Source organism: Macaca mulatta, chromosome 14 (genome assembly GCF_049350105.2).
Source record: "Macaca mulatta isolate MMU2019108-1 chromosome 14, T2T-MMU8v2.0, whole genome shotgun sequence".
Classification (NCBI taxonomy): domain Eukaryota; kingdom Metazoa; phylum Chordata; class Mammalia; order Primates; family Cercopithecidae; genus Macaca; species Macaca mulatta.
The window spans coordinates 59,009,989-59,082,077 of NC_133419.1; the positions used below are offsets into that span (position 1 = coordinate 59,009,989).

Genomic DNA, 72,089 nt, shown 5'->3' on the forward strand with positions numbered 1-72,089 from the left:
CATATGCTAATTTGTTTAATCGGTGGTATAAAAAAGGGTGTGGTTAAACCAGTTAATTATGGTAAAGTGAAAGAAATAACTCAAAAGAAAGATGAAAATCCCATTTCATTTCAGGGCCATTTGGTTGAAGCAATCAGGAAATATACTAATACAGACCCAGACTCCAAAGAAGGGTAAGCTCTCCTGGGTGCACATTGTATTACTCAGTCTGCCCCTGACATTAGGAAGAAGTTCCAAAAAGTAGCAATGGGATCCCAAACCCCCAAGAGCCAACTTTTAGATATTACCTTCAGAGTTTACATTAATAGGGACAGTGCAGAGGAAGAGGCAAGCACCAAAAGAATTGGCCAATAAGCACAATTGTTAGTGGCTGTTTTAGGCGCTGCTGCCTCAGGATTACCCACCTCAAGGAAATGTGGTGAGACTGGCATCTGGGATGCTCAGATGAGAGACCCTCACTGACCAGCCTCGAGACCAACATCACTGTGCCTTCTGTAATCAAGAAGGTCACTGGAAGAAGGACTGCCCCAGGCTTAAGAGGGAGTCTGAAACACCCATACGTATAATGGCTAAGAAAGCAGAGGCCTGAGAAGGCCTGAGGTCTTCTATGGGTCCCACTAGACACCTTACCATTGCCACAGAGGAGCCTCAATAACCCCTGATAGAGCAGGCAAGAGTAATGAGTTCTTATTGGACACAGGAGCTGGCTACTTATTTTTAACCAATTTCTCAGGGCTGCTGTCTTACCACTCTTGTCCAGCACCAGGAATTGATGGCCAACCAAAAATTGGGAGATCTGCCCACCTCCTTGGTTACACCGTTGAGGACCATACATTTTCCCTCAGTTTTACTTATGCCTGAGTGTCCTAGCCCTCTACTGGAGGGAGACTTACTTTCCTAACTACAGGATATAGTTCAATTTGGGGTGCCTCATAAAAAGGCAACAGACCAGGAAGTGATGATTCTCCTAGCTCTAAGTGCTGGCCTTAACAAAGATAAGGAGAAGACCTCTCTTACATCACATATTGCTTCTTGAGTAGACCCCTCTATTTGGGACATGGAAGTTCCTGGAAGAGCTGTTAATGTACTCCCAAGTCCAGGTTATTTTAAAACCCAGTGTTAATTACCCATGGGAAAAAAAAACAATATTTGGAACAAAAAGCAGAGGTAAATGCCCATGTCTGACAGCTTTGAAGAGAGCAGCGGATGTCCCAGCACAGAGGTTCAGATCTGAGAATGAACAGACTGCCTGCTCAAGTGGGTCCCTGACCCCTGAGTAGCCTAACTGGGAGACATCCCCCACTAGGTGCAGAACAACACGTCACACCTCACATGGAGGGGTACACCCCTGAGATGAAGCTTCCAGAGCAAAAGTCAGACAGCAACACTCACTGTTCAGCAATATTCTATCTTCTGCAGCCTCTGCTGCTGATACCCAAGCAAACAGGGTCTGGAGTGGACCTCCAGCAATCTCCAACAGACCTACAGCCAAGGGTCACGACTGTGAGAAGGAAAACTGACAAACAGAAAGGACACCCAAACCAAAATCCCATCAGTTCATCACCATCATCAAAGACCAAAGGCAGATAAAACCACAAAGATAGGGAAAAAGCAGTGCAGAAAAGCTGGAAATTCAAAAAATCAGAGTGCATCTCCCCCTCCAAAGGAACACAGCTCATCACCAGAAATGGAACAAAGATGGATGGAGAATGACTTTGACGAGTTGAGAGAAGAAGGCTTCAGTTGATCAAACTTCTCAGAGCTAAAGAAGGAACTACATAACCAGCGCAAAGAAACTAAAAACCTTGAAAAAAGGGTGGATGAATGGATAACTAGAATAATCAATGCAGAGAAGACCTTAAAAGAACTGATAGAGATGAAAACCATAACACGAGAAATACATGACAAATGCACAAGCTTCAGTAACTGACTCAATAAACTGGAAAAAGACTATCAGTGATTGAAGATCAAATGAATGAAATGAAGCAAGAAGTGAAGTGCAGAGAAAAAAGAGGAAAAAGAAATGAACAAAGCCTCCAAGAAATATGGGATTATGTGAAAAGACCAAATCTATGTCTGATTGGTGTGCCTGAAAGTGATAGGGAAAATGGAACCAAGTTGGAAAACACTCTGCAGGATATCATCCAGGAGAACTACCCCAACCTAGTAAGGCAGGCCAACATTCAAATTCAGGAAATACAGAGAATGCCACAAAGATACTCCTCAAGAAGAGCAACTCCAAGACACATAATTGTCAGATTCACCAAAGTTGAAATGAAGAAAAAAATGTTAAGGGCAGCCAGAGAGAAAGGTCGGGTTACCCACAAAGGGAAGCCCATCAGACTAACAGCAGATCTCTCAGCACAAACTCTACAAGCCAGAAGAGAGTGGGGGCCAATATTCAACATTCATAAAGAAAAGAATTTTCAACCCAGAATTTCATATCCAGCCAAACTAAGTTTCATAAGTGAAGGAGAAATAAAATCCTTTACAGACAAGTAAATGCTTAGAGATTTTGTCACCACCAGGCCTGCCCTACAAGACATCCTGAAGGAAGCATTAAACATGGAAAGGAACAACCGGTACCAGCCATTGCAAAAACATGTCAAAATGTAAAGTCCATCGATGCTAGGAAGAAACTGCTTCAACTAGCGAGCAAAATAACCAGTTAATATCATAATGACAGGATCAAGTTCACACATAACAATATTAACCTTAAATGTAAATGGACTAAAAGGTCCAATTAAAAGACACAGACTGGCAAATTGGATAAAGAGTCAAGACCCATCAGTTTGCTGTATTCGGGAGACCCATCTCACAGGCAGAGACACCTATAGGGTCAAAATAAAGGGATGGAAGCAGATCTACCAAGCAAATGGAAACCAAAAAAAAAGCAGGGACTGCAATCCTAGTCTCTGATAAAACAGACTTTAAACCATCAAAGATCAAAAGAGACAAAGAAGGCCATTACATAATGGTAAAGGGATCAATTCATCAGGAAGAGCTAACTATCCTAAATATATATACACCCAATACAGGAGTACCCAGATTCATAAAGCAAGTCCTTAGAGACTTACAAAGAGACTTAGACTCCCATACAATAATAATGGGATACTTTAACACCCCACTGTCAACATTAGACAGATCAACAAGACAGAAAGTTAACAAGGATATCCAGGAACTGAACTGAACTATGCACCAAGCGGACCTAATAGACAATTACAGAACTCTCCACCCCAAATCAACAGAATATACATTCTTCTCAGCACCGCATCACACTTATTCCAAAATTGACTACATAGTTGGAAGTAAAGCACTCCTTGGCAAATGTAAAAGAACAGAAATTATAACAAACTGTCTCTCAGACCACAGTGCAATCAAACTAGAACTCAGGACTAAGAAAATCAAAACCACTCAACTGCATGGAAACTGAACAACCTGCTCCTGAATGATTACTGGGTACATAACGAAATGAAGGCAGAAATAAAGATGTTCTTTGAAACCAATGAGAACAAGGATACAACACACCAGAATCTCTGGGACACAATTAAAGTAGCATGTAGAGGGAAATTTATAGCACTAAATGCCCACAAGAGAAAGCAGGAAAGATCTAAAATAGACACTCTAACATCACAATTAAAAGAACTAGAGAAGCAAGAGCAAACACATTCAAAAGCTAGGAGAAGGCAAGAAATAACTAAGATCAGAGCAGAACTGAAGGAGATAGAGACACAAAAAATCCTCCAAAAAATCAATGAATCCAGGAGTTGGTTTTTTGAAAAGATCAACAAAATTGATAGAACGCTAGCAAGACTAAAAAAGAAGAAAAGAGAGAAGAATCAAATAGATGCAATAAAAAATGATAAAGGGGATATCACCACTGATCCCACAGAAACACAAACTACCATCAGAGAATACTATAAACACCTCTATGCAAATAAACTAGAAAACCTAGAAGAAATGGATAATTTCCTGGACATTTACACTCTCCCAAGACTAAACCAAGAAGAAGTTGAATCCCTGAATAGACCAATAGGAGTCTCTGAAATTGAGGCAATAATGAATAGCCTACCAAACAAAAAAAGTACACGACCAGACAGATTCACAGCCGAATTCTACCAGAGGTACAAGGAGGAGTTGGTACCATTCCTTCTGAAACTATTCCAATCAATAGAAAAAGAGGGAATTCTCCTTAACTCATTTTACCAAGCCAAAATCATCCTGATACGAAAGCCTGACAGAGATACAACAAAAAAAGAGAATTTTAGACTAATATCCCTGATGAACATCGATGCAAACATCCTCAATAAAATACTGGCAAACCGAATCCAGCAGGATATCAAAAAGCTTATCCACCATGATCAAGTGGGCTTCATCCCTGGGATGCAAGGCTGATTCAACATACACAAATCAATAAACGTAATCCAGCATAGAAACAGAACCAAAGACAAAAACCACATGATTATCTCAATAGATGCAGAAAAGGCCTTGACAAAATTCAACAGCCCTTCATGCTAAAAACGCTCAATAAATTCGGTATTGATGGAACGTACCTCAAAATAATAAGAGCTATTTATGACAAACCCACAGCCAATATCATACTGAATGGGCAAAAACTGGAAAAATTCCCTTTGAAAACTGGCACAAGACAGCCCTCTCTCACCACTCTTATTCAACATACTGTTGGATGTTCTGGCTAGGGCAATCAGGCAAGAGAAAGAAATCAAGGGTATTCAGTTAGGAAAAGAAGAAGTCAAATTGTCCCTCTTTGCAGATGACATGATTGTATATTTAGAAAACCCCATTGTCTCAGCCCAAAATCTCCTTAAGCTGATAAGCAACTTCAGCAAAGTCTCAGGATACAAAATCAATGTGCAAAAATCACAAGCATTCTTATACACCAGTAACAGACAAACACAGAGCCAAATCATGAATGAACTTCCATTCACAATAGCTTCAAAGAGAATAAAATACCTAGGAATCCAACTTACAAGGGATGTAAAGGACCTCTTCAAGGAAAACTACAAACCACTGCTCAGTGAAATAAAAGAGAACACAAACAAATGGAAGAACATACCATGCTCATGGATAGGAAGAATCAATATTTTGAAAATGGCCATACTGCCCAAGGTTATTTATAGATTCAATGCTATCCCCATTAAGCTACCAATGACTTTCTTCACAGAATTGGAAAAAAACTGCTTTAAAGTTCATATGGAACCAAAAAAGAGCCCGCATTGCCAAGACAATTCTATGCCAAGACAATCCTAAGCCAAAAGAACAAAGCTGGAGGCATCATGCAACCTGACTTCAAACTATACTACAAGGCTGCAGTAACCAAAACAGCATGGTACTGGTACAAAAATAGAGATATAGACCAATGGAACAGAAGAGAGTCCTCAGAAATAATACCACACATCTACAGCCATCTGATCTTTGGCAAACCTGAGAGAAACAAGAAATGGGGAAAGGATTCCCTGTTTAATAAATGGTGCTGGGAAAATTGGCTAGCCATAAGTAGAAAGCTGAAACTGGATCCTTTCCTTACTCCTTATATGAAAATTAATTCACGATGGATTAGAGACTTAAATGTTAGACCTAATACCATAAAAACCCTAGAAGAAAACCTAGGTAATACCATTCAGGACATAGGCATGGGCAAAGACTTCATGTCTAAAACACCAAAAGCAATGGCAACAAAAGCCAAAATTGACAAATGGGATCTAATTAAACTAAAGAGCTTCTGCACAGCAAAAGAAACTACCATCAGAGTGAACAGGCAACCTACAGAATGGGAAAAAATTTTTGCAATCTACTCATCTGACAAAGGGCTAATATCCAGAACCTATAAAGAACTCAATCAAATTTACAAGAAAAAAACAAACACCCCCCATCAAAAAGTGGGCAAAGGATATGAACAGACATTTCTCAAAAGAAGACATTCATACAGCCAACAGACACATGAAAAAATACTCGTCATCAATCGCCATCAGAGAAATGCAAATCAAAACCACAATGAGATACCATCTCACACCAGTTAGAATGGCGATCATTAAAAAGTCAGGAAACAACAGGTGCTGGAGAGGATGTGGAGAAATAGGAACACTTTTACACTGTTGGTGGGACTGTAAACCAGTTCAACCTTTGTGGAAAACATGTGGCAATTCCTCAAGGATCTAGAACTAGAAATACCATTTGACCCTGCCATCCCATTACTGGGGATATACCCAAGGAGTATAAGTCATGCTGCTATAAAGACACATGCACACATAGGTTTATTGCAGCACTCTTCATAATAGCAAAGACTTGGAATCAACCCAAATGTCCATCAGTGACAGACTGGATGAAGAAAATGTGGCACATATACACCATGGAATACTATGCAGCCATCAAAAAGGTTGAGTTTGTGTCCTTTGTAGGGACATGGATGCAGCTGGAAACCATCATTCTCAGCAAACTATCGCAAGAACAGAAAACCAAATACCGCATGTTCTCACTCAGAGGAGGGAATCGAACAATGAGATCACTTGGACACAGGAAGGGGAACACCACACACCAGGTCCTATTGTGGGAGGGGTAGGGATTGCACTAGGAGATATACCTAATGTAAATGACCAGTTAATGGGTGCAGCACACCAACATGGCACATGTATACATATGTAACAAATCTGCACGTTGTGCACATGTACCCTAGAACTTAAAGTATAATAAATTTTTTTAAAAAAACAATATTTTTTGATCCTGAAGCTCATAGGGGCATCCAGCCCTGAATAACAAAGTTCCTAAAGTAGGGGTTATTATAGTCCTGTCAGTCTCCATGTAACACTCCCATTTTGCCTGTAAAGAAACCAAATGGGGAATATAGATTTGTTCAGGTCTAAGGGCAGTTAATGAGGAAGTAGTCCTAGTTCAACCAATAGTTCCTGATCCTTATACAATATTGATTTGTGTCCCTGAAGATGCTCATTTGTTCACAGTGTTAGACTTAAAGGATGATTTATTTTGTATACTTTTATACCCAGGCTTCCAGTATATTTTTGCTTTCGAATGAACTGATTCAGACACTCATGCTGCACCTCAGCTTACCTGGACAGTCCTTCCCCAAGGTTTTAAGGACAACTCCCATCCCTTTGGCAATGTATTATATAAGGAATTAAGGGAACTGTAGTTAACTAATGAGGCCCTCTTACAACATGTAGATTACCTATTAGTTTCAAGCCCTACAGGGAAGACTCTGAAAGAAACACAATCCAGTTTCTTAATTTTCTGGAAAAGTAAGGGTATTGGGTATCCCCTCATAACGTCCAGAACTCTGTTCAAAAGGTTAAATACTTGGGGTATGTGCTCACTCCTGGGACAAGGACTTTGGCCCAGGAAAAAAAAGAGACAATTTTGACACTCCAGTCCCTTCAAACTAAGAGATAGTTAAGAGCCTTTTGGGGAATGGCCAGATTCTGCCAGATCTGGATTCCCAGGATTGGTCTTATGGCAAAACCACTCTATAAAGCTCTAAAAGGCAGTGATCACAAACCTTTGATTTGGGATAGAACCTGCCAATAGGCATTCTTAACTCAAAGAAAACCAGAAACAGCTCCTGTTTTGGCACTCCCTAACTTAGAAAAACCTTTCACCCTCTGTGTGGCTGAAAAACAAGCAAGGACTTTGGGCGCCCTAACTCAAAGGCTCCAGATTAGCCCTAGACCAATGACTTATTTTTTCTAGACACCTAGACCAGGTGACAGTTGGGTGACCAGGGTGCTTTTGAGCTGTGACCACCACCACTCTGTTGATAAAAGAAGCCAGTAAGTTTACCTTGGGACAAGAATTAGATGCCATGGCCCCCCACCAAGTACAGAGTTTCCTAGAAGCAAAAGGACACCAATCACAGTGATAAGAGGTCACTTACGTAAATATCAGGCCCTTTTGCTTGATACCCTAGATGTTACCATTAAAGTATGTCAAGTTTCATACTCTGCTACTCTGTTGCCAGACTTCATGTTCCAGGAAACAGATCTCTAACCCATTCAGTCTTATGTGGAAACCATAGAACAGACCTACTCTAGCAGGCCTGACCTCAAAGATGAGCCCCTGCTTCATCCCAATGTGGAGTAGTTTACAGGTAGGAGTGGCTTTATGCATGAGGGAGTAAGAAGGGCAGATTATGCAGTAGTTAGCCAATAAGAGGTCATTGAGGCAAAAGCTTTGCCACCCCAGACTTCCACTCAAAAAGCAGAACTAATTGCTCTAATCGGGGCCCTCCAATTGGGGAAAGACTTAAGAGTTAAAATATTTACTGATCCCAAATATGAGTTCCTGGTGCTCCATGCTCATGCTGCTATATGGAAAGAAAAGGAATTACTAATAGCTAAGAGATCCCTCACACTACATTGCTCCAAGATCTTGGAACTTTTAGATGCTGTCCAGCTCCCAAAGGAAGTGCCAGTTATTCACTTCCAGGACACCAAAAGGGGGTACCTCTATTTTCAGGGAGGAAATGTTCTGGCAGATAGAGTAGCTAAGGTCACAGCTAAAGAAACACCAGTACTCCAGACCACTGCATTAATGCTAGGTACTCTGCCCATGTCAGCAACGTCATACTATACCTCTGAGGAAGTTAAATGGACAGAACTTTCTTATGGTTACTAGGCAACAACACTCTTCCTCCCTGAGGCTAAGCAGAGGAAAATAGTTAAGTATCTCTATAACTCCTTAAATTGAGACAGGACTCTCTATTCAAATTAGTTTCTCAAATCTTAAGAAAATGTTTCAGACTGTAAATTGGGGTCACCAGTTCCCCCACTTAATGGATTCCTCCTGAACCCCAGCACTACTGTTACCTGGACCTGGGAAACTGGGTATCTATACCTCCAGTGCACTAATGATTCTATCTTTTGTCCCCCACCGTTGCACTAATGGCAAAAAAGTGGAAGCTTCCCTGTGATGCTCTGATCCAACTTTAGCTGCCATGCTCCCAATGCCTCAGCAAGGTACATGGGATTCCACTTGTAAGTGGGGAGACCATATATCGTGCCTTCTCCCAGATCAGAACACACAAGGGAAAAACAACTGCCTAGTCTGGGAAGGTGGGAGCACTACTCTCTTCTGGAAAACAAAGATTGTTCAACCACCCCCACTGAAACAGGACAAAACTATCTCTATAGACCCAACTTGGCAGCAAAGGATAAACATCATACCACCTAGGGCTTCTGTTTGGGTCCTACTGGGCTCATTTTTGTTTGTGGCCATGAGTGGGAGAAAGGAACACCCCATAGCTGTTCTCAAGTCCCCAGGAAGCCACCTGTTATTTTTAGGACCATTTTTCCCTCGTATATCAAAAACTTGAAACAAAGGTGAATATACACTGGCCACCCTTGCTGCTCCGGGGGTCACTGTCTATAACCCTGTAAGACCCAAGAATAACCAAAGTAAATGAGAAATAGGATTAATTCTAGCAGAAGTTGGGGTAGTGATAGAATTAGCAGCACCCTGGGGCAGTGCTGTCCACCACGAGTCAATCCTAAAGAACTTAACTCAAACTCTAGATTCCTTAGCCACCAGCAGAGGTCAGACATTAAAGGGAATTCAAGAGTCCCTAGATTCTCTGGCAAATTTAGTTCTCAATAAAAAAAAAAAAAACTAGCATTGGATAATTTACTAGCTGAACAAGGTGGGGTCTGTGCAGTTATTAATAAAACCTACTGCACATACATTAACTATTGTGGAAACGTCAAGATTAACATTCTAATGATCTACGAGCAAGCTACCTGGTTACATGGACATACCCTGGGCACTGACCCCAACTATAACTGGTCAACTATCAAAAGGGCCTTCTCAAGCTTCAGCTGGATTTTACCCTTCTTAGGAGGTCTGATAGTTGTCTTCTTATTACTAATTTTTGCCCCTTGCTTGTTTAACCTCTTAGTAAACTGTGTCTTCAAGATTACAGGAGTTTCAGGAAAAGACAATGCTGGCACAAGGCTGCCAACCTATCCTGCCTGCCAACCCAGAGAATGAAAGCATCCTGACTTTAGGCACCTTGGATCGGGTATTCAGAGATTTTTTTATTCCTCTGGTACTAAGAAGAGCTTATGCCCATAAACTCAGTAGGAAGCAGTTACAGAAGATGGGTCTCCACCTTCTGCAGTCCCTTAGGGTGGGGTATCTTACCTCTGAGAAGGGAATGAGGTAGGAGGTGGGACTCAGCTCCAAAGGTGTGGCTCAGACATTGGACCAAATTGAAGATTAGCTAAAACACGGTCAGGGCAGAAGCAGCATTCCCTAAGACATGCCCATCAGTGTGCCATGTCAGTTTACTATGGCCATGGCAATGTCCACAAGTTACCACCTTTTTCCATGGCAATAACATGATGATTCAAAAGTTACTACTACATCCTGAGAAATTTCTGTGTAAACTGCCCTTTAATCTATAAATATGACTTCAAAACTGCCCTGAGCTGCTACCTTCAGCCCACTGTCCATGTGGAGTAGCCCTGCTCTGCTACAGGGCTCTGAAGAAGCTGTAACACCATTGGAGCTGTAACACTGACCCTTCAATAAAGCTGTTTTCTTCTACCCTACCACTGGCTCACCATTGAATTCTTTCTTGGGCAAAGCCAAGCACCCTTACAGGCTAAGCCCTACTTTAGGGATCACCTTCCCTGCATCATGTTTACCTTCTTGCCTATCGATCACTTCTGGAATGCCTGCATTCTTTTACCCCTTGAAAGGATGCTGCTCTCTTCCTACAGGGGTTGTGAAAAGGAGAATGCCATACAGCCTATACTTTATTTTTCTACTGTTTCTTTTTTGTTGTTTTTGTTCTTGTTTTTTGAGACAGATCTCACTCTGTTGCCCAGGCTGGAGTACAGTGGCACAATCTTGGTTCACTACAACCTCTGCCTCTCAGGTTCAAGCGATTCTCCTGCCTCAGCCTCCCAAGTAGCTGGGATTACAGGCATGTGCCACCTTGCCCGAATAATTTTTGTATTTTTAGTAGAGATGGGGTTTCACCATGTTGACCAGGCTGGTCTCGAACTCCTGACCTCAGGTGATCCACCTGCCTGGGCCTCTCAAAGTGCTGGGAATACAGGCATGAGCCACTGCACCCAGCTGTACTGTTTCTTTATTATCCACCACTTCATTGTTCAAATCTATCTTGATGTAACCATCTTTACCAAGGCTTTGAAGGATGTTTCAGATTGTTTTTTTGTTCAGAAGAAGATGGTGAAACCTGTGGGATGCAAGATGTTTATTTGGTATCAACATCTGTGAAAGAAAGGGGGTGAAAGTTTGATTTGGCAGAGGAAGTAATTGAACGGTGATGTGGGCCTCACAAACCCTGAACCAGGTGGGGAGCTCTGGAGTTAGTGAAGATTAGAAGAGGATCCTGTGTCAGGCTGAAATAGTTGGGCCTTTCTTAATTTTCTGTGTCACTTAGGCTGTCCCTGGAATGATGTGGCCTTGGGTGAAGTCTGCAATTGAGGCAGATTGGGAAGATCTGACAGCTGAAGCTTGGCTTCTTACTTCACTTCCCTGAGCTGGGCAGCAAGTCTTCTCTCAAAGGAGGATCTGGGTGTCTTCATGGAGGAGTGGATGGGAATAACAGTGTAAACTACAAGATAACCATGATTGTTCCAATGGTTCAAAGGAAAATCATCAAAGATACATAAACTATCAGGCAGGTTGTTCCTAGGAGAACATGCCCTGGTTCATATCTTTTCCATTTTGGAATAAATAAAGATCCCTTGAATTTCATTAAAAATAACAATGACATGGGATAACTGTTGCCACAGGAACCCAACAATGCTCTAAATCTGTCTGGGCCTAGGAACCTTTCTTCCCTCCATTCCTCATCCCCTTTTTGAGGTATATATTTCAAATTCTACTTTATCTTGAAACTGATTTTCAGAGAAAATAAAATATAGACACAAGAAACAATGAAGCAAACACATTTGTAACCACTGCTTGGGTCAAAATATAGAACCTGGATCCTCTTCTTCTGGACCATACAATTGAGATTGGAGTGTATGCACAACTACATTTCAGTATTAATGTGACTTTTGCTGCTTTCATTGCTGCTTCTGCTGCTATTGGCAGTGCTACTCTAATATTATTGGGACATATACCATGTTCTAGGAATATATATTATTTTCAGTTATTCTTACAATTCCCTGAGATCACACTATTTTATGCATGAAAAAAATGAAGCAGAGACAGTTTAGCTAACTCATTCGAGGTCACACATCTAGTAAGTAGTGGAGGCCCTTCGCACAATTAACAGCCAAGTTTCTGATTTTGTGCTCTTAAGGACATCCGCAAGCTCGCATTCTCGACTTGAATTATATCTGCTTCTTCATCTTGAATTACCCTCTCCTTCTTGCTTCCTTTCTCCCTTTGTACCCTTTAACCAACATTTCTGCTTTCCCCCACCCACCCTGCCACCCAGCTTCTGGTAACAAACATTCTACTCTCCACCTGTATGATTTCAAATTTCACATTCCACATGTAAGTGAGTAACTCACATCTTATTCATGTCATTTGATGTTGTCCTAGAATCCATCACCCTCTTAGCCCCATCCCTACATGCCTTGTGACTCCTTTCCCACTATACTTGCATCTCTGCCTTAACTAACTGGAACATCCCTAAATCTACTGAAGTGATCTTAAATTCCCATGTATCTATGTTCCCCAGTTTCAATGACTCAGAGAGACCCATTCCACTGACCATGGGAACCCTATCCCTACCAACCTCATAACTCTGGACACTTCTAATCCTGTGAGCTGTACCTGGACCCAGTGTCTCCCCTTCTTGAGATCTCATCCCTCCTGACTCATGAGGTCTCCTGCCCTAGTACCGCCCAACCCACTGACACTGTAATCCTCTCCAATCCTAACCCCACTTTGACGGCAGCACTACTCGCTCTACTTCTATCACAGAAATCCCCATCTCTACACAGTTTTTTCTTTATCCCAATTCACCTTTTTCTACTTTTTTGTGTGATCTCTTGAGAAGAGCCTTTGAATCTCATTTAATAATCATACAGCTTACAATTCTAAGGAATTTATCAAGGATTTTTTTAAATTTATACTCACTGATTTTGGCTGGGAAATCAAAGTTAACATACATTATACCTTTTGTTAAAAACTGTAAGAAACTTTTTAATGGACACAAAATATTTGTATGTATTTATGAGACCGAGTGAGATTTTGCTACACGTATACAATGTGTAATTAATCAAATCAGGACAATTGCTATATCTATTATCTCAAATATTTATCATTTCTTCATGTTGGGAACATTCAAAATTCTTTCTTCTCACTATTTGAAAATGTACAAATATTGTTAACTATCATCATCCTCCAGTACTATAGAACACTAGAACTTATTCCTCCTATCTAGCTGCAATTTTGTATTATTTAACCAACCTCTCTCTACTCCTCATCTCCCCCTACCTTTCCAAATCTCTAGTAACCACAATTCTGTCCACTTATATGAAATCAACATTTTAGCCCTGACCTATGTGTGAGAACATGCAGAATTTATCTTTCTATGCCTGGCATATTTCACTTTACTTATCCTTTATTTTATTTTATTATATTTTGTTTTATTTTATTTTATTTTATTATTTTTGATACAGAATCTCACTCTGTTGCCCAGGCTGAAGTGCAGTGGCACGATCTTGGCTCACCGCAATCTCTGCTTTCCAGGTTCAAGCGATTCTCATGTTTCAGCCTCCTGAGTAACTGGGATTAGCTGGGATTACAGGCATGTGCCACCACACTGGCTAATTTTTTTTTTTTTCAGTAGAGATTGGGTTTCATCATGTTTGCCCAGGCTGGTCTCGAACCCCTGATCTCAGGTGATCCACCAGCCTCGGTCTCCCAAAGCACTGAGATTACAGGCATGAGCCACTGTGCCCGACTACTTATTTCACTTTAGCTAAAGGCTTTTATGAATTCATTAAACAAATATAAAAGCATTCAGAAAATGTCAAGTGAACATTGAGCAGTCCTGAAGGTTGCAACGATGTGAAAGACAGGCACCATGTGAGGCAGGGGTTCTGTTTCCATCACCATTTCAATTTTATCATTTTAGGAGATCCTCCTATCGCTGAGACTATTTTCCACAGAACAAAAGAAAAACCAACTGTTCAACAACACCTGTTTCTTTTGCAGTTTTCCTGTCCCAAAACTTCTTCTGGAGACATGGGTCATTTGATCTGACACTGAGAATATGCTTGAAGCCCTTTGAAGGGACAAAGGAGATAAACATCAGCATTCCTAACTCCAAACTCTGAAGATCTGAGACATTCAGCTGCTGCTCCCTGGGCTGTCTATTTTCATTGTCTGTGGAGGATAATGAGTAAACCTGTAAATGGAAGTGAGAAGTCAGCTGCGTTTATGCCCAACTTGAAGAAATTTTCTTCTTTGCACTAGGATTCCTTTAGATCATCAGCTGTCAGATGCTTTAGATCATCAGCTTTCAGGACCTAGCATAAAGTATAGGTTTGCAGAAGGGTGATTTCCTTCCCTTCTAAGGCCCTATTTGGATTCAGAGTACTCTTCATTTTTATTCTGATTATGAACTTATGACTCAAAAGATGTGAAGAGTCACAAATATGCCCAACTTGGAGGAAAGCATTTCATTACACTTTTATGTATAAAAACAAATTTCTTATTGAAATATTGGAACCCAATTGAGTTTACTAGTTGATTTGCAAGAACTATATGCTTTTTAAATGTTTTTTCTTAAGGAATTTTTTTATTCATTAGTGATTTAATTAAATCTGACCTTGTCCACACACTTGATTAAAGTAGTACTTTTCACCGTTTTGTTCCAGGAGCCAGTTCTCAGAGTTGTACGTAATACTCTGCTTTCAATTCCTAAGCTTTGTGTTTTCTTTTTTCCTTAGCATGCATAGGGAATTTGCAAGATAACTAGGAAGAAGACAGTGATGAATAAACAAGATAAACTGCTATTTTATTTGTATTTCCCATATTCGCTTGATAATGCTTCCTGAATTGCTGATGTTTCTATTTTGGTCAAGTCTCTGGTTTATTTTTCCTAGAACAGAATATGCTTAAATATTGTTGTGCTTAAGAATCATGAACTTTTCATGAATCTTTTACATTTAAGAATTAATAACATTTCCTCTAAACTTCAAAGGGCGAACAAAATCCACTTAAAAATTTAAAAGTCAATTTGTAGCTTACAGTCAAGACTTGTGTATTGGTTAAAATATTGAGATAGTTATTCTATAGACATTTGTGGCAGTCTGAAATTATTTTCATTTTCCTCTGTTAAAATGACTTTTTATGGAGACTTTATATGTTTTTAAATTAAAAAACCAATATTTAGAATAATATTTTAAGATATGAAGTTTCTAAAATGAATGTTATTTGATTTCATTATATATTCACGTATTTTACTAATTTGTTTTTAAACCAGAAGGAATTGAGACAGACAGCAATGAAGTCCTTTTACTGGAAATCCTCAACTCTTGATGTGTTATTTGATTTATTTTCATGCATTTCATTTTAAAAACTGGAAACGATAAAGATTCTTGTATTAGTCCATTTTCATGCTGCTGATAAAGACATACCCAAGGCTGGGCAATTTACAAAAGAAAGAGGTTTATGGACTTACTGTTCCACATGGCTGCGGAGGCCTCACAGTCATGGTGGAAGGCAAGGAGGAGCAAGTCACATCTTATGTGGATGGCAGCAGGCAAAGAGAGAGCTTGTACAGAGAAACTCCCATTTTTGAAACCATCACATCGCATCAGACCCATTCACTATCACGAGAACAGCAGGGGAAAGACCTGCCCCCATGATTCAATCATCTCCTACCAGGTCCCTCCCACAACACATGGGAATTATGGGAGCTACAAGGTGAGATTTGGGTGGGGACACAGAGCCAAACCATATCAGTCCACACCTGGCCCCTCCCAAATCTAATATCTTCACATCTCAAAACAAATCATGCCTTTCCAACAGTCCCCCAAAGCCTCAACTCATTTCAGCATTAACTCAAAAGTCTGCAGTCCAAATCTCATCCAAGACAAGGCAAGTCCCCTCTGCCTATGAGCCTGTAAAATCAAAAGCAAGTTAGTTACTTCCTAGATACAATGGGGGTATAGGCATTTGGTAAATATAGCCATTCCAAATGGGAGAAATTGACCAAAACAAAGGGGCTACAGGACCCATGCAAGTCTGAAATCCAGCGGGGCAGTCAAATCTTATAGCTCCAAAATGATCTCCTTTGACTCCATGTCCCACATCCAGGTCATACTGATGCAAGAGGTGGGTTCCCATGGTCTTGGGCAGCTCCACCCTTGTGGCTTTGCAGGATACAGCCTCCCTCCCAGCTGCCTTTGTAGGCTGGCACTGAGTGTCTGTGGCTTTTCCAGGTGCACGGTGCAAGCTGTCAGTGGATCTACCATTCTGGGGTCTAAAGGACGGTGGTCCTCTTCTCACAGCTCCACTAGGCAGTGCTCCAGTGGGGACTCTGTGCGGAGGCTCCCATACCACATTTCCTTTCTGTGCTACCCTAGCAGAGGTTCTCCATGAGGAACCCCCCCCCCCCTCCTCCCGCAGTAAACTTCTGCCTGGGCATCCAGATGTTTCCATACATCTTCTGTAATCTAGTAATCCAGGTGGAGGTTCCCAAACCACAATTCTTGACTTCTGTGCACTCACAGGCTCAACACCACGTGGAAGCTGCCAAGGCTTGAGGCTTGCACATTCTGAAGATATGACCTGAGTTCTATGTTGGCCCCTTTCAGCCACAGCTGGAGCAGCTAGGAGGCAGGGCACTAAGTTCCTGGGCTGCACACAGCATGAGGACCCTGGGCCTGGCCCACAAAACCACATTTTCCTCCTGGCCCTCCAAGCCTATGATGGGAAGAGCTACTGCAAAGGTCTCTGATATGCTCTGGAGACATTTTCTCCCATTGTCTTGGTGATTAATATTCAGCTCCTCAATACTTATTCAAATTTCTGCAGTGGGCTTGAATTTCTGCTCAGAAAATGGGATTTTCTTTTCTATTGCACTGTCAGGCTGCAAATTTTCCAAACTTTTATGCTCTGTTTCCCTTTTGAATCTGAATGCCTTTAACAGCACCCAAGTCACTTCTTGAATGCCTTGCTGCTCAGAAATTTCTTCTGCTGGATACTCTAAATCATCTCTCTCAAGTTCAAAGTTCCACAAATCTCTAAGGCAGGGGCAAAATGCCACCAGTCTCTTCGCTAAAACATAGCAAGAGTCATCTTTGCTCTAGTTCCCAACAAGTTCCTCGTCTCCATCTGAGACCACCTTAGCCTGTATCTAATTGTTCATATCACTATCAACATCTTGGTCAAAACCATTCAACAAGTCTCTAGGAAGTCCCAAACTTTCCCACATTTTTCTACCTTCTTCTGAGCCCTCCAAACTGTTCCAACCTCTGCCTGTTACACCGTTCCAAAATTGTTTTCACATTTTCAGGTATCTTTTCAGCAACACCCCACTCTACTGGTACCAGCTTACCGTATTATTCTGTTTTCACACTGTTGATAAAGACACACCCAAGACTGGGCAATTTACAAAAGAAAGAGGTTTATTGGACTTATTATTCCACACGACTGGGGGGGGCAGTCTCACAATCATGATGGAAGGAAGGAGGAGCAAGTCACATCTTCCGTGGATGGCCACAGGCAAAGAGAGAGCTTGTGCAGAGAAACTCCGGTTTTCAAAGCCATCATATCTCATAAGACCCATTCACTATCACTAGAACAGCATGGGAAAGATCAGCCCGTATGATTCAATCATCTCCCACCAGGTCTGTCCCACAACATGTGGGAATTATGGGAGCTATGAGATGAGATTTGGGTGGGGACACAGAGCCAAATCATACCAGTTCTAATTGTAAAGAGAAGTTATTTTGGGATTGTTCAGATACACTGACTCTTTTTTTTTTTTTTTTTTTTAAGATGGAGTCTCGCTCTGTCACCCAGGCTGGAGTGCTCCCCCTTCCTTCCATCATGATTGTGAGACTGCCCCCCCCCCAGTCATGTGGAATAATAAGTCCAATAAACCTCTTTCTTTTGTAAATTGCCCAGTCTTGGGTGTGTCTTTATCAACAGTGTGAAAACAGAATAATACGGTAAGCTGGTACCAGTAGAGTGGGGTGTTGCTGAAAAGATACCTGAAAATGTGAAAACAATTTTGGAACGGTGTAACAGGCAGAGGTTGGAACAGTTTGGAGGGCTCAGAAGAAGGTAGAAAAATGTGGGAAAGTTTGGGACTTCCTAGAGACTTGTTGAATGGCTTTGACCAATTCTTCCTAGAGACTTGTTGAGTGGCACAATCTCGGCTCACTGCAAGCTCCACCTCCCAGGTTCATGTCATTCTCCTGTCTCAGCCTCCCGAGTAGTTGGGAATACAGGCACCCACCACCATGCCTGGCTAATTTTTTTGTATTTTTAGTAGAGATGGGGTTTCACCATGTTAGCCAGGATGGTCTCGATCTCCTGACCTCGTGATCCGCCTGCCTCAGTCTCCCAGAGTGCTGGGATTACAGGCGTGAGTCACCATGCCCGTCCTACACTGACTCTTTTATTCAGACACTAGGGCTGTTTTGTGGTCATTGAGTATCACTGTTTTCTTCAAATCTTCAAGCATGTCCTTCTTTTGGATTTTGGCCCATGAGTTGGGGATTTTACATTTACCTATCATTTTTTTCTGATATTTATATTCTAGCTTTGATCTGAAGTGAGAAAAGCCATTCCCAAGATGGCTGGGTGGAAGAATCGGGAGTGATGCTCCAAGTGGCATAATCCCCTCCTGCCTTTTGATACTTCTTATATGGGATTTTTCCACCATTGCTCAAAACCAATGAACAATCACTTGCTACAAAACTAGTAAAGCAATCAATGACAGAATGGCCTGTTTTACACCACTCCTCTCCATAGACAGCCTGAGGTCAGAGGAAGGGAACACCATGGTCTCCGTGTGTAGGAATTGTGTTTGTACAAATTGCTCCACAGCAGGGACACTGTTTCCAGCAGCCACAGAGATGTTCAGAGAGCATTTTCTCAATTTTAGAAACCATTACTTTCATACGCATACTTGAATAATGCTGCTCTATTCTCTTCATTGTGAGATCCAAAGCTGCACTCATGTCTTCTCTGAGAAACTCAGTATCTTTTATCTCCTGGTGTTTAATCCTTGTCAAGTCTCTCTGTGAAAAGATCAAGTTGTTCCCCAGGTGATCACAGAACAAATCCAACCATCCAGTGCTGCTTTTATCTTTACCTACTGATGTGAATTCATGAAGGGCAGAGAGGATGCTATTATTAATGTCAGCTAAACTTTTCTCAAAAAAATCTTCTTTTCTTTCCTGCATTGTCTAAACTGTATCTCTTTCTATTGATTTTGATGTAATTCCTTAAAAAGCTATTCTTATTATGAAAGTATTGCCAATAATGATCAAAGTTTTCTTCTTCTCCCAGAGAGATGAGAATGTGTTTCTCCAGGTTAGTCCTGATTCCACTGAATGCAGGGCACGTAGCTCACATGCCCCCACAATCTTAATGGGTATTTTTTCCCCATATGATGGTAGAGACAGCAAGAATAAGCTTGTGCCACACAAAATCATAAGTGTTTTGCTGGCGGCTTCTTCTTGACAGGAAATCTTAAACCTCATGAAGAAATCATTTTTCTTGCTTTCTAGATAGCTTACAGGATCATTTGCTCTCTTGAATGCCCTGTGCATTTCTTTACAATTCTCTGTTGCTCATTAGAATAAACACAAACATAAGCTGATAATATATTTATTTTTAAATGTGTATCTTTCCTGAGTAGATGCAGATTTCACTTCTTCCTCTATTGTCTTTAGAATTTTCTGGAAATATTTTGGATTGTAATCACACTGTTTTTTCCAGATATTGTTAATAGTTTTATTAAATCTTGAAACAATGTGATCAGTAGTCATATTCAAGAACTCTTTCTCAAAGATGATTAATGTCATTTACCTGTAATTTTTTTCTGACGATTAATGTCATTGAAAAAGAGATCATGAATATGACTACTGATCACATTGTTTCAAGATTAAGTTGGGGGGCGGAGCAAGATGGCCGAATAGGAACAGCTCCAGTCTCCAACTACCAGCGCGAGTGACACAGAAGACTGGTGATTTCTGCATTTTCAACTGAGGTACTGGGTTCATCTCACTAGGGAGTGCCAGACAATCGGTGCTGGTCAGCTGCTGCAGTCCGACCAGCAAGAGCTGAAGCAGGGCGAGGCATCCCTCAACTGGGAAGTGCAAGGGGGAAGGGAATCCCTTTTCCTAGCCAGGGGAACTGAGACACAAAACACCTGGAAACTCAGGTAACTCCCACCCCAATACTGAGCTTTAAGCAAACGGGCACACCAGGAGATTGTATCCCACACCTGGCCGGGAGGGTCCCACACCCACGGAGCCTCCCTCATTGCTAGCACAGCAGTCTGCGATCTAACCGCAAGGCAGCAGGCAGGCTGGGGGAGGGGCGCCCGCCATTGCTGAGGCTTAAGTAGGTAAACAAAGCCACTGGGAAGCTCGAACTGGGTGGAGCTCACAGCAGCTCAAGGAAACCTGCCTGTCTCTGTAGACTCCACCTCTGGGGACAGGGCACAACTAAACAACAGCAAAAGCAGCAGAAACCTCTGCAGACCCAAACGACTCTGTCTGACAGCTTTGAAGAGAGCAGTGGATCTCCCAACACGGAGGTTGAGATCTGAGAAGGGACAGACTGCCTGCTCAAGTGGGTCCCTGACCCCTGAGTAGCCTAACTGGGAGACATCCCCCACTAGGGGCAGTCTGACATCCCACACCTCACAGGGTGGAGTACACCCCTGAGAGGAAGCTTCCAAAGCAAGAATCAGACAGGTACACTCGCTGTTCAGAAATATTCTATCTTCTGCAGCCTCTGCTGCTGATACCCAGGCAAACAGGGTCTGGAGTGGACCTCAAGCAATCTCCAACAGACCTACAGCTGAGGGTCCTGACTGTTAGAAGGAAAACTATCAAACAGGAAGGACACCTACACCAAAACCCCATCAGTACATCACCATCATCAAAGACCAGAGGCAGATAAAACCACAAAGATGGGGAAAAAGCAGGGCAGAAAAGCTGGAAATTCAAAAAATAAGAGCGCATCTCCCCCGGCAAAGGAGCGCAGCTCATCGCCAGCAACGGATCAAAGCTGGACGGAGAATGACTTTGATGAGATGAGAGAAGAAGGCTTCAGTCCATCAAATTTCTCAGAGCTAAAGGAGGAATTACGTACCCAGCGCAAAGAAACTAAAAATCTTGAAAAAAAAGTGGAAGAATTGATGGCTAGAGTAATTAATGCAGAGAAGGTCATAAATGAAATGAAAGAGAGGAAAACCATGACACGAGAAATACGTGACAAATGCACAAGCTTCAGTAACCACCTCGATCAACTGGAAGAAAGAGTATCTGCGATTGAGGATCAAATGAATGAAATGAAGCGAGAAGAGAAACCAAAAGAAAAAGAAGAAAAAGAAATGAACAAAGCCTGCAGCCTGCAAGAAGTATGGGATTATGTAAAAAGACCAAATCTACGTCTGATTGGGGTGCCTGAAAGTGAGGGGGAAAATGGAACCAAGTTGGAAAACACTCTGCAGGATATCATCCAGGAGAACTTCCCCAACCTAGTAGGGCAGGCCAACATTCAAATCCAGGAAATACAGAGAACACCACAAAGATACTCCTCGAGAAGAGCAACTCCAAGACACATAATTGCCAGATTCACCAAAGTTGAAATGAAGGAAAAAATCTTAAGGGCAGCCAGAGAGAAAGGTCGGGTTACCCACAAAGGGAAGCCCATCAGACTAACAGCAGATTTCTCGGCAGAAACTCTCCAAGCCAGAAGAGAGTGGGGGCCAATATTCGACATTCTTAAAGAAAAGAATTTTAAACCCAGAATTTCATATCCAGCCAAACTAAGTTTCATCACTGAAGGAGAAATAAAATCCTTTACAGATAAGCAAATGCTTAGAGATTTTGTCACCACTAGGCCTGCCTTACAAGAGACCCTGAAGGAAGCACTAAACATGGAAAGGAACAACCGGTACCAGCCATTGCAAAAACATGCCAAAATGTAAAGACCATCAAGGCTAGGAAAAAACTGCATCAACTAACGAGCAAAATAACCAGTTAATATCATAATGGCAGGATCAAGTTCACACATAACAATCTTAACCTTAAATGTAAATGGACTAAATGGTCCAATTAAAAGACACAGACTGGCAAACTGGATAAAGAGTCAAGACCCATCAGTTTGCTGTATTCAGGAGACCCATCTCACACGCAGAGACATACATAGTCTCAAAATAAAGGGATGGAGGAAGATTTACCAAGCAAATGGAGAACAAAAAAAAGCGGGGGTTGCAATACTAGTCTCTGATAAAACAGACTTTAAACCATCAAAGAACAAAAGAGACAAAGAAGGCCATTACATAATGGTAAAGGGATCAATTCAACAGGAAGAGCTAACTATCCTAAATATATATGCACCCAATACAGGAGCACCCAGATTCATAAAGCAAGTCCTTAGAGACTTACAAAGAGACTTAGACTCCCATACAATCATAATGGGAGACTTCAACACTCCACTGTCAACATTAGACAGATCAACGAGACAGAAAGTTAACAAGGATATCCAGGAATTGAACTCATCACTGCAGCAAGCAGACCTAATAGACATCTATAGAACTCTCCACCCCAAATCAACAGAATATACATTCTTCTCAGCACCACATCATACTTACTCCAAAATCAACCACGTAATTGGAAGTAAAGCACTCCTCAGCAAATGTACAAGAACAGAAATTATAACACACTGTCTCTCAGACCACAGTGCAATCAAACTAGAACTCAGGACTAAGAAACTCAATCAAAACCGCTCAACTACATGGAAACTGAACAACCTGCTCCTGAATGAGTACTGGGTACATAACGAAATGAAGGCAGAAATAAAGATGTTCTTTGAAACCAATGAGAACAAAGATACAACATACCAGAATCTCTGGGACACATTTAAAGCAGTGTGTAGAGGGAAATTTATAGCACTAAATGCCCACAAGAGAAAGCAGGAAAGATCTAAAATTGACACTCTAACATCGCAATTAAAAGAACTAGAGAAGCAAGAGCAAACACATTCAAAAGCTAGCAGAAGGCTAGAAATAACTAAGATCAGAGCAGAACTGAAGGAGATAGAGACACAAAAAACTCTCTAAAAAATCAATGAATCCAGGAGTTGGTTTTTTGAAAAGATCAACAAAATTGACAGACCACTAGCAAGACTAATAAAGAAGAAAAGAGAGAAGAATCAAATCGACGCAATTAAAAATGATAAAGGGGATATCACCACCGACCCCACAGAAATACAAACTACCATCAGAGAATACTATAAACACCTCTACGCAAATAAACTGGAAAATCTAGAAGAAATGGATAATTTCCTGGACACTTTCACTCTTCCAAGACTAAACCAGGAAGAATTTGAATCCCTGAATAGACCAATAGCAGGCTCTGAAATTGAGGCAATAATTAATAGCCTACCAACCAAAAAAAGTCCAGGACCAGATGGATTCACAGCTGAATTCTACCAGAGGTACAAGGAGGAGTTGGTACCATTCCTTCTGAAACTATTCCAATCAATAGAAAAAGAGGGAATCCTCCCTAACTCATTTTATGAGGCCAACATCATCCTGATACCAAAGCCTGGCAGAGACACAACAAAAAAAGAGAATTTTAGACCAATATCCCTGATGAACATCGATGCAAACATCCTCAATAAAATACTGGCAAACCGGATTCAGCAACACATCAAAAAGCTTATCCACCATGATCAAGTGGGCTTCATCCCTGGGATGCATGGCTGGTTCAACATTCACAAATCAATAAACATAATCCAGCATATAAACAGAACCAAAGACAAAAACCACATGATTATCTCAATAGATGCAGAAAAGGCTTTTGACAAAATTCAACAGCCCTTCATGCTAAAAACGCTCAATAAATTCGGTATTGATGGAACGTACCTCAAAATAATAAGAGCTATTTATGACAAACCCACAGCCAATATCATACTGAATGGGCAAAAACTGGAAAAATTCCCTTTGAAAACTGGCACAAGACAGGGATGCCCTCTCTCACCACTCCTATTCAACATAGTGTTGGAAGTTCTGGCTAGGGCAATCAGGCAAGAGAAAGAAATCAAGGGTATTCAGTTAGGAAAAGAAGAAGTCAAACTGTGCCTGTTTGCAGATGACATGATTGTATATTTAGAAAACCCCATTGTCTCAGCCCAAAATCTCCTTAAGCTGATAAGCAACTTCAGCAAAGTCTCAGGATACAGAATTAATGTGCAAAAATCACAAGCATTCTTATACACCAGTAACAGACAAACACAGAGCCAAATCAGGAATGAACTTCCATTCACAATTGCTTCAAAGAGAATAAAATATCTAGGAATCCAACTTACAAGGGATGTAAAGGACCTCTTCAAGGAGAACTACAAACCACTGCTCAGTGAAATCAAAGAGGACACAAACAAATGGAAGAACATACCATGCTCATGGATAGGAAGAATCAATATCGTGAAAATGGCCATACTGCCCAAGGTAATTTATAGATTCAATGCCATCCCCATCAAGCTACCAATGAGTTTCTTCACAGAATTGGAAAAAACTGCTTTAAAGTTCATATGGAACCAAAAAAGAGCCCGCATCTCCAAGACAATCCTAAGTCAAAAGAACAAAGCTGGAGGCATCACGCTACCTGACTTCAAACTTTACTACAAGGCTACAGTAACCAAAACAGCATGGTACTGGTACCAAAACAGAGATATAGACCAATGGAACAGAACAGAGTCCTCAGAAATAATACCACACATCTACAGCCATCTGATCTTTGACAAACCTGAGAGAAACAAGAAATGGGGAAAGGATTCCCTATTTAATAAATGGTGCTGGGAAAATTGGCTAGCCATAAGTAGAAAGCTGAAACTGGATCCTTTCCTTACTCCTTATACGAAAATTAATTCAAGATGGATTAGAGACTTAAATGTTAGACCTAATACCATAAAAATCCTAGAGGAAAACCTACGTAGTACCATTCAGGACATAGGCATGGGCAAAGACTTCATGTCTAAAACACCAAAAGCAACGGCAGCAAAAGCCAAAATTGACAAATGGGATCTAATTAAACTAAAGAGCTTCTGCACAGCAAAAGAAACTCCCATCAGAGTGAACAGGCAACCTACAGAATGGGAGAAAATTTTTGCAATCTACTCATCTGACAAAGGGCTAATATCCAGAACCTACAAAGAACTCAAACAAAGTTACAAGGAAAAAACAAACAACCCCATCCAAAAGTGGCCAAAGGATATGAACAGACATTTCTCAAAAGAAGACATTCATACAGCCAACAGACACATGAAAAAATGCTCATCATCACTGGCCATCAGAGAAATGCAAATCAAAACCACAATGAGATACCTTCTCACACCAGTTAGAATGGCAATCATTAAAAAGTCAGGAAACAACAGGTGCTGGAGAGGATGTGGAGAAATAGGAACACTTTTACACTGTTGGTGGGATTGTAAACTAGTTCAACCATTATGGAAAACAGTATGGCGATTCCTCAAGGATCTAGAACTAGTTGTACCATATGACCCAGCCATCCCATTACTGGGTATATACCCAAAGGATTATAAATTATGCTGCTATAAAGACACATGCACTCGTATGTTTATTGCAGCACTATTCACAATAGCAAAGACTTGGAATCAACCCAAATGTCCATCAGTGACAGATTGGATTAAGAAAATGTGGCACATATACACCATGGAATACTATGCAGCCATCAAAAAGGATGAGTTTGTGTCCTTTGTAGGGACATGGATGCAGCTGGAAACCATCATTCTTAGCAATCTATCACAAGAACAGAAAACCAAACACCGCATGTTCTCACTCATAGGTGGGAACTGAACAATGAGATCACTTGGACTCGGGAAGGGGAACATCACACACAGGGGCCTGTCATGGGGAGGTGGGAGGGGGGAGGGATTGCATTGGGAGTTATACCTGATGTAAATGACAAGTTGATGGGTGCAGCACACCAACATGGCACAAGTATACATATGTAACGAACCTGCACGTTATGCACATGTACCCTACAACTTAAAGTATAATAATAATAAATAAATTAAAAAAATAAAAATAAAAATAAATAAATAAATTTTTAAAAAGCATTATAATAATTATTATATATTATTTTATTATTTATTAGTACTTTGATTTACTCTGTTCAACAGTTAATGTATACTTTCAATATCATCAGATCATACTGCAGCTCTGGGAAGTGTTCCTTTATTGTTTCTTTGATCATTTTTCTCCTCTATTCTTTCTAATCTCTCCTTCTCAAAATTATGTTAGAGTCAGTTAGCATTGGCAGCACTTCTGGATCTATGTTCCATGTCTCTTTAGAGCTCACCCTTTTTCCATTTCTTTATCCTTTGAGGTTAAATTCTGAAACAACCCTCAGTTGAACATTCTAGCATAGCAGTACAGTCTTCAGGTGTGTTCATGCAAACATTCAGTCAGAAAGAATACTTTAGTTGGAAACCAGGATGCAAAAACTCTGAAATGAGTTGTTTCTATATCCAGGCCATCCAAAATGGCAAAATTAATTTTTTACACTCCCACATTTTCTCCACTTAAATTGTCTCTAGGATAGTGTTTTTTTCTTCTCTTTCTTTTTTTTTTTTTTTTTTTTTGGAGACAGAGTCTCACTCTGTTGCCCAGGCTAGAGTGCCATGGTGTGATCTCTGCTCACTGCAACCTCCGCCTCCTGGGTTCAAGTGATTCTCCTGCCTCAGCCTCCCAAGTTGCTGGGATTACAGGTGCCCACCACCACACCCAGCTAATTTTTGTATTTTTAGTAGAGACGGGGTTTCACCATGTTGGCCAGGCTGGTCTCGAACTCTGGACCTCAGGTGATCCACCCGCCTCAGTCTCTCAAAGTGCTGGGATTACAGACATGAGCCACCATGCCCAGCCAAGATAGTGTTTTTTCAAAATGGGATTGAATACTTAACATTTGGAAGCATGTATTAAATGAAGTTTGGAGTGTTTTAGAAAATGATAGTTTCTGAACAATAACTAGGCTTCACATGTCAAAACTTCTGTGACTGGGACTGGGAATTTTTTTAATGTCCCCAGCTGATTTTGTTTAAATAAAGATTTGAGAACTGATTTGAAATATTAACTCATACTTCTTACTCTAAATTAGCTTAAAACCAAGCCTGTTTGATGCACCAATATGTCAGGTAAATCAGGCATAGAAGTCAAGACATTAAAAGCCTTCACACCTCCACTAGTTTGCTGCAGCATTTTCCTTTCCTTGAATGAATTCCTGCCTTCTCTGAATCTATATCCACAATAGACCAAAGCTGTATTATTGGATAGGAGGAAAAATTATTGTCCAAATTGTTGTCTAAATTTTTCCAGCATCCAAAAGTATGGGTAAATAATCTACCTCTAGCACACAAGTCCTTCTTTGTGGGTAACAGTAGAGCTGATAACAACTAAGGTAGATTTTCCTCCTCCTCTTCCATCTTCCCATCACTCACATACCTACTTCTTTCTCATTTGCATGACCCTAGCACCTGTTCTGAGGCATACAAGGCTACAAAGAAGGACTTGTTACCTTTGGAGACTATTAGAACAAGTTCCTAATACAAAAGACTCAGATATGCACACCATTTTATAGGTGTATATTTTAGACAGTAAGTCCGTGAAATGAGAAAACATGATCTTGAAAAATATGTAATTCTGTTACTTGTTATTACATCCTTCCTGGAACCGAAAAAGTTGACTTTTCATGTAACTGCAAAGGATTTCCTCCCAGATACTCTGGACAAAGGAACGGATTCCTTCTTCATTCCCTAACTATAAAGATAATTACCTTCTGAAAAAAAAAAAAAAAATACCAAAGTGTGTTCTGAAACTACCTACACCTAGTCAATTCTTTTGCATTAATCCTCAGTAAAGATCAATTTAGTAAGCTTCATAACTACCAGGGACTCAGTCTTTGGTGAGAACTAAATATATGAATTAATTTCCACGTTGCTCTAGAGAAAGATATCTTTTTCTGGAGTTTTACTTGTTCCTTAACTAATTTGGTTGAAGGATATCTTTCTCTAGAGCAATGTGGAAATTAATTCATATATTTAGATATTAATTCATATATTTAGATATTAATTCATATATTAATTCATATATTTAGATATATTTAGTTCAAAGGTGAAATCTTTTTCTGTTTTGCCTGATGATCAAAAGTGATATCCTGGCTGGGCACGGTGGCTCATGCCTGTAATCTCAGTCCTTTGGGAGGCCAAGGTGGGTGGGTCACCTGAGGTCAGGAGTTCAAGACCAGCCTGGCCAACATGGTGAAACCCCATCTCTACTAAAAATACAAAAAATTAGCTGAGCATGGCTGTGCGTACCTGTAGTTCCAGCTACTTGAGAGGCTGAGGCAGGAGAATCGCTTGAACCCGGGAGACGGAGGTTGCAGTGAGCCAAGATCATGCCATTGCACTCCAGCCTTGGTGACAAGAGTGAAACTCCATCTCAAAAACAAAACAAAACAAAAAAAGTCGTGTCCTTTAGGATACAAACTGATGTTCCCAAGTTACTAATGGATCATATCAAAAGTCTGCCAGCTCCCATCAGGGAAAGTCATCTTGAAAACTCCCTTCTGACCCATTTCACTCTTACACATTGCCTCGCAGAGCTTACTCATGCAGAGTGCAGAGTGAGGAGAGTCTGATGGTGTAGTGGGACCTACATTGACTCCCCACCTCCTAGAGCCACACAATGTTTGTCCAAATATGCACCAGATTGTCCAGTAGAGACAATTATCATTGAAACTTCTTCCTGCCTCCCTACATGTCCTGGTCTATCCTCTTGAAATGACAACTCTGAGAATTCTAGCTTAATAGAAACCTTAGAAGGAAAAAGCAACTACAGTTTGTATCCCATTTTTTGGTTCCCTCCTAACCTATTTGGTGGCCAATGGCTATAGGATTTCAAAGGCTAGAGAGTCCCTAGGTCACAACCTCCATCTCCTTGAGGAAAGAATGCCCCTTCTTGGTGAAAAGAACAAAACAAAACAAAATCCAGGACTTGCTAAAAACATTAGCAGAAAAGAGACACAGCATCTCCTGTTACCTTCAGTCTACACCAAAATAATGATAGTCAGTCTCCACATTAAAGCAATTCCCACGCCCGATATTTCTTATTAACTCATAGTAGAAATACCAGAAGATGGGAAGATTCTTCTGAAAGTTACCCAACAGAATCAGATTCCCTGGCTGCAGCTGTGGTATGTAGCTTCCAGTTACAGTACAAAGGAAAAAGGCTTGGCCTTAATTCAGGCCCTGTGTCTTGATCATTACTTTCTTTTTCAATGTCACCTTTCGTATCTTCATCGTAACTTGACAGAGTAATACAAAAGATTGTATTCATGCTCCCTCTAGTAGCTGATCTGCCATTCTACTTTAAATCTTTGTAGTCACCTGGAGATTGGAGAGAGACCTCTCTATCTGAGGAGCTTCTCTATTTCCTATGTTTCTGTCCCCAGTCCTATAGGATTCTCTGGTCCTTGGGCCTTGTTCATCCTATTCAAGCAGCCTAACTTTTTTTCTACTATACCTGCTAGCTTCTTAGTTACTTCAGTTCCTTGACCAATCTTTTTTTTTTTTTTTTTTTTTTTTTTTTTTTTTTTTTTTTGAGACTGAGTCTCGCTCTGTTGCCCAGGCTGCTTTGCAGTGGTACAATCTCAGCTCACCGCAACCTCCGCCCCTTGGGTTCAAGCAATTCTCATGTCTCAGCCTCCCAAGTAGCTGAGGTTACAGATGCCCGCCACCACCCCCAGCTAATTTTTTGTATTTTTAGTAGAAATGGTGTTTCACCATGTTGGCCAGGCTGGTTTCGAACTGCTGGCCTCAAGTGATCCTCCCGCCTCAGCCTCCCAATGTGCTGGGATTACAGGTGTGGGCCACCATGCCCAGCAAACTTTGACCAAACTTAGCCAGGAATCATCCCAACAATTTTGCCTTCATCAGATAGAAAGAGATGAAAGCACCAAATGAATTCTATGTCCTGAATAGCCCAGCTACAATTGCTAAGCCTCCTAATCTCCAATTTCTTTCTGCCCACTCGACATGAAATTAGGTGTATAGAGAATATCTTAAAGGTTATCGATATCCCCAAATAACAGCCATACCTTCCTGTTTCCATAAGATACGCTCCCTAAGGCTACACTTCTCTCTGTTTCTCTTTGTGTTTTAACTTATCACAGTGAAAAATTCCTGAAACCCAACATAAACATGTATTCATTATAAATTCTCTGGGTTAGCTCTTCTAGGTCCTCAATCATGGCTCCTCTCTATATATTTCCATCGACTCTAAGAAATTCTGTAATCTCTAGGAGAATGAGATGCTCTCTTGGCTTGACAGTGGTAACCTCATTTAGGTCCTCCTTCTCTTCCATGAGAACTTATGTCTTTGAGTCCCACATCCCACTGGGATGGACACTGTAGTTTCAGCAGGGATTTTCAAAAAATTAAAGTAATTTTTTGAAGTAATTAACATTTATTGAGCCCCTACTTTAGGTCAAACACTGGGGTAAGCACTTTTTTTGTTTTGTTAGTTGGCAGACAGACAAGGTAGGCTCCATGATTCATGCCTTGTATAATGTCTCCTCTTCTTTTGAGTAATATGGCAGAGGTGAAGGGGTTTTTCAGAGGCAAGTAAAGTCCTAAACTGATTTTGAGTTAACCGAAAGGAAGATTATCTTGATTAGGCCTGACTTAATCAGGTAAAGCCCTTAAAAAAGAGACTGAGTCCTTCCTTAGGGCAGATACTTCTCTCTCCAGTTGCCTTGAAAGGTAAGCCGTCGTGTTGTGAGAGGAGCTATGGAGAGGGCTATGTAGTAAGAAACTATAGGCAGCCTCCAGGAGTTGAGAGCAGCCCTGGATGACAGCCAACAAGAAAATGGGAACCTCAGTCCAACAACCACAACGAATTGAATTCTGCCAACATATAAGCCTGGAAGTAGTTTTTCTCCAGTCAAGCCTCTGCATGAGAATACAGCTCAGTTGACACCTGGATTGTAGCCTTGTGAGACCCCAAGCAGAGGACTCAGCTAAGTCATGCCGGAGCCTCTGACAGTAACTATGATACAGATGTATTGTTTTAAGATACTAAGGTTGTGGTAATTTGTTACACAGCAATATAAAAATAATAGAGATTTCTAGTTTCTAGAAGTTGAGTGGTGCTATAACAAATACCTAAAAAACATGGAAACAGCTTTGGAATTGGGAAGTGGGAGCAGGCTAGAATAATTTTGAGTAACGTGATAGAAAAAGTCTAAATTTCCCTGGATGGACTATTAGTAGAGATCTAGAATTTAAGGATACTGCAGGGAAGGCTCAGAAGAAAGTAAAGAACATGCTACTGGAGTCAGGAGGAAAAGGATCCTTCTTATATAGTGGCAGAATGGCCTAGCAAAATTATGTCCTGGAGTTACATACAAATCAGAGCCTGTAAGTAACAAATTTGGTTATAAAGAGACTTCCAGGCAAAGTGTTGAAGATTTCTCCTGATTTCTTCTTTCAGCTTGTAATAAAATGTGAGATGTGAAAGATAAATTTGAGAAAATAATTATTAGATAAAAAGAAACCAGAACTACATAATTTTTAAATTATCAGCCTCTCCAAAAGGCAAAACACACTACAATTAAGAGACTCCATCATGAATCTCTGCTGGGTATCACTGTATAATCCTTTGCTGAAAAATCAGAAATATAAAAAGTTTAGATTAATCAGGCACACAAAGTGCTCTTTTAAGAGAATCACTTTGCCTCCCAGACATCAATCAAACCAAAGTCCTCTAGTCGGAAGCTTCAGGACACTGTCCCTTCCCCTTCTCAGCAGAAGGCCGAAGTATGGAAGGGTTTAACTGAAAATGGTCTATAAATGTGGTTTTTTTCTAATAAACTCTGCTGTAATACATCAAAGACCCACACGTTCTTGAAAACTTAATTCAGCAGAAACACTGCAACTTAAACTGAAAGACAAAAAGAGTACAAAATGAAAGGAGGCTGCTATATGACTCCCCACAAAAAAAAATCCTAATAGCAGGAAGAAGGCTAATAAAACTACTCAGTTGTGAACACATGCTACCTTTCATGAAAAAGGAAGGATGACTCAGAGGGCAGAATTAAGAACCCAGAGAGTAAAACTATGAACCATAGAAAATTACATTCATATCTTGAAACGTAATGAAGGAACGCCAACTATAGCTTTCCCAGCTGGATTTCAAGACTATTATGAAAAGGTGACTCACTTTTAAACTTTTATTTTCCCCTTTTTTGAACTAAAGTGCCTATAGCTTTGATCCTATGTCTGTCCCATCATTGTATGTTAGGTATATGGGAGACAGATAACTTGGATCTTTAGTTTCACCAGTCTGTAGACATAGACCAACAGTTCCCCAGAAGGTATACTTAACAGATTACACCTAGGAGTTTAATCCATGCCTGGACTTAATTTAGATAATAAAATTTTGGAGGTCAAATAATTCATAGTGGGATGACACTCTCAGAACTGGGAAGGGTGTATTAGTCTGTTTTTACATTGCTCTAAAGAAATACCCACGACACGGTAATTTATACAGAAAAAGGGTTTAATTGACTCCAGAGTTCTGCGTGGCTGGGGAAGCCTCAGGAAACTTACAATCATGGCAGAAGGGGAAACAGGCACGTCTTACATGGCAGCAGGAGAGAGAAAAACAGGGGAAACTGCCACTTATAAAACCATCAGATCTCATGAGAACTCACTCACAATCATGAGAACAGCATGAGGGAAACCACCTCCATGATCCAATCACCTCCCACCGGCTCCCTCCCTTGACAAGTGGGGATAGCAATTCAAGATGAGATTTGGTTGGGGACATAGAGCCAAACCAAATTTATCAAAGGGGATAAATTTATTTATGTGAGGGGGACATGAATCACTTGGGCCCAGAAAGTAGATTGTGGTAAGCAGATCTTAAGGTTCCCATGTCCTGGTGTCCACATATTTATGTAATTTTCTCCCTTGAGTCTAAGTGGGACCTGTGATTTGCTTTTAGCCAATAGAATATGGCAAAGATGATAGGATATAACTCCCATGATCATGTTACATTTTAGAAGCCACCATTCCAGCAGATGAGGACAAGAAGTTCTTCCATGCTGGCTTTGAAAAGGCAAGTCACCATATTTAGAGAAGGCCTATGGAGAAGAGCATGTGGCAAAGAACTATGGGCAGCCTCTGAGAGCTGAGAATGGCCTCTAGACAAGAAAGTAGGAACCTCAATCCTATAATTATAAGACGAATTCTGCCAACAACCTTAGAAAGCTTGGAGACAGATCTTTACCCAGCTGTCTTAGTCCATTTGTGCTGTTATAATAGAATACCTGAGACTGGGTAATTTATAAAGAATAGAAATTAATTTTCTTACAGTTTTGCAGGCTGGGAAGTCCAAGATAAAAGCACCAGCATCTGGCAATGGCCTTCTTGCAACATCCTCCAACAGAGAGGAACAACATGTCCTCACATGGCAGAGGAGCACTGAGGAAAAAGAGGACAAAATTCACTCTTTCATAAGAGCATTAACCCCACATATGAGGGCAGAGCCCTCATGACCCTTTTGCTTCCCAAAATTCTCATATTCTAATACCACCACAGTGGGAACCTAATTTCAACATGAGTTTTGGAGCAGACAAACATTCAAACCATAGCACCACTCAAACCTTTGATGAGACCACATCCTCAGCAAACACCTAGATTAAAATCTTGTGAGATCTTAGAGCAGAGAACGTAACTGCATTATGCCTGGACTTCTGACTTATAGAAACTGTGAGATAATAAATGTGTGTCTTTAAACCCCCAAATTTATGGTAATTTGCTACACAGCAATAGAAAACTAAAACATGTCATTTGATCATCTTAATAAAAAATGGTTTTGATAATGGCCATTTTATTACAGAAAAAAGATAAATAATCACAGATAGTAAGTAACAAACTCAAGATCACACAGGTGGTAAAGAGCAGACAGAGAACTGTAAATCTGGTTTCCTTCCCATGACATTATATGGTCTCGCAGAGAATAAACCATGGTTGCCTCTGCAACTGCCCATCTAACCCAAAGCTCTCATTTTCCTTGTCCATTATGGGCAAAGCCATCTGAACAACAGCTCTTATTTGCCTTTCACCTCTGAGGATAATAGCCCTTTATGTTGAATTATCATTTCATAGTTTCTCAATTAAATGAAGTGAATAGTAGTCATGCCCAGAAACAGAGTAAACTCAAAACTTTGTGGGAAAAAGAAGAGACATTCCATTTCAGTAACTTTTTCACCAAAATCCCCATCTGCTCCTTCCCTGACAGTGAGAAAAACAAAACCCACTAAGGCAACATGTGATAAGCATATTTTTGCAGTATCTGAGGCTATTTCTTCTTCTTTGTCTCTCCATTAACTTAAATTCTTAAAACTCTCAGGTGCTTTATTAAACACAAAAGCTAACAAAGTCCTTCATTTGTTCTTTTCATTTTAAGAAGAAATGTCATAATACACTTCTGATCTGATATTCTAATAGTACCCATACCATTTAAGAACAGAGTGATATCCATTCTAAATTTAATATAGATGTAATAAATGCTCAAGTAAGACAAGCACTCAGAATTTCAGGCTTATTTTTGAAGTTGTGTTATTTCCATTGGGCATGGCAACAATTTCTGAAGTCCAAGATAGTTTTTTGTTTGTTTGTTTGTTTGTTTGTTTGTTTGTTTTGAGACAGAGTCTCTCTCTGTAGCCCTGGCTGAAGTACAGTGGTGCAATCTCAGCTCACTGCAGCCTGCGCCTCCCGAGTTCAAGCAATTCTCCTGCCTCAGCCTCCCTAGTAGCTGGGATTACAGGCATGTGCCACTACGCCCAGCTAATTTTTGTATTTTTAGTAGAGACAGGCTTTCACAATATTGGCCAGGTTGGTCTTGAACCCCTGACCTCAAGTGATCCACCCACCTCTGCCTCCCAAAGTACTGGGATTACAGGCATGAGCCACCAAGCCCAGCCAAGTCCAAGAGACTTTTAAGACTCCTTTGTTCAAATAAGTCTTCCAAGGAGATATGTATATTAAGAGAGACAAAAAGAAGTTAGCAGTTATAGACACATTCAGAGATTGCATAGTAGTAATAAGAGTAATATTCATTGTTACTGCTCTTAATTTGACATATTTCTACTTCGACAGAAGTTTATCTGTAAATACAAGGAAGTAAGGAAATCTTCTCCCTATATCTTCCTAAGATTCCATTCTGCTAGAGGTTTTTCATTGAGAAGACTCAACTTTTTGAGACACAACTCTGGTATTGTGTTATGAAAAAAAGAGCAGGCCTAGTTTACTAAGAGAAAAAGTAGAGAAAGAATTGAACAGAATTTTTCCTTAATGATAATGGAACATGTATTCATGTGATATTTTCTCTATATTTCCTATATAGCTCAGAAAGGAGTCCAGTTTTTAGCAGAACACAACAGGGTCCCTACAAAGAAAGCTTTTTCTGCAGCTGAGGATACACTAACTTTAGGAAAGATCAGAGAAATGCCTGACAGGAAGAGATCGGCAATCCTAGCTGTCACTGACTCTCCATCTGACTTCGCCTCTCTGCCCCACAGTTTCAAATGTCAATTTGTCCAAGCTGGAGATGGCTTCCTGGATCATTGGGCTCTTGTTTTCCTCCAGGAAAAGATTTATGTAGACAACTTCCTTTAGTTTATTCAGAATAAAGCTGGAATTTTCCCAAATCAACTAGAAAACAGGCAGTAAAGGAAAGAAACATGGAAGCCTAAAAATAGGAAAGTTTTCAGAACATCCATTATTAGGTCAGTTCTTAAAAGTGCTCAGTCATCACGAGTACTGTGTTCCATCTTCAGGACTCAAAACTGAAGAAGACATAATCTCTGTTTCTGGGGATTACAGTCAGTGAGCCAAGGGAAAACAGAGAAGACTATGAAGGATTACAATCAAGAGTGTGTGGTAAATGTTTTAACAACCAGCTCTTCAGAAAATAAAATTCCTGTTTTGTAGCATTTGCCTGTTTCTATTACATAAATATCCTTTCTATGTCTGCTTTCAAATGACCAACTCCAGTTTAAAATTGTGAGACATGCAAAGTAACACATCATTATATAATATACCCTCTCCCTCTTCTTTACACACACACACATATATGCAATGAAAAAAACATAGACTTGGATTCAGCAACATAGATTATAGTAAAATAATCAGAAAGTGATGGGTTTTGAGTTTTACTGCCCTTGTTTTTATATACTTTATTTAATTATAAATCTATATAATTTTTATTGAAGTGAAATTAACATAACATAAAATTAACCACTTTAAATTGTACAGTTCAGTGGAATTTAGAACATTCACAAGGTTGTGAAACAACCACCTTGATCATATTCCAAAATATTTTTATCACCTCAAAAGAAAACCTCATACTCACTAAGCAGTCACTCCCCAGTTCCACCTCACCTAGCCCTTGCCAACAACCAATCTTCCATTAGTCTCTATGGATTTATCTCTTTTGAATATTTCATATACAGGGAGTCACATAATATTTGAACTTTTTGATCTGGCTTAAGCATAAGGTTTTCAAGTTTCATCTACTTAGCATTTCAAAGTTTATCACTTAGCATAAGGTTTTCAAGGTTTATCTACATTGTAGCAAATATCAATACTCCCTTCATTTTATGGTTGAATAGTATTCCATTGTCTGGATATACTACATTTTGTTTATCCATCATCATATGATAGACATTTGGGTTACTTCCAACCTTTTTTTGGCTACTGTAAAAAAGACTACTGTGAACATTCATGTAGAAGCATTTGTTTGAATACCTATTTTCAATTAATTAGAGTATATAGTAGAATTGTTGGGCCACATGGTAACTAAAATTAAACATTTTAAGGAACCAAAAGACTGTTTCCTATTACAGCAGCATCATTTAGCATTCCTACCAACAATATATGGAAGATTCACTTTCTGGACATCATGTCATCACTTGTTATTTTTCTTCATTATTATTATGATACTTATCCTAATAGGTGTGGAGTGGCATTTTAGTGTAATACAGATGTCCTTTTTCCATAACTAATGATATTAAGCATCTTTTGATGTGCTTACATTTTCCTTGAGGAACTTTCTATTCAAGTACCATGCCATTTTTATACTTGGGTTGCTTGCCTTTTTGTTGTTGAGTTATAAGGGTTCTTTATATTTTCTGGATATTAAATTTATCAGATATACAACTTGCAAATATTTTCTCCCATTCTTTGGATTGACTTTATATTTTCTTTTTCTCTTTTTTTACTGATTCATAAGAATTGTACATTTTGGGGTATACATGATAGTTTGATACATACATACAATGTGTATTGATCAAATTAGGAAAATTGAGATATCTATCACCATTAGCATTTATCTTTTATGTTGTGAACATTCCAATTCTTCTCTCTTAGCTATTTTAAAATATATAATACATTATTGTTAACTATTGTCACTCTACTGTACTACCAACATGAGATCTTTTTCCCTCTTTCTAACTGTATTTTTTGTATCCATTAACCAATCCCTCATCATTCCCCTTACCACCCATCCAATTCTTAAATCTAAGACCTAAAACTATGAAACTCCTAGAAGAAAACACTGGGGAAACTCTTTAAGACATTTTTTTATATTTGTATGCTTTTAGCCTCAATTTCATTTATTCTTGCTCTGATCTTTATTTCTTTCCTTCTACTATTTTTAGCTTTGGTTTATTCTTGCTTTTCTAGTTTCCTGAGGTGCATCATTAGGTTGTTTATTTGAAATCTTTCCATTTTTTTTTTTTATGTAGGCATTTACTGCTATAAACTTCCCTCTTAGTACTTCTTTTGCTGTAGCCCATTGATTTTAGTATGTTGTCTTTTCACTTTCCTTTATTTCAAGAAATTATTTAAATTCCTTCTTAATTTCTTCATTAGCCAATAGTTAGTCAGGAACACATAACTTCTATGTGTTTGTATAGTTCCCAAGGTGCCTCTTACTGATTTCCAGTTTTATTCACTGTGGTCAGAAAATGCACTTAGTATGATCTTGATTTCTTTGAATTTGTTGAGATTGGTTTTGTGTCATTGCTTATGGTCTGTCCTAGAAAACATTCCACGTGTCAATGAGAGGAATATGTATTCTGTGGAAGTTTGGTGAAATGTTCTATAGATGTCATTTAGGTCTAATGTGTAGGTTAACTCTACTTTTTCTTTGTTGATTTTCTGTCTGGATGATCTGTCCATTACTGAGAGTACGGTGTTGAAGACCCCCACTATTATTATATTGCAGTCTATCTCTCCCTTTAGATCTATTAAAGTTTGCTTTATATACTAAGGAGCTTCAGTGTTAGGTACATATAGGTTTATAATTGTTGTATCTCTGATATAGTGTAAATGTTTGTCCCCTCCATATCTCATCTTGAAATGTGATCTCAAGTATTGGAGGTGGGCATAGTGAGGAATGTTTAGTTCATGGGAGAAGATCCTTTATGAATGTTTTGGTGTCCTCCTCAGTGTAATGAGTGAGTTCTCACTCTAGTAGTTTATGCAAGAGCTGGTTGTTTAAAAGAGCCTGGCATCTCACTCCTGCTCTCCCTCTCATTATGTGACATGCCTGCCCCCCTTCAGATTCTACCATGATGGAAGCTTCCTGAGGCCTCACCAGAAGCAGATGGTGGCAATATGCTTCTTGTACAGTCTGCAAAACCATGAGCCCAAATAAACTTGTCTTCTTTATAAATTACTCAGCCTCAGGTATTTCTGTATACCAATGCAAAAAGGATTAATACAATTTTCTTGTTGAATTGACCATTTTATCATCATATAGTGACTTTCTTTGTCTTTTGTTATAGTCTTTCATTTGAAGTCTATTTTAGCTGATGTAAGTATAGCTACTCTTGACCTTTTCCTGTTTCCAGTTGTATGGAATATATTTTTCCCCTCCTTTACTATCAGTCTATGTGTGACTTTACAAGTGAAGTGAGTATATTGAAGCCAGCATATGGTTGGGTCTTGTTTATTTATAAATTCACCCAATCAATACCTATTAACTGGAGAACTGGGATTATTTACATTCAGTGTTAATTTTGATAAATAATTTTGATAAATTACTACTGCCATTGTGTTGCTTGTTTTCGTTTGTTTTGAGAGTCCTCTCTTTCTTTTTTACTTTCTTACTGTCTTCTTTTGTTGTTAGTAATTTTCTCTGGTGGTATGTTTTAATTTGTTGTTTTTTATTTTTATTTTTAGTGAACTTATTATAGCCTGTTGTGCTGTGGTTAACATCAGGCTTACAGAAAATTTCTTATAGATATAAAAAATTATTTTGGTGGTGGTGAATTCTCCCAGATTTTGTTTGTCTAGGAAAGACTTCCTCTCTCCTTCATATTTAAAGGGTATTTTACTGGATTTAGAATTCCTGGGTAGCAGTTTTCTGTCTTTGAGCATTTGAAAATGTCACTCCATGCCCTCCTGACCTATACAGTATCCAGCAAGAACTCTGTTGCCAGATGAACTGGACCTTCTTCATATGTTATTTGCTTTTGCTTTTTTTTCTGCTTTTACAATCCTTTCTTTGTCTTTGACTTCTTCAAAGTCATATATCTTCAGGTAGTCTTATTTGGATTGAACGTTTGATGTTCTCAGACCTTCCTGTACCAGAATATTTATATCTTTCTCAAGTTTCAGAAAGTTTTCTCTCTGTATATATATTTATACATATATATACATATTTTGAGGCAGGGTCTCACTCTGTCACCCAGGCTGCAGTACAGTGGCATGATCATGCTCACTGCAACTTCCATCTCCCGGGCTCAAGAGATCCTCCCATCTCAGCTTCCCAAGTAACTGAGACCACAGGCACATACCACCACGCCCAGCTAATTCTTGAATTTTTCTGTAGAGACAGGGCCTTGCCATGCTGCCCAGGCTGGCTTCAAACTCCTGGGCTCAAGCAATCTACGCACCTCAGCCTCCCAAATTGCTGGGATTACCAGGTGTGAGCCACCATGCCCATCCTGTTTTTGTTTTTTGGGTTTTTTAAATAAGCCTTCTACCGCTTACTCTCTTACTCTTGCTCAGCTCCCTCTTGAACAGCAACAATTTTTACATTTGGTCTCTTAAGGTAATTTTCTATATCTTGTGCCTAGGTGGTCTTTGTTCCTTTCATTATTTTTCCTCATCAGACTATCTACTTTCAAATAGCCAGTCTTTGAGCTCACTGATTCCTTCATCTGCTTAGTTCATTCTGGTGCTGAGAGCCTCTAAAGGGTTCTTTGCTGTAGCAAACGTATGTCTCAGTTCCAATATTTTTGTTTGGTTTTTTAAATTATTGTTTCAATCACTTTGTTACATTTTCTGACATGCTTCTGAACTGCTTTACCTTAGAGATAATTGAGTTTCTTTTGGGCAGAGAGTTCACAGATCACTATCTCATTAGATTCAGTCATTGGATTTTTGCTTAGTCTTTCTGAGGAGGTAATGGCTCCCTGATTGTTGTTGTTTCTTGTGGGCTTGTATCAATGTCTTTGCATTGAAAGAGAAGTTATTTATTCCAGTTTTCTCTCTTTGGTTTGTTCTGGTTTTTATTTAATATATTTATTTAGTAAATATTTACCACTAGATTGCTGCCTCCTTTTTAAGTCTAGGTGGTGCCTTAAGCCTAAGTTCACCTTGGCTCTGGTAAATGTTATAGCACTGCCTGTCCTGAATGGGGGAGGTCTCAAAAGGATTATCCCAGCAATGTGGGAAGGCTGGCCAATGGTTCGTGCCCAGGGGACCTATGGAACATACCTCCTACAATGTTCTGCTGCTAAACAGCCACTCTGATTTGGCTTCTCCTTTGGCCAAGTTACAGAGCAGAATTGCCTAGGATGTGGATGATATTCTCACTTCCTCCCCTTGTCTTTGCTTGTACTCAAGGATATTTATCCCTTTAGGTAGTCATGGTGCTTCCTGTGGGTTAAGGCAAAGACAGGTCAACTTGCAGGGAACTCAAGAAAGTGGGAAAGCTAACTGACCACCTCAATTTCACCTTTTCCAGTGTAGAAACTTTGAGTTGGGGGTCGGGAGAGATTTTCTATGTTCTTAGTACCAAAGAGAATAATGTGTAGGGTCATTACAGATGTGGAAATTTGATTCTCATACCATCTGCTCAGAGTTTTTCCACTTCTGTGTGATCCTGGAAACTGCCTTATCCTCATATTTGAGCTCTGGGTTATTGATGGTAAAAATTTCCATGCTATGTATTTACTTTTGGTTTTCTGAGTGGGAAGAGGAAAACTAGCTTGCTCCATGCCATAATTTTGCACCTGTAAGTCTTTAATTTTTGTTTTAAATGTCCCTTTTCCATGATCATTCTTTAAGAATATTTCACTGTAAATAAAATTTTTGTCTGACATTTTCTTTCAGTGAAATAAATATTCAATTCTACTCTCTTTTGGCTTCCACTATAGCTGTTGGGAAATCAGCTCTCTGTTAGGTTTTTAAAGGTAAACTATTTTTCTAGTTGTATTTGTACTTTCTACATGTATTTGTTGTTTTGTTGTTGTTCTTGTTATTTTCTGCAGTTTTATTCTGATACATCTGAGTGTAAAGTTATTTTACTTTAATTTTTTGCTTAGTGTTTGCAAAGGTCTTAAACTTTGTCTTTAATTTATAATGGAAATTTTTCATTCATTATTGCTTCAGATTATTTACCTCTTCTGTCAGATATTTTTTACCAGGTAAATTACTTAAGCCTTTAAAAAATTGTCTTATGCGTGTCTCTACTTATTTCAGATGTCTTTCGTTGGAAAGAATGGCTTGAGCTGCTGAGTTTACTATTAATTAAAGTGCAGATTTAAATTGTAGAGACACTGAGGAAGAAGAAATGCACAAGACAAAAATTACTGCAAGATGGTGTTTTACTCTATTTTGTGTTGCTATAGCAGAATACTTGAGACATGGTAACTAATAATAAACAAATTTATGGCTCAAAGTTCTGGAGGCTGGGAAGTCCAAGGTCAAGGTGTCAGCATCTTGCAAGGACCTTCTTGCTCTGTCATCACATGGCAGAAGCACAAGAGGCAAAAGGGGACAAAATTCAACCTTTCATGACAGCATTAACCCCACCTGTGATGGCATACCCCTCATGGCCTAATCACCTCTCAATGCTAATCACCTCTCCTGCCTCTTAATACTATTACAATGGCAATTAAATTTCAACATAAGCTTTGGAGACAGCAAACATTCAAACCATGGAAGGTGGAATGGCTATTATAGCCATCCAATATACATGGTGAAGACAAAATCTAAGGGAGAGTTGATAGGGTGTCAAAAAGAAGTAAAATTAAATAGAGGTTTAAGAGGACAAATGGAAAAGATATTATGTACTAAATTCATGTTATGAAGAAGAAGGATGAACAAGATGCCCATTGGCATGCCATTCAGTAGGACAAGAATTACAGGATGAAGGGAAATTGAATAAAGTATGAAATTGAAACATGTAAAATCTCATCTCATCTGCTGGTCAAGGATATATGCTGAAGGTAGTAAGGGGAAAAACATAACATTAATTAAACATTAAATACAAGAGAGCATTTGGGTCTACAGACACAGATGAAGGTGGCATCAACAGAGAGGCAGCTACTAATGTAACAGAAGGATGATATTAACTAGGGAAAATTAAGAGTAAGAAGGGAGTGACAAGCATAAACCAGGTTAGTAGCACATTTAAAAGGGCAGGAAAGCAAATAAATATTATGAAATGCCCTAGGAAGAAGTGACACAGAGACAGGAAGGAAACCAGGCAACACAGATTTCATGGAAACTAGTAAAGAAAAGATGATCTGTTGGTACCATCATTCTTAAAAAAAGAAAAAAAACAGCAAGCTACCAAACTCAAGCATATTTTCAAACTCCATCTCTCATCTTAATGTTTTGCATGCAATTGATTCTATGTAAAAGGAAGTGTCAAAATAAGTCTAGTAAGTTGCAAACCACAAAGGCAATCCATATTGAGAATACCTAATGATGGCTTGCACACAAAAAAGGGTATTAAAAAAATTTTGTTAAAACAATTAAATGAGGAATGAGAAAGCCTTGTAGATGTGCATACTAGTATACTTACACTTTTGGCCATGTGGCTGACACTTCCTAAGGTCAGAACAGTCAGCTAACTGAGTGTCTGTTTTGTATGCAGCCATGGCCACAGGAGAACACACCCCTGATGAACCTCTGCTCAGAGGCAAAAGGAGCAAGATCTCTAAAAGATGCTGAGAGAAGTGGGCCTGGATGTTGAGTACTGGTTACCCAAGCTGCAGAAACACCTGGATGTGACCTGTGTCCAGACCTTACAACACCTAGAAAAAAACAACTTCCAGAAGCTGAAATCCCAGACACAACATCCATGGGAGAAAAGAGCCTTGGAGAAGCTGCTTACCCTGTCACACCCAAAAAGTCTTTCAGCATTACAGGAGTCTCAGGTGGAGAGGGCAAAGAGAAAGCAGAAGCAGGCAGAATAGGCACTGCAGGAGCTGAGGGACTTGCTGACAGAAGGGAAGCAGACACAGGAAGAGGCAGTGAGGACAAGAGAAGCAGAGCTGAGACAAGCGATGGACATCCCTGAAGAGTACTGGCCATCCCCTGAAGAGCCTGTAAGGGAAGTCATGGAAAACCTGCAGAGACAACTCAACCTCATGGAGTGGACACTGTGCCACAGGCAAAATCTCCCAGATAGAGATGTGGTGAGATGGGCATCTGGAGGGCTGACCCTCCAGGGAATTTACAAAGCCAACCACCAAAGGGGCCTGACAAAGAAGAGAGAGGAGTTGCTCAGTGTCCCCAAAGAGTTCTTACTTTCGGATCCTCAGCAAGGAACACAAATGAAAACAAAGGAATTCACATCTCCTCAGGCTGAATTCATGTTTACCCAGACGGTAGAGAAGCTGGGCTTTAGTTTAACTACTTCAGCCAAGGACAGAAGTTGGGGGTTTAGTCTAGAAGCTGGTTTGGATCACAGAAAACATTCAGAATCCAAGGAAACCCAACAATCAAGTTCTAAGCATTCTTATTTCTGCTCAACCAAGTTCAGCTACATCCCCCTGGCCTCCTGCCACTTTCCCACTGATCAGCTGCAGTTATCCAAGCCTGCTCTCCAGGAATTGAAATGTATTGAAGACCTTCTGAGTCAGACAGCAAACCCAGACAGATTCTCCTTGCTGAGGCACAGGATTGTAAACTTCTTCCACAGGTTTGGCTCTCATGTTAACCAAGGCCCTCTGCACCTGGGAGGAATCTACTGGTGGAAGGCCATTTCAGAGGGTTATTGCAGGGAGCAGTTGGCAGAAGTGACGCAGTAGTCTGCAGAGGCCCTGGACATTTTCATAAGGGACAGCTACAGTGGCTTTGGAGTGAAAGTTGCTGCAGATGTGAATGTTTCAGACTCTCATTCAAAAAGAGCCACTCAGACCAAAACTTCCCAAAATCTCCAAACCGAGGTCCAATTATCTGTGGCCTAAACAGGTGGCCCACCAGAAGCAGATGGCCTTGTCCAGTGGAAAGCTGGCCTCATGGCCAGCAATCAAACCTGGTGTGTCATTGACCACAGGCTTCAGTTGGTGCCAATTCGGGACATTATCCTCTCCAGCCAAAGAAGCAATTTTAAGGATCCTCTTCAAGTGGCTAACTTCCTGAAAGACAGCTACGCTGCTCTGACTAGCATCACTGCCGAGATCCAGGAAGGGGAAGAGTTACTGAGTGCTGGGAAGGAGGCCAGGGTTTTTCTAGAGGATGTAAAATCTTGAGAGGTATCTGATCCTGAAGAGCAACTTATAAAACTGATAAATTTCATGAAAATGTGGAGTCAATAACTAAAAAGTTATGACACAAGACACTTGGATCAATATATGTCTCACAGATTGGGATCTGCAGAATTTTCTAGTAAACACTGTCAATTTTTGCAATAACTCTTCCATTTATAAAACTAAACATATTAAATCTCATTTGCGCAGCCTTCTGGATCCTCACATCTACAGAGTACAAACTTTCCTCAGGCTTACTTCATCATGCAGTGGATCTTCCAGTCAGATTCAGAGCAAGAGTAGGTGAATATTTCCCAGTTTTCTCAATTAATTGAGATCTTAAAAGAAACCCAGAATGAACTCATGGAAGTAAATGTCAAATCGGAGTCCCCAGAAACAGTGGAGGAAGCTCAAAGAAAGTCCATTTATGAGGTCAGCTTGGCTCTCAGCTGCTTCTTGAATTATCTCCAAAAAGCAGAGCAGACAGACACAACTCTTGCTACTTTCCATTGCAGCTGCTGCAGGATATCGTGTGGTAAACAATACTTTTCAGAGTCTCTTGGGGTGTGGTGAGTTAAGCTTCCTACTAGATGAAATGCAAACTGCCCAAAATAAATACCAGGAGCTTAAGAATATTTGCAGCTACAGGGCTCAGGCATTCCTAGTTCTCACAGGTCTGACAGCCACAGTTGGAGGCACAGCTATTTCTTCAGAAGAGAAAACACAACGCATGTCATTAATGAGACATCTCATGGGACAATCATTGTCCAAAGAAGTTGCACATGTCCTCACCAAACCTGGAGCAGATCACGATTGGGAAAACTAGAGAAAGAATTGAGATTGCTCATTAATGGGGATTATTTTTTTTATTATTATTATTATATTTTAAGTTCTAGGATACATGTGCATAACGTGCAGGTTTGTTACATATGTAAACTTGTGCCATGTTGCTGTGCTGCACCCATCAACTCGTCAGCACCCATCAACTCCTCATTTACATCAAGCATAACTCCCAATGCAATCCCTCCCCCCTCCCTCCTCCCCATGATAGGCCCCAGTGTGTGATGTTCCCCCTCCCGAGTCCAAGTGATCTCATTGTTCAGTTCCCACCTATGAGTGAGAACATGCAGTGTTTGGTTTTCTGTTCTTGTGATAGTATGCTGAGAATGATGGTTTCCAGCTGCATCCATGTCCCTACAAAGGACACAAACTCATCCTTTTTGATGGCTGCATAGTATTCCATGGTGTATATGTGCCACATTTTCTTCATCCAGTCTGTCACTGATGGACAATTGGGTTGATTCCAAGTCTTTGCTATTGTGAATAGTGCCGCAGTAAACATACGTGTGCATGTGTCTTTATAGCAGCATGATTTATAATCCTTTGGGTATATCCCCAGGAATGGGATGGCTGGGTCATATGGTACTTCTAGTTCTAGATCCTTGAGGAATCGCCATACTGTTTTCCATAATGGTTGCACTAGTTTACAATCCCACCAACAGTGTAAAAGTGTTCCTATTTCTCCACATCCTCTCCAGCACCTGTTGTTTCCTGACTTTTTAATGATCGCCATTCTAACTGGTGTGAGAAGGTATCTCATTGTGGTTTTGATTTGCATTTCTCTGATGGCCAGTGATGATGAGCATTTTTTCATGTGTCTGTTGGCTGTATGAATGTCTTCTTTTGAGAAATGTCTGTTCATATCCTTTGCCCACTTTTGGATGGGGTTGTTTGTTTTTTTCTTGTAAATTTGTTTGAGTTCTTTGTAGGTTCTGGATATTAGCCCTTTGTCAGATGAGTAGATTGCAAAAATTTTCTCCCATTCTGTAGGTTGCCTGTTCACTCTGATGGGAGTTTCTTTTGCTGTGCAGAAGCTCTTTAGTTTAATTAGATCCCATGTCAAAAGAACAAAGCTGGAGGCATCATGCTACCTGACTTCAAACTATACTACAAGGCTACAATAACCAAAACAGCATGGTACTGGTACCAAAACAGAGATATAGACCAATGGAACAGAAGAGAGTCCTCAGAAATAATACCACACATCTACAGCCATCTGATTTTTGACAAACCTGAGAGAAACAAGAAATGGGGAAAGGATTCCCTATTTAATAAATGGTGCTGGGAAAATTGGCTAGCCATAAGTAGAAAGCTGAAACTGGATCCTTTCCTTACTCCTTACACGAAAATTAATTCAAGATGGATTAGAGACTTACATGTTAGACCTAAAACCATAAAAACCCTAGAAGAAAACCTAGGTAGTACCATTCAGGACATAGGCATGGGCAAAGACTTCATGTCTAAAACACCAAAAGCAACGGCAGCAAAAGCCAAAATTAATGGGGATTATGAAGAAGAAGTCACCATCTCTTCTTTGCAAATGGAAGAAGTGAGCAAGCAAAGTCTCTTCTATGGAAAGAAACAGCCTCATGAACCACATGACAATGAAAATAGCAAATGGGAGATGATAAAAAAAAAGGAGCCTTCCTAGACTTACTCCAGGGTCTAGGTCTAGAACAGTACTACCCCAAAAAATTGAGCAAAGCTAATTTCCATCTAGTCTATAAGACTTCTGTGTACAACACCCAGCCCAGCTCTGAACAGGAGCTTCCCTTTTATTTCCTGCAGAAACTACTGATGATGAATTATGAGCTGAGATACCTAGTCTTCAAAGATGGTAGAAACACAGAACACCAAGTACATCCAAATGCCTCAGATCAGGAAGATGAAGCTTTTGATCCATATGAAAACATTTTTGAAGACAGTGATAGTCCCACTAAATCTTCATCCACTAAGCCTAGCTCCCATATTCACCCAATGGATATTCAGATGACAATTTTTCACTGTGCAGATGATTTTGCCAGACAATATATTTTGGCCAAACTTTCCACTTGTCAGCTTTCCCTCCCCCTTTTGCTGCCTAATCCCTGTACTTCTCAGATTGAATTCTCTCTCTGGTCTCTCTGTCAAATTACAAGAAGTTGGCGAGAAGCAAGGAAATCACCAAAAGGGAAGAACCATTATAAGAATCAGCAGATGTGTTGTGTCTCTACCTCAATTGTGTCCTTCATAAGAGTTGGAAATAGCCTCTCTGCTTCCAAATCTCAGATTATGAACTGTCTTCTCAGTAAACGGAAACATGATGTGTTTTTTCACTGACACTGCAGAGGGAGCAGGAAAGATTGCCTCTTGATGGGGGATGTGGTAGAAATCTACTGGTTCTGTCCAGGAGGGGAAGATGAGGACAGATTTGACAACGATGTGACCTTCACCAATCTTCATGGAGATGCAAAGGAACATGAGCAGCAGCTCAACTTCCTGAAGGAGGTGTCTACTGTCATTGTGGTCCTCATGTCAGCCACTGACGACAATGAAGGAAACTGAAAAATTGTCCATAACTTGTGGCAGGCATCGAGGCCATTGATCTGATTGCTCGATGACAAAGAAGCAACCATGACCAGTAATTCTGGCCAAAGAATGAGAATGGGTATCAAGGATAGGAATGAGGCAGAATTAATGGAGGAACTCACAGCTACAGTCAGACATTTGGAAAGAAATTTTGAAAATAAGCTAATAGCCCTTAAAAAAAAACTTATTTCAGATAGCAAAAGACAAGCCAATGAACTCATTCGTTTTAAAAACAAAAGTCAAGAAAGACTGAATAAGATAAACACAGATTTTGAAAAAGAAGTATTGGAAAGGAGCCGAAAGTTCGCTTTAACTGTAAAGGGTAAAGAATTGAGTGAGGAAGAGTTACATGAGAAATTCAATCAACTTTGGAAAAACTGGGTCTGTGATGTATCCACAAGTCTCCGCAAGTCACAGAGTCTGACATTGATTTGGATTCTGAAAACATCCTTTGGGAGTATTTCAAAAACAAGACGAATGACGTGGGCTTACTGATGAGAAATTCTGCAGAGAAATTTCAAATCAATTATGATAAACTTATCAAAGTGAATAAGAAATATAATCGTATCCCAACGACATTAACAGTCTTTGAGAAAGAGTTCATTAATATGACTACTGACCACATTGTTTCGAGATTTAATAAAATTATTAACAACATGTGGAAGCAACAGTGTGGTTACAACCCAAGTTATTTCCATGAGATTCTAAAGACAATAGAAGAGGAAGTGAAATCTGCATCTACTCAGAAAAGATACACATTTACAAATACATTTATCATTGACTTATGTGTGTGTTTATTTCAAAGAGCAACAGAGAATTTTAAGGAAATACACAGGGCATTCAAGAGAGCAAATGATCCCGTGAACTATCTTGAAAGTAAGAAAGATGACTTCTTCACGAGTTTTAAGATCTGTCAAGGAGCAACCTCCATCAAACTATTTGTTGATGTTCTGTGGTATAAGCTCACTCCTGCAGTCTCCACTACCATATGGGAGGAAATGACGATTAAAATTGTGGGGGACATGAGCGCTACCTGCCCTGCATTCAATGGAAACAGGACTAACCTGGAGAAACACATTCGCATCTCTCTGGCAGAAGAAGAAAACTTTGATAATTACTGGGAATACCTTCATAATTCAGAATGGTTTTTTAGGAGTTACATCAAAAATCATATTAAAAGATATTGTTCAGACAATGGAGGTGAAAAAATGAAGACTTTTTTTGAAAAAAGCTCAATTGATATCAAGAATACCATCCTCTGTGCCATCCATGAATCCACATCAGTAGCTAAAGATAAAAGCAGCACTGCTTCTGGGTGGTTGGATTTATTCTGTGATTGCCTGGGGTGTAACTTGATCTTTCCACGAAAAGACTTGATAAGCATTGAACACCAGGAGATAAAACATACTGAGTTTCTTAAAGAAACCATGAGTGCAGCTTTGGATCTCACAATGAAGAAAATAGAACAGAATTATTCAAGTATGCCTATAGAAGCAATGCTTTCTAAAATTGAGAAAATGCTCTCTGAACATCTCTGTGGCTGCTGGAAGCAGTGTCCCTGCTGTGGAGCAATTTGTACAAACACAATTCCTACACACGAAGGAGACCATAGTGTACCCTTCCACCGTCCTCAGGCTGTCAATGGGGAGGAATGGTATGAAACAGATGATTTTGTCATTGATTGCTGTACTAGTTTGGTTGCAAGTGATTGTTGGTTTTGCAGGATGGCAGGAATTTCCCATTTAAGAACTATTGACAAGCAGGAGGGGATTATGCCACGTGGAGCATCACCCCAGATACCTCCATCCAGCTGTACTGGAAATGGTTTGTCTCTCACTTCAGATCGAACCTAGAAGAAAAATATCAGAAAAAAAATTGAAGTAAAGGTAAAATCCCTAATGCCTGGGCCAAAATCACAAAGCAGGATATGCTTGAAGACTTGAAAAAACAATAATACTCAATGACCACAAAAGAGCCCCAGTGTCTGAAGAAAAGAGGCAGTGTACCTGAACAATCCAAAAACAACTACTCCTTAAAATTAAAACCTTCACCATTTCCATTTTTAAAATGAAGTGTGTAAAAAGCAATCAGTTAACACATTAAGAGATGAAAATTTCCAGTAAAAGGAGTTCATTTCTCTCTGCCTCAATTGCTCTAGTTTAAAAACAACTTACTAAAATCTGTTAATATATGATGAAATCAAATAACATTCATTTTAGAAACTTATTTCATATTTTAAACTATTAGTCTAGATACTGCTTTTTTATTTTAAAATATTTAAGTCTCAGAGTAAGTCATTTTAACAGAGGAAAATCAAAATCATTTCAGGCTGCAACAAATTTCTATAGAATAACTGTATCAGTATTTCAACCAATATACATGTCTTGACTATAAGCTATAAACTGGCTCACTACAACCCCCACCTCCCAGGTTCAAGTCATTCTCCTGCCTCAGCCTCCTGAGTAGCTGGAACTACAGGCACATACCATCACTCCTGTCTAATTTTTTTTGTATTTTTAGTAGAGACTGGGTTTCACTATGTTGCCCAGGCTGGTCCTGACCTCATACTTGAGGGTGATCCACCCACCTCAGCCCCCCAAAATACGGGGATTACAAGCATGAGCCATTGCACCCGGCCGGACTTTTCAAGTTTTAAGTGGATTTTTTTCACTCTCTAAAGTTTTAAGGAAAAGTTATTAATATTTAAATGTAAAAACACTCATGGAACCTTCATGAGTCCCAAGCATAGCAATATTTAGGCATATTCTGTTCTAGGAAAGAACAAATCAGAGACTTGACCAAGATAGGGATGTCATCAATTCAGGAAACGTTATCAAGCAAATATGGAAAGTAGAAATCAAATAACTGTTTTTCTCACTTAACTTTCACCCTGTTCTTCCCTGGTATATTGGCAATTCCCTGTGCATGCTAAGAAAAAAAAAAAACACAGTCACAAAGCTTTGTTATTAAAAGCTTGGTGTTATGTACAAGTCTGAGAATTGGCTTTTGGGAAAAAATTTATGATGACCAGATAAAATGTACCACTTTAATGAAGTCTGTGGACAAGGTTCAATTAGATTGGTTATTTTAAATGATTCATTGATTATTTTAAACTGATTACTTAAAGAAAAATGTCAAAAAGTATACAGTTTTAAGGCCAGGCACAGTGGCTCATGCCTGTAATCCAAGCACTTTGGGAGGCAGGGTGGGCGGATCACCTGATGTCAGGAGTTTGGGACCAGCCTGGCCAACATGGCAAAACTCCGTGTCTACTAAAAATACAAAAATTAGCCAAGCATGGTGGCAGGCACCTGTAATCCCAGCTAGTTGGGAACCTGAAGCAGGAGAATGGCTTGAACCCAGGAGGCAGAGTTTGCAGTGAGCCAAGAACATACCACTGCACTCCAGCCTGGGTGATACAGCGAGACTCCGTGTTTAAAAAAAAAAAAAAAAAAAGTATACAATTTTTACAAATCTCCTAATACACTTAATTGGGTTCTAATATTTCAATGAGGAATTTATTTTTATACATATCGGGTATATTTGTGACTCTTCACACCATTTGAGCCATAAATTCATAATTAGAATAAAAATGAAGAGCACTCTGAATCCAACCAGAGCCTGAGAAGAGAAGGAAATCACCCTTCTGCAAACCTACACCTTATGCTAAGTTCTCAAAGCTGATGATCTAAAGGAATCCTGGTGCAAAGAAGAAAATTTCTTCATGTTGGACACAAATGCACCCATTGGCTTCCATTTACAGGTGTACTCTATCTTCCATAAACAATGAAAATAGACAGCCCAGGGAACAGTAGCCAAGTGACTTGGATCTTCAGAGCATAGAGATAGGAATGTTAACTCTATCTCCTTTGCCCTCTCAAAGGGCTTCAAGCATATTCTCAATGTCAGGTCAAATGACTCATCGCTCCAGAAAAAGTTTGAGGACAGAAAAATTACACAGGAAACATGTTCTTGGAGAGTATAGTTTTTCTTTTATTCTATGGAAAATAATGTTAGTGAGAGTTGGAAGGATCTCCCAAAACAATAAAATTGGAATATGATGGAAGCAGAACCCCTGTCCCGCATTATGCCTGTCTCTCACATCACTGTACCCTTAAAAACTGCTCAGTGTTCAATTACCATTTTCAGAATGCTTTTTATGTTTGTTTGGTGAATTCATAAAAGTCTTTAATGTGAAATAAGCCAAGCACAGAAAGATAAATAACGCAATTTCGGCTGGGTGTGGTGGCTCACGCCTGTAATCCTAACATTTGGGGAGGCCGAGGTGGGCGGATCGCCTGAGGTCAGGAGTTTGAGACCACCCTGGCCAACATGGCGAAACCCCGTCTCTACTAAAAATACAAAAAATAATTAGACGGGTGTGTTGGCAGGCACCTGTAATTCTAGCCACTTGGGAGGCTGAGGCAAGGGAATTGCTTGAACTAGGGAGGCAGAGGTTGCAGTGAGCCGAGATCATGCCATTGTAATCCAGCCTGGGTGACTGAGCAAGACTCAGTCTCAGAAGAAAAATTTTTAAAAAGATGAATAATGCATGTTAATCCTCATAGGTCAGAACTAAAAGAGTTGCTCTCATAGAAGTAAACAGAATAGTGGTTACTAGAGGCTGGGAAAGGAAAGGCTGTAAAAGGGATAGGGAGAGGTTGGTTAAAGAAAACAAAATTACACCCAGATAGGAGGAATAAGTTCTAGGGTTCTATAGTTCTGGAGGGTGACTATAGTTAACAATAATTCACAGTATATTTTCAAATAGTGAGAAGAAAAGATTTTAATGTTCTTGACATAAAGAAATTATAAATGTTTAAGGTGACAGATATGATAATTACCCTGATCTAATCATTACACATTATATACATGTACCAAAATCTCACTCTGCACATACACCATGGAATACCATACAGACATAAAAAACAAGATTATGTCTTTTGCAGGAACATAGATGGAACTGGAGACCATTGTCCTTAGCAAACAAATGCAGGAACAGAAAAATAAATACTGCACATTCTCACTTTAAGTGGGAGCTAAATGATGAGAACTCATGGACACAGAGAGGGGAACAACAGACACTGGGGTCTACCTGAGAGTGGAGGGTGGGAGAAGAGAGAGGAGTGGAAAGATGAAGAAGCAGGTATAAGCCAAACGTTGAGAGTTAAAGAATGCCAGAATGCCAGCGTGCAGTTATTCTCACCCAGACTTAGTACCTGGGTGATGAAATAATCTGTACAACAAACCCGCATGATAAAAGTTTACCTATATAACAAATCTGCACATGTAAACATAAAGCTAAATAGAAGTTTTTAAAAATCTCACTCTGTACTGCATAAACATGTACAAATATTATGTGTGAATTCAACATTTTTAACATCTTTTTTTTTCTTTTTTTTATTATTATACTTTAAGTTCTAGGGTACATGTGCATAACATGCAGGTTTATTACATATGTATACTTGTGCCATGTTGGTGTGCTGCACCCATCAAATCGTCAGAACCCATCAACTCGTCATTTACATCAGGTATAACTCCCAATGCAATTCCTCCCCTCTTCCCCCTCCCCATGATAGGCCCCGGTGTATGATGTTCCCCTTCCTGAGTCCAAGTGATCCCATTGTTCAGTTCCCACCTATGAGTGAGAACATGCGGTGTTTGGTTTTCTGTTGTTGCAATAGTATGCTGAGAATGATGGTTTCCAGCTGCATCCATGTCCCTACAAAGGACACAAACTCATCCTTTTTGATGGCTGCATAGTATTCCATGGTGTATATGTGCCACATTTTCTTCATCCAGTCTGTCACTGATGGACATTTGGGTTGATTCCAAGTCTTTGCTATTTTGAATAGTGCCGCCATAAACATATGTGTGCATGTGTCTTTACAGCAGCATGATTTATAATCCTTTGGGTATATCCCCAGTAATGGGATGGCTGGGTCATATGGTACTTCTAGTTCTAGATCCTTGAGGAATCGTCATACTGTTTTCCATAATGGTTGAACTAGTTTGCACTCCCACAAACAGTGTAAAAGTGTTCCTATTTCTCCACATCCTCTCCAGCACCTGTTGTTTCCTGACTTTTTAATGATCGCCATTCTAACTGGTGTGAGATGGTATCTCATTGTGGTTTTGATTTGCATTTCTCTGATGGCCAGTGATGATGAGCATTTTTTCATGTGTCTGTTGGTTGTATGAATGTCTTCTTTTGAGAAATGTCTGTTCATATCCTTTGCCCACTTTTGGATGGGGTTGTTTGTTTTTTTCTTGTAAATTTGTTTGAGTTCTTTGTAGGTTCTGGATATTAGCCCTTTGTCAGATGAGTAGATTGCAAAAATTTTCTCCCATTCTGTAGGTTGCCTGTTCACTCTGATGGTAGTTTCTTTTGCTGTGCAGAAGCTCTTTAGTTTAATTAGATTCCATTTGTCAATTTTGGCTTTTGTTGCCGTTGCTTTGGTGTTTTAGACATGAAGTTCTTGCCCATGCCTATGTCCTGAATGGTACTACCTAGGTTTTCCTCTAGGGTTTTTATGGTATTAGGTCTAACATTTAAGTTTCTAATCCATCTTGAATTAATTTTCGTATAAGGAGTAAGGAAAGGATCCAGTTTCAGCTTTCTACTTATGGCTAGCCAATTTTCCCAGCACCATTTATTAAATAGGGAATCCTTTCCCCATTTCTTGTTTCTCTCAGGTTTGTCAAAGATCAGATGGCTGTAGATGTGTGGTATTATTTCTGAGGACTCTCTTCTGTTCCATTGGTCTATATCTCTGTTTTGGTACCAGTACCATGCTGTTTTGGTTACTGTCGCCTTGTAGTATAGTTTGCAGTCAGGTAGTGTGATGCCTCCAGCTTTGTTCTTTTGACTTAGAATTGTCTTGGAGATGCGGGCTCTTTTTTGGTTCCATATGAACTTTAAAGCAGTTTTTTCCAATTCTGTGAAGAAACTCATTGGTAGCTTGATGGGGATGGCATTGAATCTATAAATTACCTTGGGCAGTATGGCCATTTTCACGATATTGATTCTTCCTATCCATGAGCATGGTATGTTCTTCCATTTGTTTGTGTCCTCTTTTATTTCATTGAGCAGTGGTTTGTAGTTCTCCTTGAAGAGGTCCTTTACATCCCTTGTAAGTTGGATTCCTAGGTATTTCATTCTCTTTGAAGCAATTGTGAATGGAAGTTCATTCATGATTTAGCTCTCTGTTTGTCTGTTACTGGTGTATAAGAATGCTTGTGATTTTTGCACATTGATTTTGTATCCTGAGACTTTGCTGAACTTTCTTATCAGCTTAAGGAGATTTTGGGCTGAGACAATGGGGTTTTCTAAATATACAATCATGTCATCTGCAAACAGGGACAATTTGACTTCTTCTTTACCTAATTGAATACCCTTTATTTCTTTCTCTTGCCTGATTGCCCTAGCCAGAACTTCCAACACAATGTTGAATAGGAGTGGTGAGAGAGGGCATCCCTGTCTTGTGCCAGTTTTCAAAGGGAATTTGTCCAGTTTTTGCCTATTCAGTATGATATTGGCTGTAAGTTTGTCATAAATAGCTCTTATTATTTTGAGATATATTCCATCAATACAGAATTTATTGAGCGTTTTTAACATGAAGGGCTGTTGAATTTTGTCAAAAGCCTTTTCTGCATCTATTGAGATAATCATGTGGTTCTTGTCTTTGGTTCTGTTTATATGCTGCATTACGTTTATTGATTTGCGTATGTTGAACCAGCCTTGCATCCCAGGGATGAAGCCAACTTCATCATGGTGGATAAGCTTTTTGATGTGCTGCTGAACCCGGTTTGCTAGTATTTTATTGAGGATTTTTGCATCGATGTTCATCAGGGATATTGGTCAAAAATTCTCTTTTTTTGTTGTGTCTCTGCCAGGCTTTGGTATCAGGATGATGTTGGCCTCATAAAATGAGTTAGGGAGGATTCTCACTTTTTCTATTGATTGGAATAGTTTCAGAAGGAATGGTACCAGCTCCTCCTCATACCTCTGGTAGAATTCAGCTGTGAATCCATCTGGTCCTGGACTTTTTTTCATTGGTAGGCTATTAATTATTGCCTCAATTTCAGAGTCTGCTCTTGGTCTATTCAGGAATTCAGCTTCTTCCTGGTTTAGTCTTGGAAGAGTGTAAGTGTCCAGGAAATTATCCATTTCTTCTAGATTTTCCAGTTTATTTGTGTAGAGGTGTTTATAGTATTCTCTGATGGTAGTTTGTATTTCTGTGGGGTCGGTGGTGATATCCCCTTTATCATTTTTTATTGTGTCTATTTGATTCTTCTCTCTTTTCTTCTTTATTAGTCTTGCTAGCGGTCATCAATTTTGTTGATCTTTTTGAAAAACCAACTCCTGGATTCATTGATTTTTTGGAGGGTTTTTTGTGTCTCTCTCTCCTTCAGTTCTGCTCTGATCTTAGTGATTTCTTGCCTTCTGCTAGCTTTTGAATGTGTTTGCTCTTGCTTCTCTAGTTCTTTTAATTGTGATGTTAGAGTGTCAATTTTAGATCTTTCCTGCTTTCTCTTGTGGGCATTTAGTGCTATAAATTTCCCTCTACACACTGCTTTAAATGTGTCCCGGAGATTCTGGTATGTTGTATCTTTGTTCTCATTGGTTTCAAAGAACATCTTTATTTCTGCCTTCATTTCGTTATGTACCCAGTAGTCATTCAGGAGCAGGTTATTTAGTTTCCATGTAGTTGAGTGGTTTTGATTGAGTTTCTTTGTCCTGAGTTCTAGTTTGATTGCACTGTGGTCTGAGAGACAGTTTGTTATAATTTCTGTTCTTGAACATTTGCTGAGGAGTGCTTTACTTCCAATTATGTGGTCAATTTTGGAATAAGTGTGATGTGGTGCTGAGTAGAATGTATATTCTGTTGATTTGGGGTGGAGAGTTCTGTAGATGTCTATTAGGTCTGCTTGCTGCAGAGATGAGTTCAATTCCTGGATATCCTTGTTAACTTTCTGTCTCGTTGATCTGTCTAATGTTGACAGTGGGGTGTTGAAGTCTCCCATTACTATTGTATGGGAGTCTAAGTCTCTTTGTAAGTCTCTAAGGACTTGCTTTATGAATCTGGGTGCTCCTGTATTGGGTGCATATATATTTAGGATAGTTAGCTCTTCTTGTTGAATGATCCCTTTACCATTATGTAATGGCCTTCTTTGTCTCTTTTGTTCTTTGATGGTTTAAAGTCTGTTTTATCAGAGACTAGTATTGCAACCCCTGCTTTTTTTTGTTCTCCATTTGCTTGGTAAATCTTCCTCCATCTGTTTATTTTGAGTCTATGTATGTCTCTGCATGTGAGATGGGTCTCCTGAATACAGCAAACTGATGGGTCTTGACTCTTTATCCAGTTTGCCAGTCTGTGTCTTTTAATTGGACCATTTAGTCCATTTACATTTAAGGTTAAATGTAAATGTTTTTATGTGTGAACTTGATCCTGCCATTATGATATTAACTGGTTATTTTGCTCATTAGTTGATGTAGTTTCTTCCTAGCCTCGATGGTCTTTACATTTTGGCATGTTTTTGCAATGGCTGGTACCGGTTGTTCCTTTCCATGTTTAGTGCTTCCTTCAGGGTCTCTTGTAAGGCAGGCCTAGTGGTGACAAAATCTCAAGCATTTGCTTATCTGTAAAGGATTTTATTTCTCCTTCACTTATGAAACCTAGTTTGGCTGGATATGAAATTCTGGGTTGAAAATTCTTTTCTTTAAGAATGTTTTATATTGGCCCCCACTCTCTTCTGGCTTGTAGAGTTTCTGCCAAGAGATCTGCTGTTAGTCTGATGGGCTTCCCTTTGTGGGTAACTCGACCTTTCTCTCTGGCTGCCCTGAAGATTTTTTCCTTCATTTCAACTTCGGTGAATCTGGCAATTATGTGTCTTGGAGTTGCTCTTCTCGAGGAGTATCTTTGTGGCGTTCTCTGTATTTCCTGAATTTGAATGTTGGCCTGCCCTACTAGGTTGGGGAAGTTCTCCTGAATGATATCCTGAAGAGCGTTTTCCAACTTGGTTCCATTTTCCCCCTCACTTTCAGGCACCCCAATCAGACATAGATTTGGTCTTTTTACATAATCCCATACTTCTTGCAGGCTTTGTTCATTTCTTTTTCTTCTTTTTTCTTTTGGTTTCTCTTCTCGCTTCATTTCATTCACTTGATCCTCAATCGCTGATACTCTTTCTTCCAGTTGATCGAGTCGGTTACTGAAGCTTGTGCATTTGTCACGTATTTCTCATGTCATGGTTTTCATCTCTGTCAATTCGTTTATGGCCTTCTCTGCATTAATTATTCTAGTTATCAATTCTTCCACTCTTTTTACAAGAGTTTTAGTTTCTTTGCACTGGGTACGTAATTCCTCCTTTAGCTCTGAGAAGTTTGATGGACTGGAGCCTTCTCTCATCTCATCAAAGTCATTCTCCATCCAGCTTTGATCCATTACTGGCAATGAGCTGCATTCCTTTGCAGGGGGCGATGCGCTCTTATTTTTTGAATTTCCAGCTTTTCTGCCCTGCTTTTTCCCCATCTTTGTGGTTTTATCTGCCTCTGGTCTTTGATGATGGTGATGTACTGATGGGGTTTTGGTGTGGGTGTCCTTCCTGTTTGTTAGTTTTCCTTCTAACAGTCATGACCCTCAGCTCTAGGTCTGTTGGAGATTGCCTGAGGTCCACTCCAGACCCTGTTTGCCTGGGTATCAGCAGCAGAGGCTGCAGAAGATAGAATATTGCTGAACAGCGAGTGTACCTGTCTGATTCTCGCTTTGGAAGCTTCCTTTCAGGGGTGTACTCCACCGTGTGAGGTGTGGGGTGTCAGTCTGCCCCTAGTGGGGGATGTCTCCCAGTTAGGCTACTCAGGGGTCAGGGACCCACTTGAGCAGGCAGTCTGTCCGTTCTCAGATCTCAATCTCCATGTTGGGAGATCCACTGCTCTCTTCAAAGCTGTCAGACACAGTTGTTTGCGTCTGCAGAGGTTTCAGCTGCATTGTTGTTGTTGTTGTTGTTGTTGTTGTTGTTGTTATTTAGCTGTGCCCTGTCCCCAGAGGTGGAGTCTACAAAGACAGGTAGGATTCCTTGAGCTACTGTGAGCTCCACCCAGTTCAAGCTTCCCAGCCCCTTTGTCTATCTACTTAAGCCTCAGCAATGGTGGGCGCCCCTCTCCCAGCCTCGCTGCTGCCTTACCTCCAGATCGCAGACTGCTGTGCTAGTAATGAGGGAGGCTCCGTGGGCGTGGGACCCTCCCAGACAGGTGTGGGATACAATCTCCTGGTGTGCCCGTTTGCTAAGATCCTTGGTAGAGCGCTGTATTGGGGTGGGAGTTACCCGATTTTCCAGGTGTTGTGTGTCTCAGTTCCCCTGGCTGGGAAAACGGATTCCCTTCCCCCTTGTGCTTCCCAGGTGAGGCGATGCCTCGCCCTGCTTCAGCTCTCGCTGGTCAGGCTGCAGCAGCTGACCAGTATCGACTGTCCCGCACTCCCTAGTGAGATGATCCCAGTACCTCAGTTGAAAATGCAGAAATCACCGGTCTTCTGTGTCGCTCGCGCTGGGAGTTGGAGACTGGAGCTGTTCCTATTCGGCCATCTTGCTCTGCCCCCCAACATCTTTTAACAAGGTATCATATACATGTTAACCTTGATTTTCAAACCAAAATCAGTGTGTATAAAATTTCAAAAGTCTTTGATAAATTCCTCAGGATTTTAAGCTGCATGGTTATTACATGAGATTCAGAGGCCGTTCTCAAGAGATCACAAAAGAAAAATGGGAAAAAGGTAAATTGGGATAAAGCAAAAATGACTATGTAGAGATGGGCATTTCTGTGATAGAAGTGGAGACATTAGCACTGCCATCAAGGTGGGGTTAGGATTGGAGAGGATTACAACGTCAGTGGGTTGGACGGCACTGGGGCAGGAGACCTCAGGAGTCAGGAGGGATGAGATTATCAAGAAGGGCAGACACCTGTGTTCAAAATCCTTACTCTGTAAAAAAATTAGACCAGTCTTTCTAGTTCTAAGTTTGTATGATTATCAAATTTATTTATTTTGAGACAGAATCTCACTCTGTTGCCCAGGCTGGAATGCAGTGGTGGTGCGATCTTGGCTCACTGCAACCTCTGCCCCCCAAGTTCAAGTGATTTTCCTGCCTCAGTCTCCTGAGTAGCAGGGATTACAGGCACACGCCACCACGCCTGGCTAATTTTTGTATTTTCAGTAGAGATGGAGTTTCACCATGTTGGTCAGACTGGTCTCGAACCCCTGACCTCATGATCCTCCAGCCTCAGCCTCTCAAAATGCTGAGATTACAGGCATGAGCCACTGCACCTGGCCAATTATCAAATTTATTTACTGATCTACTAATCATCATGGTACAAGTAATTCAAAATGAAAATATCATCTATTAACAAATTGTTTTGTGAAACCAGAAAAAAAAAAAAAAAGGGTCCAGGTGCAGCTCACAGGATTAGAGGTAGCCAGAGTTATAAGGTTGGCAGGAACAGGGCTCCCATGGTCAGTGGAATGGGTCAGAGTTATTGCAAGTGGGAAACACAGAGACATGGGAATTGGGGATCACTTCAGTAGATTTAGGGATGTTCCAGTCAGTTAAGGCAGAGAACGAAGTACAGTGGGAAAGAATGAGTCACAAGGCCTGTAGAAAAGGGAAGCAGGGTGATGGATTCTAGAACAACATCAAATCACATGAGTAAGTTGTGAGTTACTTAAATGTGTAATCTAAATTTGAAATCATAGAAGTAGAAAGTAGAATGTTTGTTGTCAGGTGCAGTGGCTCACGCCTGTAATCCCAGAACTTTGAGAGGCTGAGGCAGGCGGATCACATGATGTCAGGAGTTGCAGACCAGCCTGGGCACCATAGTGAAACCCCATCTCTACTGAAAATACAAAAATTAGCAGGGTGTTGTGACGGGTGCCTGTGATCCCAGCTACTTCGGAGGCAGAGACAGGAGAATCACTTGAACCTGGGAGGCAGAGGTTGCAGTGAGTGGAGATAGCACCACTGAACTCCAGCCTGGGCAGCACATGGAGACTGTCTCAAAAACATAAAAAAAAAAAAAAAAGAAAAGAAAAGAAAAAGAAAAAGAAAGAAAATAGAATGTTTGTTACCAGAAGCTGGGATGGTGGGTGGAGGAAAGCAGAAGTGTAGGTCAAAGGGTACAAAGAGAGAGAGGAAGCAAGAAGGAGAAGGTAATTCAAGAGAAGAAGAAGGTATAAGCCAAGTGTTTAGAGTTAGAAAATGCCAGCCTGCAAAAGCTAGGCTATTAGCTGTGCAAAGGGCCTCCACTATTTACTACATGTGTGACCTTGGATGAGTTAGTTAACGTGTCTCTGCTTCATTTCCTTCATACATAAAATGGTGCAACCTCAGTGAAGTGTTAAGAATAACTTTAAATTTTATATATATATATATATACCTGAAACATGGTACACGTGCCAATAATGTTAGGTAGTAGCATTGCCAACAACAGCAGAAGCAGCAATAACTGCAGCAAATCACGTTAATAGAAGTAATTATAGCACTTATTAATAATATTATTGCTATTATACTGAAATGTAGCTATTGCTACACTCCATCTTAATTGTAAGGTCCTGAAGAAGAGAGTCCAAGTTCTTTTTTTTTTATTTTTATTTTTTGAGATACAGTCTTGCTCTGTCGCCCAGGCTACAGTGCAGTGGCGCAATCTCAGCTCACTGCAACCTCAGGCTCAAGTGATTCTCCTGCCTCAGCCTCCCAAGTAGCTGGGATTTCAGGCACCTGCCACCACTCCCAGCTAATTTTTATATTTTTAGTACAAAGAGCGTTTTGCCATGTTGGCCAGGCTGGTCTCAAACTCCTGACCTCAGGCGATCTGCCTGCCTCAGCCTCCCAAAGTGCTGGGATTATGTGCTGGCCCACCATGCTGGGCCAGTCCAAGTTCTTTATTTTGACTGAAACAGTGTTTATAAATGTCCTTTCCTTATTGTTTCCTGTATCTATATTTTATTTTCTCTGAATAGCATTTTAAAAATAAAATAGAATTAAAATGTAAACCTTAGAAAAGGGGTGAGGAATGGAGGGAAGATATGTGAGTAGGCCAGGACAGAATGAGAGCATCGTTGTTAGTTCCTGAGGCAACAGTTATCCAATGTTATTGTTATTTTTAATGAAATTCAAGGGATTTGCATTTATTCCAAATTGGAAAAGATGTGAACCAGGAAAAACCTGCCTGATAGTTGATGTATCTTTGGCGATTTTCCTTTGAAACATGGGAACAATCATGTTTATCTTGTAGTTTACATTGTAATTCTCATCCACTCCTCTGTGAAGACATGGAACTGTGCCACCCAGAACCTCCTGCAAGAGAAGACTTGCTGCCCAACTGAGGGGAATGAAGTAAGCAGCCAGCTTCAGCTGTCAGATCTTCCCAATCTGCCTCAATTGCAGAGAGGCCCTTCACCTGAGGTCATGCCCTTCCTGGGGTAGCCTGTATCCAGAGGCTGAGACAGAAAAGTAAGAAAGACCCAGCCATTATAGCCTGACACAGGATGCTTTTGTTGGTCGTCACTCTACAGAGCTCTCCACCAGGTTCAGGGAAGGTTTGTAAAGCCTGCATCACGGCTCAATTTCTTTCTCTGCCAAATCCTACTTTTGCCCCTTTTCTTCACAGGTGTTGATCCCTAATAAACATCTTGCCCTCCACACTGTTCCACCGTCTGCTCTTGGGGAAATCAACCTGCAACCTACTTCAAGGCATTGGTAGATATTGCTATGTCCATATAGATTTGAGCAATGGGGTGATGGATACTAAAGAGGTAGTGCAAAAAGAAAATGAGAGGCATACAACATTCTCCTCTTCCCAACATCTGTATGAAGAAAGCAGCATCATTTTGAGGAGTGAGAGAATGCAGATTTCTCAGAAGTGAGAAGCAGGCAGGAAAATGGCCTACAGCCCTGTTGAGAGCAGCAGAGAGGAGCATGAGACATAGCTACCAGATGGGAAATTCATTAGTAAGTGATCATTAGAAAACAAGAAACTGGTGGATGAAAATAAAAGAAGTAAAACTGATAAGCAAGTAAAAACAGATATTTCTTCTACATGACTTTCGAATTGGGGGTATGAGGGGTGGAGTCAAGGAATGAAGCCTAGGCCTTGCAAACGCATCCCTTAGGAGAAGTGAAATGGAAGTAATAGTTACATCAAGCCAAAACAAGGAGCTTTGACTTGGTCCCGCATGCTGTGATCTAGAATTATTCCTGGCAGAGCTAAAGCTTTATCATCCTACAATACATGTAGGATGTACTGGCGAGGCACCTATGGATGCAAGTAGAGATTACCCCCTTATATCAACCACATTAAATCCATAAAGTTTCCCTAAAGCCTTTTCTGCCTCAGCATCTAACTTCCTTCTTCTGAGTCTCTGGAGTCTCAGTGTGGCAAGAAAATGGAATATAGCGTTCGTTGATACAGAATGGCAGCGTGAAGAGCAATTACAGGTCTTAGTAAGAGCACCACAGACCCTCTCAACCATGAATTAACTTGCTCTTTTTCTACCTCCTTTTGTAACTATAGCTACCCTTCTTAGGGCCTCTTATCTTTTTTCTGAGGCCTTAGTTTGGCTTCTGGCTAAAACTACATGGAAGTTGCAGGCAGTTCTCTCACCACCAGATGGTGATAAAGAGCCTATGAGGATAATGAAGTCTGAGATTTCCCAACCGCGGCATAGTTAACATTTAGAGCCAGATAATTTATTGTAGGAAATTCTCTGTGCGTTACAGGATGTCTAGCAGCACCTCTAGCCTCCATCCATTAAATGTGAGTAGCGCCACTTACAGTTATGGCAACAAAAATGTCTCTAGACATCGTCAAATGTCCCTGAAACATTTGCATTGCCCCTGTGGAGAACCACTGTGAAATGAGGTGGGTGTTTAAGAGTTCTAAATGGGAGAAAGAAAATGAATGCAATTTTGATGAAATTTTTGAAAAGCTTTGTTATTTTTTACAATACTACATTTATTGAAAAAATTCAAAGATGTGGAAAAAGAAGAAAATCAAAGACACCCAAAATCCTGTCATCCAGATTAACTTCGGTGAACATTTTTATACTCATCCTTCTAGGCATATGGACACATAGTGAAAAACATACAATTTTGTATACATGGCAATGTATAATATACATACTCCTAAATTTCACTCATAAATAGCACTGCATTTAACATGCATCTCTGAACTTTTTTTTTTTTTTTGAGATGGAGTCTCACTCTGTCACACAGGCTACAGTGCAGTGGCGCAATCTCGGCTCACTGCAACCTCTGCCTCCTGGGTTCAAGCGATTCTCCTGCCTCAGCCTCCCAAATAGCTGGGATTACAGGTCCATGCCACTATGCCCAGCTAGTTTTTGTATTTTTAGTAGAGACAGGGTTTCACCATGTTGGTCAGGCTGGTCTTGAACTCCTGACCTCAGGTGATCTACCCATCTCAGCCTCCCAAAGTGCTGGGATTACAGGCATGAATCACCCTGCCTGGCCTGAACATACATCTTTGCACAGCTTGAGTGTGACAGTTTTTCATTCCACACTTCCTGTATATCTACAATTTTGCCACGAGAGGACCCAGAGCTTTACAAAGTAATTTGGACATAGATATTCTTCCAAAGATGTACAAAAACTGCTGGAAAGAATGTGAACATACCCAGTGCAGTGGCTCACGCCATCTCTACTAAAAATACAAAAATTAGCCAAGCGTGGTGGCAGGTGCCTGTAATCCCAACTACTCAGGAGGCTGAGGCAGGAGAATCATTTGAACTGGGAGGTGCAGGTTGCAGTGAGCTGAGATTATGCCACTGCACTCTGGCATGGGCAACAGAGCAAGACTCCATCTCAAAAAAAAAAAATGTGTGAATAGAAGATAGAATAAATATAATTTGTGACATGGAAATGCACGGTGGAAATTTTGGCAAAAACTGAGCAATAACTGATTAGATGTCAGGGATATCTTCACAGACATGGGCCTAGATATAAGCAATATAAAAGTTAGTCTCAGCCAGGTGTGGTGGCTCACATCTGCAATCTCAGCACTTTGGGAGGCCAAGGCAGGTGGCTCACTTGAGGTCAGGAGTTTGAGACAACCCTGGCCAACGTGGTGAAACCCCATCTCAAAAAAAAAAAAGTCTCAGCTCCTTTTTCTTCAACCACAGTACTTAGAAAAATTATTTATTTGTTTAAATATTCGCTGGACACAGTGGCTCTCACTTGTAATTCCAGTGCTTTGGAAGCCTGAGACAGGAGGATCACTTGAGGCCAGGAGTTTGCGACCAGCATGGGCAACATAGCAAGACTCTATCTGTACAAAAAAAAAATTTAAATAAAGAAAAAATGCATATTTCCCCTGCACCCCTGCATACAGGCTAGGGCCAGCTTTCTCTTCTTATATATCCTGTGTTTATTACAGGGTCTCCCATTTATCAAACCTTTAGTAAACATTCACTGAATGGAGGTATTTATTGGAAACTTTCCTGCTTGAAGAGCATTCGTCAAAACAAAGAGAAAGGTGGATCCATGTAGGAGACAGAGGGTTATGGATTTAAGTTCAAATTCCCTCCAACTTCCTACACTCAAAACATGAACTCATGGATAAGAAACAGAGGAGAGAGGAAGCGAAAAAGGTAAATTGATATGCACTTCTGTGATCTCCTGCTCTTTCTGTGATTCTCTTTCCTTTTCTGGCAACCTTATCCAAGGAAAAATCTCAGTGACCTTGCAGTAGGGCAATTGGGGATGATCCTAAGTCTTATACTACACCTCAGATGATGTACAGAAACATTTTACTCTCTTTATTTAGTCTACAATCTGATCTCCCTGCCAAACCCCTATCTACGGGTTAGCAGGAGGAAAAAAAAAACTAATAGTTCAATCTAATTTTAATTTAGTCTAACCTGACACAATGTAAATATACCTTCAGAAATTATTATTTCTATTGGCTAAAATAATGCCTGATCATTCAGAAAGCCTCTACTTCCCCTGCTTCTCTCCCAAGTGTATGATGGAGAGACTGTGGTTATGCAATCCCCTGGCACAGAGAAGGAACCTCAGGCTGGTTTTTATGTTGTGGCAACTCCATCTGCTGGTCTCTGGGGAACTGTCCTTTGGGCACCAAATTATTCAACATTCTGCAGGACACCACTGCTGAATTGGCTAATTCACATGTACTTTCTGCAGGGACAATGTTCCTGAGTTGCTAAGGCTGTTAAGAAAAAATTTACTGTCTGCAGAAACCTGAGTTGATTGCCACATCCTCCAGCCTGCAAGTTGGTCCAGCAGTCCACATTACCTTATTGTTGAGTCAACTCATTCTACTATTGTAGGCCTATGACAGTCTACTGGGTTTCAATTCGGTATCCAAACCACATAAAACTCAAGGCACCTTTGTAAAATTAAGCCTCCTTCTATCTGACCATGATGTGCTACATTTCTGTGAATGACCCTAAAGTTGATGCATGGCATAATCCATTTGGATGTCAAAAGACTAATATTACCTCAGTCTTATATTTTTGGAAAAAATTCTAACCTCCTCCAGACAAATGAATGCCTCTGATAGACTAAGGAGAAGCCCTAATCATGACATTTTTATCTACATCCTCATCTTCAACTTTGTTGTCTGATGAGTTCAAAGCCTGTGCTCTGTTCACTTCACCTCCAGACCTTGGTCTGGAAAGGTCCTTGAGGTCTGGGAGATTAGAGGAGAGAGACAAAAAAAAATTGCCTGGTCACACTACACAATACCGGTCTTGAATTCTCACAGACAAAAACACCTTTATTTATTTCTAAAATTCCTTCGTCATAATTAAGAATCAGACATGTTGGAAGCTTGGCCATTCATTCAATACACACTCACGGAATACCTATTATATGTGATGTATTCTGATGGGCACAATATGTAACCCACTGTGTTAGTTTCCTCTTCCTACTATAACAAATTATCACAACCTTGATGACTAAAAACAATGAAACAACAGATTCATCTTACAGTTCTAGAGGTCAAAGTCTTACGGAATTAAAAACAAGGTATTGCCAGACCTTCATACCTTCTAAAGACACTCAGGAAAAAATCTTTTTTTTTTTGTTTTCCTTTTCTGCTTCTACATTCCTAGACTCATGACCCCCTTGCATCTTCAAAGCCAGCAACGAGAAGTCAAGTTTTCCGATGCCTCATTCCAATGTTTGACCCTACTGACTCCTTCTTATAAGGACCCTTGTGATTACATTGGGCCCACTGGATAATCCAGGATAATCTCCTCGTCTCAAGATTGTTAATTTAATCACATCTGCAAAGTCCTTTTTGCCATCTGAAGTAACATTCACAGGTTCTGGGGAGTAGGAGGTGATATCTTCAGGGTACCTTTATTTATCAGTATTAAACTCAAAGAAAGGATAACTCTCCATCAGTTGGACAGCTATAAAAGATGTGGCTAATCTTTTTTAACTTCTTTTTTATGGAAATATAACAGTTACACTAAAAAGACTATACAGATTTTATGTGTACAGCTCAATGATCTGTGACAAAGCAAACACACTCCAGTAACCAGCATCCAGATCAAGTTACGGAGCATTGCCAACACCCTAGAACTCATCCCTCATGCCCTCCTCTAATCACTGTACCTTCTCTCCACTCTCCAAAGCAGTTTAACACATAGATTAGCTCTGTTTTCAAACAAGCAGTCGGAATGATACAATGTGTACGTTTTGTACCTTACTTCCTTTACTCAACATTATGTTGGTAAGATTTATCCATGTTACTATGTGGAGCTGTATTAGTTCATTTTCATTGTTGTATAATGCATTATATGACCAAATGACAATTATTTTATCCTTTCTGCCAACAAACATGTGTGCTGTTTCCACCTTGGGAATGTTTTAGCTTTGCTATAAGCATTGTTGCATACCTTCTAGTGCACATATATACACATTTCCATTAGGCATGTGTGTATATACTAGGAGTAGGATTTCTGGGTCATAGCATATACATTTTCAACTTCTGTAAAGAGTACCAACCAGCTTTCAAAGTGTATGTTGCAATTTATGCCTTTATCAGAAATGTATGAGAATTCCAGTTGCTTCTCATACTCACCAAGACTTAATTTTATCAGATAGTCTTTTTAAATTTAGCCATTCTGGAGTATATAGTACTATTTCAATATGGTTTTAATATGCATTTCCTTAATTAATAATGAAATTTTACATTTTTGTCCTTTATTGGCTATTTGAATATTCACTTTTATAAAATGCCTGCTCAAGTTTTTCACCCATTTTTATCTTGTGTTGATTTTATAGGAGTCCTTGACATATTCTGTCCACAACCCCTTTTTCAATTATAAGAGTTGCATACATGACTTGGGCCACAAAATATCTGTATAAATTTGAAATGTAAATTTCAACTGATTTCTTACAGGTTTAGTTACCATTTCAGTTTTATAGTATAGAACTAAGCTAAACAAAGTATCTTACAAATCTGTGATAAATAATTCTTGAACAGAAAGAGTACATTTTTTATTAAAATACGTCTTCTAAAGACAAGAACAGGGCAAGTTTTTTTTTTAATTCATTCACTTATCCTTAAATGAATAAAATACCCAGTGTTAAAATGTGACTGGATTTAGTAGAGATTAAGAGCAAAAAGTAAAGGTACTGGACCGCTTAGAAGTGCAGGGGCTTAAAATGTGTATTAATTATTGTTACAGAAGGGTTTTTACAATAGGATTAACAAAATATTCAAATAAAGCTACTCTGAATTTCTTAAACCGATGGTAAGAATGAATAAATTATAAGAAAATTGGTTGAAGAGTAACAGGTAAGTCATTAGTCAGGGTAAAAATAAATGCATATTTATAGGACCCAAACCTTTATCAAAAGCTAATGAAAGAATCTTATGGTATGTGAATTTAGTTCAATAAAGCTTTAAAAAAAAAAAATGTTTCTCCCATGAGTTTGAATAAATGTACATGGTTAATTTACTTCTGATATATATTGTATTTTCTCTTACATGCAACATTAAAGTGGTAGAAGCAGACCAGGCGCAGTGGCTTACGCCTGTAATCCCAACGCTTTGGGAGGCTGAGGTGGGCAGATCACCTGAGGTCAGGAGTTCGAGACCAGCCTGACCAACATGGCCAAACCCCATCTCTACTAAAAATACAAAACTTAGCCAGGTATGGTGATGGGTGCCTGTGATCCTAGCTACTTGGGAGACTGAGGCAGGAGAATTGCTTGAACCCGGGAGGCGGAGGTTTCAGTGAGCGGAGATGGCACCACTGCACTCCAGCCTGGGCAACAGAGCCAGACTCTGTCTCTAAGTAAATAAATAAATAAAAATAAAGTGGTAGAAGAAACATAAAATTTCTTCTTCTAATTGCTGAAAGTATATGAAATATGCAACTAGATCTACGTGAACAAAAATACTCATTAAGCTTTTTCTCATTTATGAAAGTAATGAAAATGCAAAGGATATATGTTATAGAATGTATATTATACTTCCCAGCATGATTTTTATAAATCTTGAATATTCTAATTATGGGTAAGTGATGTTGCCAAAAATGTGTCATATGAATTAAATTAGTATCACCTTCACTACTTCTTAACAGTAATCTCTATGGTTTTCTTAACAGAACTTTCCTTTAGGAATGATGTTTTTGTTTGTTGGTTTGGTTTAGCAATTGTCAGGAGTCAAAAGAGATGAAATCGTTCAACAAAAATTATTATTCTTGCTGTCCTTACTACAATATATCTGGTTTTAGTATAGTCTATTGTGAGCCAAAAATATCATTTCTTTTTTTTTCTTTTTCACACAAGAAGATTTAGAAGAGACAAAAATACCACTTCTAATGCCACATTTTTTTTTCTTAACAGAAATTATGTATAAGCAAGGAAAAGGAGGCTTCATATACACCAATATTTTGATTTGTTCCTCTGTTTTACCCCTTGGATATTTTATTCAGGACAATATACCATAAGATTCAAAATGGGCAAGAGGAATAGCCTTCTTTTTTAAAATGAGTGAAGGGTCAATGTGTAAGGGGAGGTGGAAAAGGAGAACAACAATGCTATTTCTACTATAGACATATTCTTGGGCAGATCAATTTTGGAAAAGAAATATATGGATGTTGAGGACTTGGAAGAAATTACTGTAAAACTATCTATGCAGGCGTATCTCCTAGAAAGTCCCATGAACCCCCCGGGTGTGCATACCTAAGTTTGAAGAGAACTTTCCTAAAATATAAGCCCTATGAATGTAGGGGATTGGTATGGTTTTGAGATGGAGGCTGGAGTAAAGTGGTGCCATCTCTGCTCACTGCAACCTCTGCCTCCTGGGTTCAAGTGATTCTCCTGCCTCAGCCTCCTGACTAGCGAGACTACAGAGGTGTGCCACCATGCCCAGCTTTTTGTATTTTTAGTAGAGACAGGGTTTCACCATATTGGCCAGGCTGGTCTGGAACTCCTGACCTCATGATCTGCCTGCCTCAGCCACCCAAAGTGCTGGGATTACAGGTGTGAGCCAACATGCCTGGCCGGTTTTTTTTTTTTTTTTAATTGTTTGTGGCAAATATTTTCTGTTTGTGTCCCAGATACACTCTCCATCCTTTTGTGTCCTGTTGTGTGCCCTGAAACTGGGCTCCATTGCCCTCTGGTTTCTGAGTGGGTGAGGCCACAAGGAAGTACCAGCAAAAGATCAAAAGGAAAAAGGAGAGTGAGTTCTGGCTACCGATTCCCCTAGGTCCCTTCCCACACTTCCTTCCCTCCCCCTGCATCACTCCCACCATGCAGTGACCCTCCCCCAGGGAATTGTTCCCCCCCCACCCGGCCTTGCCTCTTCAAGCCTCAAGGTTGTAATGGTTCTGATACTGCTAGCCTGAGGTCTTGCACTATTCTTTTTGTTGGCTTTCCTAAATCCAGTCCATATCTTACAAAATTTAAGTGTGTCATCTGTTGCCTATCAGGACCCTAAAAATACTATGTAAGCATTTGTTGAATGAATGAATGAATGAATCCTTACGCCTACCAAGTCACCATCTTCTTATCTGCACTACAACAAAAACTTCCTAACTGGTTTTCCTGACTCTGCTCTTGCTCCCTCTCTCCATTTTCCACAACCTAAGCTAAAGAGACCCACAATTGTGTGCTGCTTAGTGACAGGAATGTGTTCTGAGAAATGCGTCATTAGGTGATTTAGTAGTTGTTTGAACTTCATACAGTGTACTTACACAAACCTAGATGGTATAGCCTACTACACATGTCGGCTATATGGTATAGCCTATTGCTCGTAGGCTACAAACCTGGATAGCATGTTAATGTAGTAAATACTGTAGGCAAAAGTAACACAATGGTAAATATTTGTGTATCTAAACACATCTCAACATTTTTTTGTTTTTTTTTTTTTTGGTGACAGGGTCTCACTCTGTCACCCAGGCTGGAGTGCAGTGCAGTGATGCAATCATGGCTCATTGCAGCCACTACCTCTTGGGATCAGGTGACCCTCCCACCTCAACCTCCTGAGTAGCTGGGATTGCAGGCGTACGCCACCATGCCCTGCTAATTTTTTTTTTTTTTTTATCTTATAGAGATGGAGTTTCACCATGTTGCCCAAACTGTTATCAAACTCCTGGGGTCTAG

The 72,089-nt window shown here is 40.0% G+C and overlaps 2 pseudogenes; one reads left to right on the plus strand and one right to left on the minus strand.

Moving 5' to 3' along the window:
* Window positions 1-18,595: 18,595 nt before the first annotated feature.
* Window positions 18,596-20,009, minus strand: LOC100428721 (interferon-induced very large GTPase 1-like; annotated as a pseudogene).
* A 23,419-nt stretch (window positions 20,010-43,428) lies between these two features.
* On the plus strand, window positions 43,429-50,388 carry LOC711853 (interferon-induced very large GTPase 1-like; annotated as a pseudogene).
* The last annotated feature ends 21,701 nt before the right edge of the window (window positions 50,389-72,089 follow it).